Source organism: Tenrec ecaudatus, chromosome 15, assembly GCF_050624435.1.
Source record: "Tenrec ecaudatus isolate mTenEca1 chromosome 15, mTenEca1.hap1, whole genome shotgun sequence".
NCBI classification, from domain to species: Eukaryota; Metazoa; Chordata; class Mammalia; order Afrosoricida; family Tenrecidae; genus Tenrec; species Tenrec ecaudatus.
The window spans coordinates 97027182-97099270 of NC_134544.1; the positions used below are offsets into that span (position 1 = coordinate 97027182).

The window sequence follows — 72089 nt, forward strand, 5'->3', positions numbered from 1 at the left end:
GGCCTGCCAAGGACATTTTTCCGGCCCGCCAGGTGTTTTTGCTGCCGCTGCCTATCCTGCTTAGCAGCTGACTCTCCCAGTGTGCATAGGAATTTGTTCAAAGTTTTTTTAAAACTATAGTCCGGCCTTCCAATGGTCTGAGGGACAGTGAACTGTTTTAAAAGTTTGAGGACCCATGGCTCATGTTATAAGCATCCTTTCCATCACTCAATAAGGGCATCATTAACATTATTGGGGACTTGGTGTAAGGAGAGGGACAAAAAAGTAACTGCATCTGGACCTACAGGTTATGTATTACTCACATTGTATTCTCTCATCAACCGGCAGATTGTGCATCACCAGGAGCATAGAGAAAGGAGGAAGAAATGCCTGATTCAGATGTTATTATTTTGGGGAGATCCTCATAAGAGATTGTAATTTGTGAACATAATTGAAGCTGATCAGATGGGACAAACATAAAGCATCCCAGTTGCCGGCAGTGTCCTAAGGACCTAAGAAGATGACCAAGGCCCAGGTGATTCTGATGTGTTTTATCTTTTTCTGTATTAACTACTAGGAATGTAGAAGCCTGGATAATACTGATTCCGCTCAGTGGGAAAGTCAAAATTTGAAATTAGAGATAAACTTTGACTCTGACTTCAACATTTGGATGGAGAAGATTGAGAATATTTTGATCATAGGATTAATACATCAATGACGATTCTTTGGATGACACTATCTTCCAACTCATAATGCATCATTCTGTGGCCAGCTCATGAGAAGCTTTCAAATGATATGCTGTACGTAGTTTTTAAGGTGAAATAAAACCACGTCTTTAGGAGAATTCCCTATTCCATCGGATTTTTGTCTGATTAAGTGTCTTTAACGCTTCTCTTTGAAGGTGATATTTACATATTTTCCTGAACAGCAGCATTCTCATTAATTCATCTAAAATGGGCCTTGTAGCGATACTGGTTTAAAATTGGTTTACACCTTCTCACCTCCTGTAACTATTACCTGCAGGAGAGAGGATCAACCATCAGCAGCAGCTCTGATTCCTATATGGGAGAGCTTAAACATACCTGTACTCTCCAGTGGTTTTCCAGTTCTGACACCAGTATCTTTGCCACAGCCCTCTCCTACTCAGCTCATTAATTTTTTCCAGTGGTCATGGCCTAATTGAAGCTCAGAGTCACAGGTACATGTTTTATTCAGTACCAGAATATAATTTGGTGTCAGAATCAATAGGCTACACATTGGGATTCATATTACAGAACCATGTAGGCAAATTTGATCTTCTTCAGGGTAGGTTTGTTCTCTCTGTCCCTCTCAGACATTTTACCCCCTGAAGTTAGGCTCATTTCTTTCTTCCATCTGTATAGGCTCCTCTCAGCTCCTTGAGGATATCCTCCTCTTCATCTTGCCTGCCTGCCCCACTATGTTGGCTGAAAATCTGTTCTGGACCTGCCACCATTGGCTCCGTTGCTGTGTCTTTTCTGCCCTGATCAGTATCTGCATTGGTACAGCTCTTGACCCATGCATAGTACAGTTCATTTTGCAGGAGCAGCAGTAGACCAGTCCCTAGGAGGTAGAGGTTTAAGCTGTTCTATGATTTTCCCTGCAGTATCTCAGAAAACTAAATAGCCATCAAGTAAATAACTCTTCAGGATGTGGAAGCTGGTGAGTCCCAAATCTGTATAGAGGTCAGGGATCAGTCTGTAGTGTTCTCCTCATTCGTGTGCTTGCCATGGATGATGAACCAGATCATCAGGGCAGAACTCAGTCCACTGCCTCACAAAGTGAAGTTATTGAATCTGGTCAGATAATAAGTTGTAGCGGCTGAGGAATCCAAATGGGAATGTCAGGCAGCAGGCTGTTGGCTCATAGAGTTGAGGGAGCTCTCAAGTCAGGTCACGTAGGCAGCTTGCAGTTGCCATTCAAGGAAATGGCTCATGAATTTCTGGAAGCTGGCAAATCTCTAATCCAAGGGTTCATTCTGAACTCCGAGACTATAGGGGCTAACAAAACCAAATCAACAGATCAAATGACAGGCCAATGTCTCTGTCTCTTCTCAAACCATGCCTGCAGGCAGTTCTCTCTCTCTCTTGATATGATGGCTTCTTGGGTCAACCTAGCGCCTTCCCTGCCTAGGCAAGGTTAAGAGAGCTGCAGAGGTCGAGCCAGTGGAAGAGAACTGCAAGGGAGAGCATGTGGTGAAAGATGGCAGGTCCAAGAGGACCTTGCAATTAAAGCTAAGGCAAAACTGTGTGAAGGTGACTCAGAAGAATTTGTCCTAAGGTTGTCAAGAGGAGCTTGTGCTCCTCTTAAGAACTTAAGAACTTAGAAAGTCATTCTGCATTCAGGAAGGGAGATATTGCCTCTGAACATTCTGCTCTTGGTTCGGAGATAGAGCTTCTTGTTTCTGATCCCAAGGTGTACCTGTTCATTAATAGACCCCTTTGAGCTATTTAGTTTTGTGTGGCCATAGCAACAGATTTTCAAACCCAGACGTGAGACAAAGAGTGGTGTGGGAGGAATGACTTGGGTAAGAGTTGACTAAAAATATTGGTGAACTGAGGTGTGTTCGACCACCCCCATATGAACTGTTCCTGATAATCATTGCCACTGGAGATACTGAGCCTTTTATAATGGTGATACTGCTAGAATTCCCAATTCCATTTCACAATGTACTGTAAACTTGTTTGTTAATATAAACAAGTGTGTGAATATAAATCTACTTTGTGTGAATATAAATCTCAGCTATTTCTAGCACATTCAGGTAATTTCACTGGTATTCAAAATTCTAATTTTATGAGTGGGTGCATTATTTTGGGGCATGGAGGTCCCCAAGCCTTGAACGGTGATCCTCAGGAGTGACATTGCAATTGTGGCAAATATTAAAGACAGCGCAGTGGGGCATGGGGCTCCTCATCCTATGTCAGGACTGAGAAAGTGAATGTATTTTCCAGTGGGTATATGTACTGGAGTTTACAGATCTTTCCATAAGGCGTACATGCCATGCAATTAGTGTATACATAGTCAATGGGTAATAATATCATAAGTGGGTAACATAATAAGCAAGACTGTGATTCACCATCTTGACCTAGTGCTAGTTGACTTGAAACCCACCCTGTGCCCTCCCCAGGCATTTGCTACATTTATGGTGGGTTGGCTACAGAACCTGATTGCTCTGATCTACAGAGAACCTTCAGGCACAGTGAAGTAGCCAGGCACAGAAATGATTCATCTACTATGAGATCTCCTTTAAGACTGCTCCTTAATGGAGAGCTATTGTAGGGGGTGGGGGTGGGGCACATTATTTGGCCTGGAGAATGTGTATTTGAAAATATTTATCAGAACAATGGAGATCTTTCTGAAAATAGGGCTAGTTTTCCGTCCCATAATTGCGAATGTAGAAATAAAGTTAAATACTTTCTACCAAGTCCTCAGTTTGCCACACATTATGGAATATACAGTTTTTACTACTGTTTTGCTTTCTTTACTGTAAGATAGTTTTAAAAAATCTTCAAATGGAAAGTACACCATTAAATCGACTCCTCTTACTGTAGGAATCAGTGACATTCAACGATGTGGCTGTAAAGTTCACCTGGGAGGAATGGCAGCTCCTGAACCCTGCTCAGAAGACCCTATATCAGGATGTGATGTTGGAGAACTATCACAATCTGGTTTCCATCGGTGAGGAAAATTCTGAAGTCATTGGCTTTTCCTAGCTTATGTGTTCAAATCTTTGTAGTGTCTGTGGTGTTCTCAAAGAGGGAGATTCTTGTTGCATTCTCTGGTTCTAAGTTAGTAGGTAAGGTCTCCTATGCTTGAGAGAACACCCTTTGCTTTGTTCCCTTGAACATGCTTTTCGTAGAAATACTGTATTCTGCACGCTTTACAAACTTTAGGTTAATTTTGCTGTGTCTAAGATTCTGTAATTTCTCATGAACAGGTTATCTAGTTGTCACCCCAGAAACGTTCTCTCAAATGGAACAAGAGAACTGTGGTCGGTATTAGAAACAAGCTGTAGTGGGATTTTTTTCAGGTGCATGGTCAAAATACCTTAAGGGGAATTGGCTGGGGGCGTTGATTCAAGTAGTAGAAGGCCTCACATCCAAGACAGGTGTCGGAAAATGCATAAAAGTGTGTACTTCTTTGAATAGGAGAACTCACTTTTCCTAGAAGTTGAGAGAAGTACTCCTGTAGCTCTTGAGATTAGATTTCCATTTATTTGATTTATAGTACTGTTTGTTTGCTTCCCTAATTTTCTGTCTTTAAGATTCTCAAAACCTACCCTTTTTTATATGCTTCTATCTTACTATGAAAATCCATCTTGCAAGCCTCTCTCCAAACAGAGAACTCTGATTTTGTAACTGGCCTCGGAATACAGCACATTCCTCCCCTACTGAGTAAGAATGGCTTGCCCTTTTGTTGTTCGCAACACAGTCTAGGTTCTTGAACTCCCACCATGAATGAGTCCGTCTCCTTTGGGCTTCCTTAGCTTCCCCCTTGGAGTTTCTCTAAAGGTTTTAGTGTCCATTTTCTCATTTGTTTTCCTGTTTCTTTAAAGTTTTCTTCATTCTGGTGAAATAAATTCTTTCTATTTTCCTATAGAGATGGTCAAATTGCCTTCTCTGTTGGAATTCTTCAACAGACATGTTTCTCCATATTTTGCTCCTGTTGGTGAAACACGTTTATGGCTTCTGTTATTTTCAGGTCTTTAAAATCACCTTTCTAACAAGAAAATTGTTATCAGCTTAGGATATACTTTAGCTCTCTACCTCCAATTTTGTTCTACTTGGAAGATTTTATTTTATTTTTTTACATTTTCGAATGCTCGGTTTATTCACTGCAGACACATATCACACCATCCAAAAATTAATAACTCAAACTACTAAAGATAAAAGGATTGGAGCAAGTATGATCATAAGTATGAGCATAGTATCTACTTGTAAGATTTTAAAAACATTTCTGTTCCTCCGATAATTTTTAAGTGGAAAGGACATTTTAACATCCTGAGTTGTTGGTTTCTTCATTAAACACATATCTACTATATATTCCTTACTGTGCAGTGTGCCTTCCTTAGGCCCACCCCGAAAGATGACTTTTGATGCTTCTAAAGAACATTTTTTTCTGTATGTTCCAACAGATTTTTTTGTTGTTATTCAAACAATGCATAGTATATTCAATATTGCTCTCTCTCTTCTGTCTTTTGAGTAGCCTTTTGGTTTTCATATGTAAGATGTCTTTCGTGTTGTCCCACATCTCATCTCTTCTCAGTCATTAGTCTTCTTTCAGCAGTCTTTTATTTTTTTAGTAATAGAAAAATCCCCAGAATTTATTTTCAATTTTGGTCAGTGAGGATGTAAATAATAAAGAAAATCAACCAGTCAACAGAAGTATCAAAAACAGGACAGTCATTCAAATATACAGAAGATATAAACAGTATAGATTCATTTCCACTTGATTTAATCCTATTTACACATTTAAAATACAAAACAGAGTTTAATTGGTCAAGGATCTTACACAATTTGCACCAGGAAAGGAACTTTAGTTCATTACCACGTCCTCAGTATCTTGGCACAGAAAGAAATCTCATCTAATCGATATGTATTACCATCAACAATTAAAAAAAAATCTGGAGAGTAATTACTGTCATCCTGAGACTTCTGCTTGCGAGCTGTGCATCTAATCTCCATTCAAGGCTGTGGTAACTGGGGAGCCTTGGTGCCAATTCGCTCAGAATCGTTCAGATCTCCTTTCGGTTGTCCAGGTAAAGCTGAAGCAACAATCTGTTCAGTTCTTCAGAGAATCCCAGAACAAACACGGAGTCCTGGAAATCCAGTTCGGAAGTCATGAGCTTCGAGCTCTCATTGAGGAGATATGTTAACCCTTCCACAATATGCTGGAAGGTGTCCCTACTCACGTTGAGTTTCCTCGCGGCGCCTTCGTCGATCTTGGGGTTTGACCCTCACCGCAGGAATTCCACCGCGATGCGCCCGAACTCGGTGACCACTGTGAGGGAAGCCAGCGCGCTGGATCTGTCAGCAGTCTTTTATTCCTCAAGTTTATTCTTTACATAGTCTCTCAGCTCTGTGATCTAGCTACTTTTCCTAACTTCTACTTGGATTTGAGCAATTGATGATCTGTTCCACAGTTAACCCTTGGGTGTGTTTTGACTAATGAGCTTCTCCACCATTTCTTTCTATGGATATGGTGGATTTGATTTTTGTTTGTTCATCCATATGTATAGTTTCCATTTCTTTTGTTTAATAAAAATTTGCTTTGAATTCATCATTAGTCTCAAAATTTTATCGGTAAACTTGTGTGTCATTTCTGTCACTAAGGCTGCATTTTCCAATTACTTATATTGTTCCCAAATTTTACATTCATCTGTGTACATGATTGTATGTATGGTTGATCAATGTCAGGCTGCAAAAGGTATGCAAAATTTTCTAATGTATATATATTTATTTAGTTAATTGTATTGATACTACCATGGTTTCAAAATATTTTCTTCTTGAATTCCTTGATATCACCTGCCCGTATTCCCTCCCTCTCCCACCCTCAATTTCGTTATCGTGGAAAACAGAACCTGGATGAAAGTGTAAGCAACCTTACCTCTATACTCCTGACTTCATGGCTTGGGAGACCAGTACTAGTGTTAGAAGAAAACCTCCAAGCCCCAAGGATAAAGCTAGAGCTGAAATGCACAATCTCCAGATAGAGTGGTCTCCACAACTGCTCTCCAGTAAGATGTTAGAATATAGCTCCTACAGGGACCTGACTTCTTGCTACTCAGCTAAAAGATGCCTAGCTTTAAAAGCAATCAGGTTCCCTTTGTTGCTATCACTCAAGCAATCAACTATCACTTTGTCTCTTAAATTCCCTCTGGATGGGTCTTAAGGGATGGTTGTATAATTGAAGGGCAGACATAAAAAGGCTTTGTATTCTTTCACCAATTTTTATAGTGTCAGGGCATGCAGCCCCGCCCCCACTCCTTACTCACAGTGATGCCTACCTACTTAACAAGGTAGGCAGTGGCTTTACCCTGAAGGTCCCTGAAGTGATTGGGTGAGCAACTAAAGACCAGTGCTGAGGCTGAGGGCAAGTGAGGGAAGTAACTATCCACTGAGCAGGGAGAACAATAACAACATATCTGCTCTTATAGTTAAAGCTGCTCGCAGATGGTAATAGTCATGTGTTGTATGAGGTATCATTAAGGTAGCACTGTAATGAAAGGATATTGTGGGGATGATTTTTAATTAGGAGAATGTAATTTGGGCTCTTCTCCAACTTACAAATGTGAATGCTTCCCTCCAACCAGATACCTGGCCTTGCAATCTTTAATTCTATCTTTAATTCTGAGAATAAAGAATTGGTCTGCCTCCAATCTCTTCTTGATCTTGTTTCCCACAGCCTGATACTTATCATGAAGTGTTCTAAAAGAGTTCAACATATTCCCACATTCACATCTGTCTGTTCTGTTGTCCATGCTTTCTGGAGGCTCGCACACCTCGCTGCAATATAAACTCACTGGTAAATGACCTCACTATCTTATTACAGCATCGGAGATGAAGCCACTCTACCCCGTTTTTGCTGTCTGCTTTATCTTTCTTACTTGCACATGCTATTCCTACGAGCCTTTTGACTCTGGGACTGGACCCCACACTTTGTTTGCTAAACAGTTGGTGCACAAATCTAAATAACACTTTTGGTAACTGGTCTTACTTGCAGGCATATGAATGTTAACCATCTGCTGACAGAATTACACTTAAGGGAAGATCTTCCCATATACTTTTTGATGATGAATATGATTTTAGTCTTCTTTAATTTGTCAATCTCAGCTTTATAAACCACTTGATTATCTAATTAAAAAGAGCCAGTATCAGTCTATTTAGTTGAATAATTGGCAAGCCTTATCACATCTGTGGTCTATTGGTCTCAATTTCTTCCTTCTTAGGCAAATACCAAATCTGTGTCCATTCATCACTTTCATAGCCAACCTGATTTCTACAATAAGTTAACTATTTAGATTGTTTGCACTGTTGTGTTACCTCCAATGGGCAATAAACATTAAGCATAGTGTTTTATTCATATAAAAGGGTTGTCACTAAAGATCTACTTTGTATCAATGCATATTTTAAGAGACCTGTTGTCAATCAAGATGGTGAAAAGAGTCAATGTTCTTTTGCTTTACAGAAATCCACAAAGATGATGATCATTTGCTTGAGCACTCGCAATATGAAAGTTGCATAGACAGAACAGAACGGTGTTATAAATTTAATGCATTGGAAAGTATTGTTTCTCAGCACAAAAATAATTTTCCTCCAAAGGAAAATGATGAGATGTTTGGCTTACATGAAAAAATCGTAAAATCATATTTAATCATCCTGGAATTAAATCAGAATAGAAGCAATAAAATACAGAAGTCAGTTGTGCTCAGTGAAGATGAGGAAACTTTTCTCCATGTTGAACAAGAGCAATGTTGTACTGAAAAGGAATTCCCTGAGTGTGAACAATCTAGGCTCATGAAGTCACAATGCCATCAGCATCAGAAATCTGATGAAATTGAGAAACCGCACACAGGTGATAAATGTGGGACAACCTTCATCGAGGAGTCTGTGTTCTATGAGCACCGGATCACTGATACACTAGGTAAGACCTATGAATGTACTCAGTGTGGGCAAACATTCAAGAAGATTGAGGTCACTGTTCATCAGCGAACTCATACTGGAGAGAAACCCCATGTGTGTGGTGAATGTGGAAAAGGCTTTATCAAGAAGACTTCTCTCACTGTTCATCAGCGAACTCATACTGGGTGGAAACCCCATGTATGTGGTGAATGTGGAAAAGGCTTCATTCGGAAAACAAATCTCAAAACTCATCTACTAACTCATACAGGAGAGAAACCCCATGTATGTGGTGAATGTGGAAAAGCTTTTATCGGGAAGAAAAACCTCACTGTTCATCAGTGAACTCATACTGGAGAGAAACCCCATGTATGTGGTGAATGTGGCAAAGGTTTCAACTGGAAAACACATCTCAAAACTCATCTACGAATTCACACTGGCGAGAAACCCCATGTATGTGATGAATGTGGAAAAGGCTTCATTCTCAAAAAACAGCTCAAAACTCATCAAGTAACTCATACTGGAGAGAAACCCCATGTGTGTGATGAATGTGGAAAAGGCTTCACTCGGAAAACATATCTCAAAACTCATCTACTAACTCATACAAGAGAGAAACCCCATATATGTGGTGAATGTGGAAAAGCCTTTACCTGGATGACTTCTCTCACTGTTCATCAGCGAATTCATACTGGAGAGAAACCCTATGTGTGTGGTGAATGTGGCAAAGGTTTCAACCGGAAAACACACCTCAAAACTCATCTACGATTTCATACTGAAGAGAACCCCTATGTATGTGGTGCCTATTGCAAAGGCTATATCAGGAAGACTGCTCTCACGGTTCATCAGTGAACTCATACTAGAGAAACCCTATGTGTGTGGTGAATGTGGAAAGGCTTTTACCTGGATGATTTCTCTCACTGTTCACCAGCAGACTCATACTCGATAGAAACTGTACATATGTGGTGAATGTGGAAAAGGTTTTATCAGATAGAAGGACCTCAGTGTTCATCAGGGAACTCATACTGGAGAGAAACCCCATGTGTGTAGTGAATGTGGCAAAAGCTTCATTCAGGAAGGAAATCTCAAAACTCAGCTACAAATTCACAGGAGAAAACCGCTATGTATGTGGTGAGTGTGGTAAAGCTTTCAGCCAGAAAACATAGCTTATAGCATATCAGAAACTTCACACAGAAGCTAAACCCCATGTATGTGGTGAATGTGGGAAGCCTTTTTCAGGAAGAATAAGCTCATCGTTCATCAGAAAACTCACCATGCAGAGAGAGAAACCCTGTTTGTAGTGAATGTGTCAAAGGCTTCATTCAGAAAGCACATCTCATAACTCATCTATGAATTCTTTGTGGAGAAAAACCTTAATAGGTGTTGAGTGTGGTAAAGCTTTCAGCCAGACGTGATGCCTTACAGTACACCAGAGATTTCACAAAGAAAAGAAGCTCTTTGCATGAGTTAAATGTAAAAAATCTTATATGTGGAAGTCAGGTTTCCTTAAACATTAGACAGTTTCCAAGAAGAAAACCTTTCATTGGAGTTAGTGTAACAAAGCTTTCAAAAGAGAGGATGAGGTGCTAGAGTTTGGCCTGGGCCAAGCGTGGGAACAGACAATTGTGACCATATGGGGATCCATGTTCTGCATTGCTGTCCCTCTATTGGCATGACCACCCTTGTGGGGAGAAGACCCTCCAGACTTCCACAGAGTGCATAGGTACCTCATTGCTCTTCCAGTTTTCAGTACCCGAAAGAGAACAGAACCTAGTGTTTCTGGATCCACAGCTATATCACGCAGTAGAGTGCCCACCCAGATGACACTTGTACCTGCCCTACCTGCATGCTCTTTGTTAGCCACCAGAGACAGCACAGAAGTACCATAAAATAAGAATAAAGAGAATAGAAGATGTATGGGGACAATTATTCCAAAGGATGAATGGAACACAGTGAACCTCAGACTCCACAACCGTGAGACCAGAAGAACTACATGGTGCTCGGCTTCCAGTGCTAATTACTCTGAAAAGGGTCACAAAAGAGAGTCCTGTGTCGAGTGGGGAAGAAAGTGGAAGAAATTGGAACAAACCAAAACCATAAAATAGATCAGCCTTACTGGTCTGCTGGAAACTTGGAATCTACAGATTGTGGCCTTTAGCGATGTTTCACTCTTGGACCTGTACTCACTCCTCTGACTCAGCTTTCAGCCCAACTATATATAGACTTGGAGGGGAAGAATAACATACACTCCCTGGAAAATCAACCATACAAAATCAAAGGAACAGCATTTGCTTATGGCTAAAAACTTATAAAAGCTAGAAGAAACATGACAAAAGGATGAATAGTATAAAAACACAGGGAGTGGGCAGAAGTGGGAAGAAAGCTGGTGTATCTTGGGGACTGCAATCAATGTATGAACTGTTGAATAGAAAACCAATTTACTCTGTTAAGTTTTAAATCATAAAAAAAACATTAAAAAAATTTAAACACTTATGTCTCATCAATGATTTCAGGTAGGATAGTTACCATGAAACTACATTGAATGTGGGTAAAACTTTTACCTGTGCTTCTAAGTTTTCTTCACAGAAACACACAAAACTGAAAACATACAAAATTCACTCAAGATAGGAAACTACAGGAAGTCATGTGACATCTCATACCAGTGAACTCAATAAGAAGGAAAGCTCTGGCAATATAGTGACTTTGCAAATACCCTCTTTGGTTTCTCTCAGTGTGTCACTAGACTACATTGGGATTTTAACGAATGTAGTTCTGATTGGCTGGCCTTTAGCCCGAAAGGAGTCATGTGACAATAGAGGATTTGTACAGCAGAGAAACCATATGAATACAGGGCATGTGGCAGTGCGTATGCATTTAGTGATTGGCAGTTACTGCAGTATCCAATTATATTTTCTTTGATGTTCCCCAAAGCTCATAGGATAAACTGACGCAGTGATTGGACAGAAGGGCTGAACAAAATGTCTGTCACAGTGTATGACTGCAATGTAAATCCTGCAGGAAATCATGAATACAGCTACTGGGAAAGCCTGATCGACTCATCCTGTGTGCATATGTACCTTGATACCAAGACCAATATTTCATTTTACATTTGATCATTCCTTTGACCCATATTAACTACATTAACTGGAGAAATACTGTGACCATAGAACAGGAATGTGAATGGCCTTGCTCCCATGCAGAATTCTTTGGAAGGTGGATTATTCAGATGCAGTTAAGTTAAAATATGACCCTTTATCTTTTGAGAACCTTTTTCACCCATTTTAAATCTTGCAGTTTTAAACATTCCTCTTATTTTCAACTGAGCTTTACCTCTGTTTTAGTATGTTGTTTTTAAAAATATATTGCTTTGTGTATGAATTCCATGGTGTCTAATTGTGGTATTGTTGGATCAAATGGGACTTCAAGCTTTGGTTATTTTAAGTAGTGCCACATTGATTTCCACAGTGGCTGTATGTATCTCTAAGTCCACCGCCAGTATATATGAATCCCAATCCCTCCATATCCTCTCCAGCATTTGTTGTTTTGCTTCTTTGTTTTGGGCTTGCATTGCAGGGGTTAAGTACTATCTCATTGTGGTTTGAATTTGCATCTGAAGGCTAGTGAGCATGAGCATTTTTTATATGTTTGTTAACCATCTGTATTTCATTTTTGGTGAAGTTAATCATGTGAACTTCATTTGCTTATCATTATTAATCATTTGTACTTCAATTTTTTCATATCTTTTCCCCATTTTTTTATTTGGTTTCTTGTTATTTTCTTATTGAGATATAGAGTTCTGTATGTATTTGTAATTGTCCCTTTGGCTGATGTGCCATTGATTAAAAAAAAAATTTCCCTGTCCACGGGCTCTCATTTTACTTTTCTCATGTAGTCTTCTAATGTGCATTAGTAATGCAATTTTTATTTATGTCCAAATTGGGAGTCTTTATTATAGCTGGTGGCCTTTGGGAGGATTCAAATCTCGGCTAAATTACTCAAAGCTGAAAATTATATTCAGGTGAGTTTATAAGGGCAAAAACCGCTGTTGGTTTGGCGATTAGGAGTGGTTGAAGCTATTATAAAGCTTTCAGTGTGTATGTAGGGAAGGTTGGGGTATTCCACATTCCTTTCAGCAAGCAGTTTACTGAAGCTAAGATAAGCGTAATCTTTTTAACTTTGTGAGGCAGGGTGGAATGGGGTATGGAAAATGTGCACATTCTGAGAACAGGAGGATATTGACATTTGAATAATAAAACATTGCGATGGCGCAAAACTGGGTGTGGTAGACAAAGAGGTTACATACTTTAGTGATGAAAGAGGCCAGAACAGCATTTTAAAAATTCTAAAATGGGGCATGAGTCAAGCTTAAGAGAAGTTCTTTACATCAATTATGTAAAGCACATTTGTACATTCATTTCCCTCATCATTCTCAAAGCATTTGCTCTTCACTTAAGCCCCTGGCATCAGTTCCTCATTTTACCCCTCACTCTGGACTCCCCCTTCCTCATGAACCCTTGACAATTTATAAATTATTATTTTGTCATTTATTACACAGTCCGATGTCTCCACTCACTTTTCTGTTGTCCCTGCCCCAGGGAGGAGGTTATATGTAGATCCTTGTAATCGATCCCCATTCCCACCCTCACCCCTGCCACCCTCCACCCTCCTGGTATTGCCGCTCTTACCACTGGTCCTGAAGGAATCTTCCACCCTGGAGTCCCTGTGTTTCCAGTTCCTACCTGTACCAGTGTATATCTTTTGGTCTAGCCAGATTTGTAAGGTAGAATAGTGGTCATGATAGTGGGTGGGGAGGAAGCATTTAGGAACTAGAGGAAAGTTGTATGTTTCATTTTTACTACACTGCACCATGACTGGCTGATCTCCCCGCGACCCTTCTCTAAGGGGATGGATGTCCAATTGCCTACAAGTGGGCTATGGGTCCCCATTCTGCACTCCCCCTCATTCACAATGACAAGATTTTTTTGGTTTGGAGGAGCAAATGGGACTGACAGTTCCAGGGGGGACATGGGAGAGGGGGAGGTTGGGGGAAAGAAAGTGGTGTTAACAAACTCAGGGAGAAGGGAACAAGTGATCCAAATCGGTGGTGAAGAGGGTGTAGGAGGCCTGGTAGGGCATGACCAAGGGTACTGTAACAGAGAAGAATTACTGAAACCAAAATGAAGGCTGAATATGATCGTTGAATAAGAGGAAAGCAAAAGGAAATAGAGGAAGGAGCTAGGAGGTAAATGGCATATGGAGAGGTCTAAATAAAGGCATGTATGTATGTAAATATATGTATGAGTATGTGGAGATAGATCTGTGTACATATATGGATAGGTTTAGTATTAAGGTACCAGATAGACATTGGGCCTCCACTCAAGCACTCCCTCAATGAAAGAATACTTTCTTCTATTAAACTGGCATTCCATGATGCTCGCCTTCCTGACACAATAGCTGAAGACAAAGCAGGTGCATAAGCAAATGTGAACAAAGCTTATGGTGCCCGGCTATCAAAAGGTATAGTGAGTTCGTTCCCAAAGGTCTTAGCCTTTCAAATGGGAATGCAATTCTACTCTGTGCACAACGGGACACAGTGAATCAGAATCACCTCCATGGAATCCAAAACAGTTCTAGATTGGTTTTGTTTTGTTAAATTGTTATGAGCATATAGAAACCCTGGGTTCACGGTGGGTAGGGCATTGACCACCTGAAATCCAGCATCTGGGAAGCATGATTAAAGGGTCTACCTCCAAAAAAATGTACAATCCAGAGTCTACAATGTTCCTATGTGTTAGAATTGACTTTGATTTTGTTTATGGCATAATTGTATGATTTGAGTCATAGAGAATGTTTCCTCCAATTTTGTGGAGCTGATTTAACAGCCCAAAACTGAAACTATTTTCAGGAAATAAAAGCTTTTTTTCACAAAGCTTTAACCACTAAGTGAAAGAAGAGGAAAAAAGGACAGCAAATGAATTGTCAAAGTCATTCACTTTGTCCTGGGTGTCTGGCATTTTCAGGATGTGAGTTTTCATTGTTTCTTGCATAGTCATAGGTGACAGTGTCCTCAGACTACAGTCTGATAATCTGAAGATAGGATGTGTTGACTGAAATGACCATGGAGGAGACATTTCCTTCTGTAAAGTTCTCAAGGAGGTGCATTGATACAGTGACTGCAATACCAGTCTCAAACATAGCAAATAATGTTTTGATGATCCTTTGTAATTGTTAGGGTCCTGTAGTCAGTTCTGATTCCCTGTGAACCTGCATAGAACAGTCATAAATGCTGCTTGGAGTTAGATTTGGTCAGTCATCCTCAAGGTGCACTAAACCTCCCAATATTCTGAAATGTGGAAATGATGGCAGAAAATATGATTCCAAGGATAATACAATCCAATTGGATGCAGTTGTGTTCTGTTAATTGGCAAACAAGAATAAAAGTTTACAGGATAAAATTCTAACTACTATGTTATTGTTTGGTTTTTCTGAACTTATCTAGTGCCTGATTGAAAATCTCTACAGATGAATGGAGCCTTTTCTCCCAAGATGGCTTTGTCTTAAGTCTGGCATGCTGTCCTGGCTGTAATCTAGGAATGCATACAGGCTGAGGGCCAGGACCTTGATCTAGAACCTGAATCTCTCCTTTGGACTGAGATTCCACCCAACATGATCCCTGAGTGTTTCCTGAAAGTCACGAGATAAATTGAAAGTTATATTAAAAGTTACTGATTTAAATTAAAATTATGAAATAAAATTATTTCGGTTAATGTGGTCTACAACAGTGGTTCTCAACTTGTGAGTCACAACCCTTTTGGGGGTCGAACAACCCTTTCACAGGGATCTCATGATTCATAACAGTAGTAAAATTACAGTTATGAACTAGTAACTAAAACAAGTTGAACTGTGTTAAAGGTTTGCGGCATTAGGCAGGTTGAGAACCACTGCTCTAAGCGATGTGTAATGATAATGCAATTCTGAACAAGATTCCAGCATCCATCTTTAAGGACATGGAAATTATCAAGTTTAAAAACAGAAATCAAATAGACCCAGGATAAGCAAGGTCACAACAAGCATTAAAGGATCCATGGGTCTTTGAATCTGCTGTGGCCACTGCATCTACCGGTCACTGACCTGATGGGAGACCCAGCTACATCAGGAAGAGTAGAAAGGAGGTAGACATTTCTGTATCAAAGGCTCTGACTGAGAAGTCTCTGGGATCCCCTGATTGCAGGGTGGTGAAGGTGGTGGCCTCATTTAAGTAACAAACCACAATAGGCATTTGCCTATGAGTGTTCCTGGCTGTGATATGAGTGAGGGACTATGAACAGTATGCTAATGCGCAGGCACCACAGCTCCACCAGAAAGTGTCTCCAGAGCTGGTTATTGAAACAAGTTGGGTGACAGAGATGGGAGTGATGTGACCCACAGGCATGCCTTGAATTAGTAGGCTCCTTAGATTCCAACATTTACAATTAGAAAATTATGAGTTCCAGTGCAAATCAAATTATTGTTTGATTTGAACATATGCATCCACTAATGTATGCATTAATTCATTCTTTCTGAGGTCTGAGTGATATGAACACCCCAGACATTCTTCTGCATTGAGGGAAAACCAATATAGCAAGCAGCCGAGCTAGGAAACGAACAAGCTCTTTCTCCAAAACCAAACCACTGTGATTGCATCTCTTCTGCCTCATGGGAACCTTAGAGGACTAAGAAGTACTCATTAGGCTTTCTCTGAGTGTAATTATTTACAGCAATAAACAATGTCATTTTACTCGGGGAACTGTTGGCTGGTTTGAATTACTGACCTTGTAGTGAGCAAACAAATCTTATCCCACAGCACCACCATAGCCCTTTATATCTCTGCACCAACAGGCTCATATTATAGGACTTCTTAAATGTCCCTTTTAGAAGCCAAGTTATAATTTTAAATATTATTATATGAATAAGGAAGGCCATAAAAATGATGACCTTTGACTTATGGTGTTGAAAAGAACGATGAAAGTACCGTGGACAGGCTTTCAATAAAAGAAACATCTGTTTCGAGTGAAATACAGCCAGAGAGTTCCTTAGAATCAAGGAGAGTGAGACTTTGTTTCGTGCAACATTATCATGATCCCTCCCAGTCCCTTGAGAAAGACATCCTCCATGATAAAGTAGGGGATCAGTGAAGAAGAAGCTACATCATGAGCTGGATGGACACGGTGGCTGTAACGATGGGCTCAAAAAGAGTCACTGTGATTGTGGTGCTGAACTAGGCATTCTTTAGTTCTGTTGTCCATTGACTCAGGTAGAATTGGAATGCACTCTGGCATTTAACAGCATCAAAAACAAAACAACAACAAATCAAAACACAAGGTTCTTCTCAGGTCGGATAACAATGCCGGGGGAAAGGGTAGATGTTTTATGTGGGGAAACACACCTAACAACAGGAAATTTGTAACAGAACACACTGTCTTGATCATTGCTTTCTACTTGAGTCCTTGGTATCAGCTCATTTTTTCTCTCCATTCCTGCTCCCGCCCTCCGTCATGAACCCTTGATAATTTGTAGATTATTTTGTTATATTTTACACTGTCTGACATCTCCCTTTATCCACTTTTCTGTTGTCCAACATCTTGAATATTTCTTGGAAGCATTCGAGCAAGACTTCATTGCACGTATTTGGTCATGTCCTCAGGAGGAACTAGTCCCCGGAGAATGGTCTTGTGCTTGGTGAAGTAAAATGTCAATGAAAACGAGAGAGACTATCAATGAGATGAATATCACAATGGCTGCAGTTATCAGTCCAAACAGAGGAATGATTGTGCGCATAGTGCCCGTCCGGGCAGCATTTCATCGTGTTGCACATGGGATCTCTGTGAGTTGAAGCCAATTCAAGCGTACCCAAGACTATCAACACATACAATATTATCCAGGTCACTGTAAGTTAAAATTATTGCATAAATATACATGTGTGAGCATGTATGAATGAATACATCTGATTGCTTAGAGAAAATTTGGGACTCACAAGAGAGATTTTTCCTGCATTAAAGTTTCTTTAAGGATCCCTCTTGTGTAAAGTAGTTATGCTTTGGGCTGAGATCTGCACGTACACAGTTTAAAACAACCAGACGTCCCATGGCTTTTTACTCCTGTAAACAGTTATAGTCTCGGAAACTCACAATAGCATCACTGTAAGTTGGCATAGACTCTGGTGGTGTTTGGTGTTTTGGAATGTCTCTGGCGTTGACAACAAATACTAGTTAGTACAGTCAATTGCAGACATATCAAGACATATAACTGAACTCTGTTGTATATATGGTCAAAGACAGACAAAGCCCATTCCAATGAAAAGAAGACACATTCAGATGCATGAAGATTCCACAGAGTGTATACATGATAATCCCTAGAGATGTGCTGAAAACGTGGGGGAAACTGCAGCTTCTGAGCGGAAAGCATCCCTGACTCCTCTCTCTTGCGTGGCCTGGAACCATGGCCTGATGCAGGGACGTTTGTGTCTGGGCTCACACTGACTTCCCATCACTGTGTCTCTAGCACAGTAATACATGACTGTGTTCTCGGGATTCACAGAGCTCAGTTTTAAATAAACTTGGCTCTTGGAGGTGTTCTTGGTGATGCTGACTCTTGACTGGAGAGACGGATTATATATAGTATGTTTTCCCATCATAAGCTAATACCCTGCCCCACCCCAGGCCCTATCCTGGAGCCTGGTGAATCCAGTGCACATAATAGCCAGTTAAAAAGAATCCAGAGACAGCACAGGTGAGAGGCCAGGTCTGTGAGGGCTTCACCAGTCCAGAGCCTGACTCTTGTAGCTGCACCTGGGCCAGGACACCTGGGGATAAAGAGAAACACAGCGAGTCATGTGCTCAGATGCTGCATCCAGAGACTTGATGTTGGAATCCCAGAAGCACTCACCTCCCAGAGTTGCCACTAGAACGAGGAAAGTCCGCACATGCTTCATGTTCTTGTGGATAAGATTCATGCCACCCAAAAACTGCTCTCCGGGCTGACGAGGACTGCGCATTGTTAAGCATATGTGTGCTGTGGCTTCATCTGGCTGCCAAAGAGGAATTTGCATGTTGGAGGTGCATTTGTGCATCAAGGTGGACAGGATGAAGTGAGGCCCCTGGGTGTGCTCCTCCCACTCAAAGAATGCTGCTGGCAGTGCCGTTAGGATAATCCAGAGTTTTTCTGAAGTCTTCTCTTTATCCACTGCCCCGTTCTCTTAATCCACACAAGAGTGTAGCCTGTTCTGGGAGGTATATGCAGCCACAGATCGAGGACATTTTTACTCCCAGTGATAGGTAGAGACATCAATAGAGAGAGAAACAAACAGCCAAACAGAAAGGAGGATAAATGGCTATGTAAATAGATAAGAAATGAAAATATTCACCACAAACCAGGGCCATATCTCTTCTGATTCATGACACCTACATTAGTCTATATTTAAACAATGGAATGTTCTAGTGTGGCCAGACAACATACAAATGACCAAAAATATTGCTAAATTGGGTAACCATGTCTTTACTTAAATCAAAAGTACCGCCATATGTCTTCATACCAAGTTTAACTCAAGTGATGGTATTTTCAATTGCTTCATGTGCTTGTGAAAGTTGAGCATTGAGTAAAGAATAGTAAAGAATCATTGTATGTGAATTGTGGTGCTATTGAGGAATATTGGAATTACCACGGACTGTCAAAGGAACCAACCATGTGGATCGCAGAGTAAAGGTTAACTGATGAACCACCAGCAGCAGACGCTCTTCAGGAGAAAGACTGGGCTTTCTACTCCCGTAAACCTTTACAGTCCTGGAAACGCACAGGGCAGTCGCTATGAGTCAGCACTGACTTAATGCTAGTGGTTTTGGTTTGGCCAAAGGAACAAGCAAATCTTTCTTGGAATAGTACATCCAGAATATTCCTTAGAAACAAGGATGATGGTACTTCCTCTCACATTTTTTTAACATGATATCAAGAGAGACCAGTACTTGGAAAAGGGTATCATCCTTGGCAAAGTACAGGACAGTCAAATAGAGTAAGGCCCATGAGGAGATGAACTGACACAGTAGCTTCAATAATGGGCTCAAATTTAGGAATTATATTGAGGATGGCTCAATATTGTACATTATTTTGTTCTTTTGCATACAGGGTTGTTATGAGTTGGAAATGAATAAACAGACCTAACCCCAAAACAGTACACTCAATGTGGTAGTTACATAATCTGTTGTCAATTTTAGACTTAAGAGTGAAGGGGTGGAGGTTAGCCTGTCAATCAGGTGGCAGCTTCATGACCTCATTTGGAGGCACTAAAGAGATAAATAGCTCACTGGGGGTGGAACACACACACTTCCTGCTAGACTTCACTTTTGACAAGCCCCTTGGAGAGAGGCTGATGGAGCCAGAGGCCTGGGAGATGTAGGAGCCATGTAGAGACCCTTGCCAGCACCGAGGTGCTTCTACCGCCACTGGATCCATTGGACTTTCCACCCACTGGCTTGTGATCTTCCTGTATTCAGCATTATTGCTAGGCTGCATGAGTGTAATGAAAAATTTATGGACTAGTATTGGACATCTGGGTCAATATTGGGTGTATGGACTTGATCTGGGCTGGGCTGGAATGTTTCTTTAATACCCAATTGCTTTTGTATATAAAACTTTTTTCTTATACACATATGTGTGTCTATGAATTTGTTTCTCTAATCTACCTGGACTAACAAACACAATATGCTGAAACCAACATCCATTGATACTTCTATCCTGCAAAACATACTTACACAAATTCATACAAAGGCCTCACAGAGAATATTCATACAAGGATTGCATATGAATGAGACAAGCATGAATTGAATAAATATTGGGAATATTGAAGCACATGATGATCTTTCATGATTCCGAATTTTACTAGTTAAACTAACTGAATACAAGCTCAATATATATACTACCAGAATCATCCCTTACTTGTGTTCCTAAAGGCAGGCTGGCAATTATTCACAAGGCGTTTGAAGGGGCTGAATGTGGAAATCATCCCAGATTTGTGGTCTCTAGATTAACAGACTAAATAAAATGTGGTCTTCTCTGATGTCTTAAAAAGTGCCACCACACTGTATGTTAAGATGGATAAAAAACAATGAACATGTTAAGTAATAATGTTCCTGAATGGAGAGATTGAAAGGGAAGTTAGTGGTGTCCCTCTTAAAATAAATAATAATATCTTCAAAAAGACTTGTTGCAGAAGCAGGACATCCAGAATTCTCATTGGGAGTTAAGAGACAAGGTTCTTTCACACAGACTTTGGACACAATATCAGGAGGGACTATTCTTGGGAAAAGGACCTCATAGATGTTGAAGTACAGGGTCACCAAGGTGGACGAACCCTGTGATTATAACAATGGTATCAGACATTGTAAAGACTATGAGGATGGTGCAGGACAAGGCACTGTTTCATTCTATTGTACGTAGAGGCTCTGTGATTCGCAACCCGTTCAATGAAAGCTAACAACAGTCTACTGGTGGAAGCATGATGTCTTAATAAAGTTGTAATGAAAGCTTATTGATTAAAAGTTAAGAAAACTCCAGAAATAAATACGAAATAAATCTATGTTAATACTTGCTTTCTGGGAATAACTCCAAGTTCAGTGAACTATCAATAACGATCTTGCCCTCTGCTACTTCGACTGGGTTGGTTCCTATGTTTCAACCATCCTGTGCACCCTGTAGACCTGCCCCTTCTGAATGAGATGTTTGTGTTGAGCTCACCCTGAGCTCTACTCACAGGTGTTTGAAGAACTAGCACTCATGTTTCAACTTGCTGGGTTAGTTTTTCTAGCTTTGTTACTGTTTTGTCTTCTGTTCACAAGGTAAAAGGGGTACTATGGTGTGGCCAGCTGGGGATGCTTGTATAGATCATCCATACATGGACTGTGACCTTGTCATTGCCACAGGTGGTAAGGTGAGGTAACTCCACCTTGAGCTTGATTAAAGCGTGTGGTAGTTACCTAATCTGTTGTCAACTTGAGACTCTTAAGAGTGCAGGGTCGCAGCTTGATGACCTCATTTGGAGGAGCTAGAGATAAATAGCTCACTGGAAGTGGGGCACACACCCAATTCCTGCTATACTTTCCTACTGACAGGACATATGGACCTACTGTAGAGTCCAGGAGCTGGAGGAGCCATGTGCCAGCGTTGAGATGCTTCCACTGACATGGATCTCGGAGACTTTCAACCCACTGGCCTGTAATCTTCTTGCACTCAGCATCATTCCATGCTCTGCATGAGTCTAAAGAGGAATTTACAGTCTGCTACTGGACATACGGGCTAATATCGGACTTATGGCCTTCATTTGCATGGGGCTGGAATATTTTCTTAATATACAAATTCTATAGTACATAAAGCTCTTATACACATGAGTCTCTGAATTTGTTTCTCTAGGCAACCCAGAATAACACCATTATCAGATGAAGATAATCAATATGGGGAGGGGTTGTGGAGAGTGCTCAAACATGCATGGGGACTTGGTGTACTGAACTGTATGATACATACATGTGTACAAAAAAGAATTACTGTCATCAAGTCAGTTTTGTCTCATAGTGACCCTATGGGACAAGGTTGAACTGTCCCTGTGAATTTCCAAAACTGTAACTCTTCATAACAATAGAAAACTTATGTGTATACAGAGCTAAAATTTATTGAACTATATACATATAGTTGTGCACTTTAGATATGTTAATTACTAAGGATAGGAATAAAAAGACATGGAGGTGAATGATCTAAGGCATGATAGCACGTTATCAAACAAATAGCTCTCAGGCTGAGCAGCCCACGTGGGGCCACCCTGTGTGTGGGGGGGGGGCAGAGTTCTATCTGGCAGGAAGATGGAGTGGCAGAGAGAGGGACGTTCCAAGTTTCTCTAATTATTAGAAGGGCACACACCCCAGGAGGCATCACCAGGCTGTGACCTGATCGACGGGTTGTATTCCACCACTACACTTTCATACACCTTCAAGTTGACATAAATCTGTCATAAATTTATGACAGATTTAAGTGACATAAGTATACCTGTCAGAGACCCACACAGTCAAATGCTTTTGCATAGTCAATAAAACACAAGTAAAACTGGTAGCTTTCAGTCAAGACCCACCTGATGTTAGCAATGATATCTTGTTTCACATTCTCTTGTGAATCCACATTACATTTCTGGAGGCTCCTTGTTGATGTACTGCTGCAATCATTATTAAATTATCTTCTGCAAAATTTTACTTGCATGTGGTATTAATTCAATTAGTTGATAATTTCTACATATTTGGTTAATTTTACTTTTCATAAAACAAATGTAGATCTCTATCGTTTCCGCCCCCTGGGTGCTGCGTTGAGCCCATTTACGCTGGACCTTCTCACCTGGGCGCCGCGCCGCTCCAGGCCCCGCCCACCCCTCGCCAGGCAATGGGGTTTGTGCAGCGGTAGAAATGGGCGGGACAAGAGCTGCCTTGAGAGGAAGTGAAGGCGGAGACCCTACTCCTCCCTGACCCCGCAAGCTCCTCCCACCCCGGGTCACGCCCAGACAGGGCCGGAAGTGGCGGTGTCCTAGCCGGGACTGCCGCTCACATCGCAGATTCTGCTGACGTGGATGCTGCACGCGGTGCCGAGAAGCGCCCACGGCCTGAGCACCCTGTTGCCAGCCCTCCCAGGTAAGGGGTTCCGGGGACGTGCGTGTGGGCGTAGGCCATTTTAGGGTGACCCCGCTGCACATAGCGGTCTGCGAGGACCCTTTGTCTCCTCCCCCCAACCGCTGCCTGCGCCCCGCTCATGGGCAGAGGTGGGCGGTGTCCCTGAAGCCGGTCCTATTTGTCAGCTTTTGGGTTGCTTGGGGTTCATGGTGGGAATCCCTGTTGGAGAAAGGAGAAAATCCGAGTCTGGGATTTTGGGTTTCGGGGTTCCCAGATTCGTCGCTTTGTTTCCTTTCCACACCGCGCCGCCTCCTCCCTGAGATTCCTGGCACCTCTTCATCTCAGAGGTGAGCCCCGGGGTCTTGCTTCTGTGACCTCCCTCTGGACCCGACCAGAGTCTGTTCTAGGTGCAAGATCTGTTATGACAAAGACGTCTTCCCTGGCTTTTCAGATGTTGAGGGTGGCCCTATTTTTTACTGGTTGTATTTTTGTCGGTACATTACTATGGTTTTATCCTTCCCACACTTTCTTTTCGTTAGTTTCTGTTGGGTTTATCAGTTGGTGGAGCACCGAAGGAGTGGATGCCTACAGATAAGAAATGATGGGAGGGCTTATAGGCATGTCAGCTGTGGGGTGGGGATGGGGTTGCTGAGTTGGGGAGGAGGAGGGGATTTGGGGAGTAAAGAATGAGGGAAGGAGGGAACTGAGCACTAGAACAGAAGGTGACTACACAGGTCATTCGAAAGGCGATTTAATCGTGGTGGGAAAGAAGACAATGGTATGAAATTATTCTAATGATTGTACAATTTTTGTTTGAACTGTTCAATTGTGGAATATGTGAATCAAGTGCCCCAAAATGTGTTCAAAAAGAAAAGATCTCCATCACAAAAACTAACTAAATAAACTGTGCGAAAGAATCAAACAACCAACCAAACAAACAAACCCCAAACTAGGTAGTACCAAAATTTTCGACCTCTTTCTTTGGCATAAAAACAGAAGTGGGTTTTGAGTACTATGTGGCTGAAGGACAGTTTATTTGGAGCTGGTGGCCTTTGGCCACTACATTCTTGGCCAGTTGGCCAGGCAGCAGTCGGTGCACGACCCCCTGGATGTGCTGGGCAGTGATGATGATGGAGTGCTGTTTGGAATGTGCCAGTTGAGATGCCTGGCAGGTGATGCGCTCCAGTGGGTTGGTGAGCAGCAAGTTCACGATGCCCATGGCCCTGGACGAGATGCTGGAGTCCAGGTGGACCTACTTGAGCACCTTGTACACATACACGGAGTAGGTCTCCTTGCTGCTGCACTGGCATTTCTTGCTGTGTTTCCTCTGAGCCTTAGCTGCAGCCTCCTTGGGGCCCCTATTGTTATGTTTGCACCCAATAACTTGAATTTAAACAACAAAACAGTAAAAAGGTATTTATTCATCCCATCTCATGAAATTTTATTTTCATTCAATCGATTATAGACCTTCAAAGTAGGCTGAAACCCACTCAACTGTCATCAATGCCTTGCTCTGTTGGATCCTCTGTGATCTTACAGCTGAGCTCTCAGTGTAAAGAACTAGATGATTTTCACTTCCTTGAAAGACAAAAAGCCACGCACAATTGAGTGACTGGATGTTTCTCTTATACTAGAGTCCACATTCGTGAGAGTACTCTGCCATATGGCATGCTGTGTGGACCTTACAGAATTCCCTCCAGCTCACCTCCAAAAAACGATAAAATGAGGGGTAGGTATTTTTTTTATTGAAATAACGCTTGTGTTTAGTGTTTACTCGTGGCTTCTGAGGCTGTTGTCATGTTAGCTGTCATTGAGTCAGTCTTACCCGACAGGGACCGAGCACACAACAGAACAAAGCACTGCACTCTCCTGTGCCATCCTCACAATTTAGGATGAACCCATTGTTGCAGTCACTTTGTTAATTCATTTAGGAGAGGGATTCTTTTTTTTCACTGCTCCTCCACATTACCAGACATATAATTTTCTAATTGAAAATACTGGACTCTATGGAGCCTACTAATTCAAGGTATGCCTGTGGGTCACATCACTCCCATCTCTGTCACCCAACTTGTTTCAACAACCAGCTCTGGAGACACTTTCTGCGGGAGCTGTGGTGCCTGCGCATTAGCATACTGTTCATAGTCCCTCACTCATATCACAGCCAGGAACACTCATAGGCAAATGCCTATTGTGGTTTGTTACTTAAATGAGGCCACCACCTTCACCACCCTGCAATCAGGGGATCCCAGAGACTTCTCAGTCAGAGCCTTAGATACAGAAATGTCTACCTCCTTTCTACTCCTCCTGATGGTGGGGTCTCCCATCAGGTCAGTGACCGGCAGATGCAGTGGTCACAGCAGATTCAAAGACCCATGGGTCCTTTAATGCTTGTTCTGACCTTGCTTATCCTGGGTCTATTTGATTTCTGTTTTTAAACTTGATAATTTCCATGTCCTTAAAGATGGATGCTGGAATCTTGTTCAGAATTGCATTATCATTACACATCGCTTAGGCAGTGGTTCTCAACCTGCCTAATGCCGCAAACCTTTAACACAGTTCAAGTTGTTTTTCTTGCTAGTTCATAACTGTAATTTTACTACTGTTATGAATCATGAGATCCCTGTGAAAGGGTTGTTCAACGCCCCGAAGGGTTGTGACCCACAAGTTGAGAACCACTGCTGTAGACCATATTAACCTAAATAATTTTATTTCATAATTTTAATTTAAGTCAGTAACTTTTAATATAACTTTCACTTTCTTTATCTCATGACTTTCAGGAAGCACTCAGGGATCATGTTGGGTGGAATCTCAGTCCAAAGGAGAGATTCAGGTTCTAGATCAAGGTCCTGGCCCTCAGCCTGTATGCATTCCTAGATTACAGCCAGGACAGCATGCCAGACTTAAGACAAAGCCACCTTGGAAGAAAAGGCTCCATTCATCTGTAGGGCTTTTCAACCAGGCAATAGATAAGATCAGAAAAACCAAACAATAACACAGTAGTTAGAATTTTGTCCTGCAAACTTTTATTCTTGTTTGCCAATTAACAGAACACAACTGTATCCAATTGGATTGTATTTTCCTTGGAATCATATTTTCTGCCATCATTTCCACATTTCAGAATATTGGGAGGTTTAGTGCACCTTGAGGATGACTGACCAAATCTAACTCCCAGCAGCATTTACGACTGTTCTATGCAGGTTCACAGGGAATCAGAACTGACTACAGGACCCTAACAATTACAAAGGATCATCAAAACATTATTTGCTGTGTTTCAGACTGGTATTGCAGTCACTGTATCAATGCACCTCCTTGAGGACTTGACAGAAGGAAATGTCTCCTCCATGGTCATTTCAGTCAACACATCCTATCTATCAAACTGTAGTCTGAGGACACGGTCACCTATGACTATGCAAGAAACAATGAAAACTCACATCCTGAAAATGCCAGACACCCAGGACAGAGGGAATGACTTTGACAATTCATTTGCTGTCCTTTTTCCCCCTTCTTTCACTTAGTGGTTAAAGCTTTGTGAAAAAAAGCTTTTATTTCCTGAAATTAGTTTCAGTTTTGGGCTGTTAAACCAGCTCCACAAAATTGGAGGAAACATTCTCTAGCACTCAAATCATACAATTAGGCCACAAACACAATCAGAGTCAATTCTAACTCAGGGGCATTGTAGAGTCTGGATTGTACATTTTTTTGGAGGTAGACCCTTTATAATCACTCTTCCCAGATGCTGAATTTCAGGTGGTCAATGCCCTACCCACCATGCACCCAGGGTTTCTATATGCTCATAACAATTTAACAAAACAAAACCAATCTAGAACTGTTTTGGATTCCATGGAGGTGATTCTGATTCACTGTGTCCCGTTGTGCACAGAGTAGAACTGCATTCCCATTTGAAAGGCTACGACCTTTGAGAACGAACTCACTATACCTTTTGATAGCCAGGCACCATAAGCTTTCTTCAAATTTGCTTATGCACCTGCTTTGTCTTCAGCTATTGTGTCGGGAAGGCGAGCATCATGGAATGCCAGTTTAATAGAACAAAGTATTCTTGCATTGAGGGAGTGCTTGAGTGGAGGCCCAATTTCTATCTGGTACCTTAATACTAAACCTATACATATATGTACACAGATCTTTCTCCACATAATCATACATATATTTATATATGTACATGCCTTTATTTAGACCTCATCATATGCCCTTTGCCCCCTAGCTCCTTCCTCTATTTCCTTTTGCTTTCCTCTTATCCAACGATCATGTTCAGCCTTCATTTTGGTTTCAGTAATTCTTCTCTGTTACAGTATCCTTGGTCATGCCCTACCAGGCCTCCTATACCCTCTTCACCACCGATTTGGATCACTTGTTCCAAGTTAACACCACTTCCTTTCCTCCAACCTCCCCTCCACCATGTCCCACTGGAACTGTCAACCCCATTGTTATTCTCCTTTAAACCAAAAAAATCATGTCATTGTGAATGAGGGGGAGTGCAGAGTGGGAACCCAAAGCCCACCTGTAGGCAATTGGACATCCCCTTAGAGAAGGGTCCCTGGGAGATCAGACAGTCATGGTGCAGTGTAGCAACGATGAAACATAAAACTTTCCTCTAGTTCCTAAATGCTTCCTCTCCACCATCATGACCACTATTCTACCTTACAAAGCTGGCTAAACCAAAAGATGTACACTGGTACAGATAGGAACTGGAAACACAGGGAATCCAGGGCGGAAGATTCCTTCAGGACCAGTAGTAAGAGCGGCAATACCAGGAGGGTGACAGGGGTGAGGGTGGAAATGGGGGTCGATTACAAGGATCTACATATAACCTCCTCCCTGTGCAAGGACAACAGAAAAGTGGGTGGAGACATCGGACAGTGTAATAAATGACAAAATAATAATTTATAAATTGTCAAGGGTTCATGAGGAAGGGGCAGTGCAGAGTGAGGGGTAAAATGAGGAACTGATGCCAGGGGATTAAGTGGAGTGCAAATGCTTTGAGAATGATGAGGGAAATGAATGTACAAATGTGCTTTACATTATTGATGTAAAGAACTTCTCTTAAGCTTGACTCATGCCCCATTTTAGGATTTTTAACATGCTGTCCTGGCCTCTTTCATCACTAAAGTATGTAACCTCTTTCTCCACCACACCCAGTTTTGCCCCATCGCAATGTATTATTCAAATGTCAATATCCTCCTGTTCTCAGAATGTGCCCATTTTCAATACCCCATTCCACCCTGCCTCACAAAGTTAAAAAGATTACGCTTATATTAGCTTCTGTAAACTGCTTGCTGAAAGGAATGTGGAACCCCCAACCTTCCCTACATACACACTGAAAGCTTTGTAATAGCCTCAACCGCTCCTGATCACCAAACCAGCAGCGGTTTTTGCACTTATAAACTCACCTGAATCCAATTTTCAGCTCTGAGTAATTTAATCGAGATTTGAATCCTCCCAAAGGCCACCAGCTAGAATAAAGACTCCCAATTTGTACATAAATAAAAATTACTTATGCACATCAGAAGACTGCATGAGAAGTGTAAAATGAGAGCCCATGGACAGGGAAATTTTTTTTAATCAATGACACATTAGCCAAAGGAATAATTACAAAAAAATACAGAACTCTCTCTCTCATTAAGAAAATAACAAGGGACCAAATTAAAAAATGGGGAAAAAATATGAACAAAAAAGTACAAATGATTAATAATGATAAGCAAATGAAGTACAAATGATTAACTTCACCAAAAATGAAATACAGATGATTAACAAACATATAAAAATGCTCATGCTCACTAGCCTTCAGATGCAAATTCAAACCACAATGAGATACCACTTAACTCTTACAATGGAAGCACAAAACAAAGAAACAAAACAACAAATGCTGGAGAGTATATGGAGGGATTGGGATTCATATATACTGGCGGTGGACTTAGAGATACATACAGCCACTGTGGAAATCAATGTAGCACTACTTAAAACAACCAAAGCTTGAAGTCCCATATGATCCAACAATACCACAATTAGACACCATGGAATTCATAAACAAAGCAATATATTTTTAAAAACAACATACTAAAACAGAGGTAAAGCTGAGTTGAAAATAAGAGGAATGTTTAAAACTGCAAGATTTAAAATGGGTGAAAAAGGTTCTCAAAAAATAAAGGGTCATATTTTAACTTAACTGTATCTGAATAATCCACCTTCCAAAGAATTCTGCATGGGAGCAAGGCCATTCACATTCCTGTTCTATGGTCACAGTATTTCTCCAGTTAACATAGTTAACATGGGTCAAAAGAGTGATCAAATGTAAATTGAAATATTGGTCTTGGTATCAATGCACATATGCACACAGGATGAGTCTATCAGGCTTTCCCAGTAGCTATATTCATGATTTCCTGCAGGATTTACATTGCAGTCATACACTGTGACAGACATTTTGTGCAGCCCTTCTGTCCAATCACTGCATCAGTTTATCCTATGAGCTTTGGGGAACTCAAAGAAAATATAATTGGATACTGAAGTCACTGCCAATCACTTAAATGCATACGCACTGCCACATGCCCTGTATTCATATGGTTTCTCTGCTGTACAAATCCTCTATTGTCGCATGACTCCTTTTGGGCTAAAGGCCAGCCAATCAGAACTACATTCGTTAAAATCCTAATGTAGTTTAGTGACACACTGAGAGAAACCAAAGAGGGTATTTGCAAAGTAACTATATTGTCAGCACTTTCCTTCTTGAGATCACTGGTATGTGATGTCACATGACTTCCTGTGGAGTTTTCCATCTTGAGTGAATTTTGTGTGTGTTCAGTTTTGTGTGTTTCTGTGAAGAAAACCTAGAAACACAGGTAAAAGTTTGTTACACACATAAAATGCAGCTACATGGTAACTATTCTACATGAAATCATTGATGAGACAGACATGAGCGCTTCAATTTTTTAAAACATTTGTGATTTAAAACTTTACAGAGTAAATTGGTTTTCTGTTCAACAGTTCATACATTGATTGCAGTCCCCAAGATATACCAGCTTTCTTTCCACTTCTGCCCCCTCCCTGTGCTTTTATACTATTCATCCTTCTTTCCTGTGTCTTCTAGCTTTTATGAGTTTTTAGCCATAAGCAAATGCTGTTCCTTTGATTTTGTATGGTTGATTTTCCAGGGAGTGTATGTTATTCTTGGATGTTATTCTTCCCCTCCAAGTCTATATATTGTTGGGCTGAAAGGTGAGTCAGAGGAGTACAGGTCCAAGAGTGAAACATTGCTAAAGACCACAATCTGTTGATTCCAAGTTTCCAGCAGACCAGTAAGCCTGATCTATTTTATGATTTTGGTTTGTTCCACTTTCTTCTCCCACTTGACTCAGGACTCTGTTTTGTGATCCCTTTCAGAGTAATTAGCAGTGGAAGCTGAGCACCATCTAGTTCTTTTGGTCTCAGGGTTGTGGAGGCTGAGGTTCACTGTGTTCCATTCATCCTTTGGAATAATTGTTCCCATACATCCTCTATTTTCTTTATTCCTATTTTATGGTACTTCTGTGCTGTCTCCGGTGGCTAACAAAGAGCATGCACGTGGGGCAGGTACAAGTGTCATCTGGTGGGCACTCTACTGCTTGGTATAGCTGTGATCCAGAAACACCAGGTTCAGTTCTCTTTCAGGTACTGAAAGCTGGAAGACCATTGAGGTACCCATGCACTCTGTGGAAGTCTGGAAGGTCTTCTCCCCACAAGGGTGGTCATGCCAGTAGAGGGACAGCAATGCAGAATATGGATCCCCATATGGTCACAATTGTCTGTTCCCACGCTTGGCCCAGGCCAAACTCTAGCACCTCTTCCTCTCTTTTGAAACTTTGTTACACTAACTCCAATGAAAGGTTTTCTTCTTGGAAACTGTCTACTGTTTAAGGACACCTGACTTCCACATATAAGATTTTCTACATTTAATTCATGCAAAGAGCTTCTTTTCTTTGTGAAATCTCGGATGTGCTGTAAGGCATCGCGTCTGGCTGAAAGCTTTACCACACTCAACACATATTAAGGTTTTTCTCCACAAAGAATTCATAGATGAGTTTTGAGATGTGCTTTCTGAATGAAGACTGCTACATTCACTACATACATGGAGCTTCTCTCTCTGCACGATGGGGTTTCTGATGAACGATGAGCTATTCTTCCTGAAAAAGGCTTTCCACATTCACCACACACATGGGGTTTAGCATCTGTGTGAAGTTTCTGATGTGCTATAAGGTATGTTTTCTGGCTGAAAGCTTTACCACTCTCACCACATACATAGCGGTTTTCTCCTGTGAATTTGTAGATGAGTTTTGAGATTTCCTTCCTGAAGGAAGCTTTTGCCACATTCACCACATCCATGGGGTTTTCTCTCCAGTATGAGTTCCCTGATGAACACTGAGGTCCTTCTATCTGATAAATGTAGGGAACTGTGTGTGTCCCCCCACCCTGGATTTAAGCCATGTACGACCTTTATGAATTTACTGTTTCCTGCCATACAAAATGCCCTGAGATTTTACTGCCCTTTGTTCCTTTCCCGCCAGAGGGTGGCTGCCTTGACCCTTGCTAGGGTTGGTGCTCTTTCACTAGCAGCTGCTATGTTCATTGGTCAATACATGACTGATGGCATCCACCCCCGGGCACCAGGTATGCTTCATTAGCATACTTACCTGTTTGATCAGTTGTCCGCCGTTTCTCCTTATTTGGAGATGCACGACTATTGGCTACCTCAGCTGTACCTTATTTTACATGTGACGTAATGGTGCCCGCCCTTTCCTGGCTGTCTAAAACTCTGCTCTCAACTCCACAAACGAGGCTTGATCAGATTCCTGTCTTGCCTCCATCTCTCTGTGCCCTTGCCCATCTTCATTCCCAATCCCTCTTTCAGGTTCCCACGTTGTTGATGTCCCGCGGGAAGGGACAGATGAAACCTTTTCCATATTCACCACATATATACGGTTTCTATCAAGTATGAGTCTGCTGATTATCAGTGAGAGAAGCCTTCCAGGTAAAGGCTTTTCCACATTTACCACCTACATCGGGTTTCTGTCCAGTACGAGTTCACTGATGAACAGTGAGAGCAGTCTTCCTGATTTAGCCTTTGCCACCTTCACCACATACATAGGGTTTCTCTCTAGTATGAGTTCGTAGATGACTTTTGAGATGTGTTTTCCGGTTGAAACCTTTGCCACATTCACCACATACATGGGGTTTCTCTCCACTATGAGTTAGCTGATGATTAGAGAGCACAGCCTTCGAGATAAAACCTTTTCCACACTCATCACACACATGGGGTTTCTCTCCAGTATGAGTTCGCTGATGAACAGTGAGAGAAGCCATCCAGGTAAAGGCTTTTCCACATTCACCGCATACATATGGTTTCTCTCCAGTATGAACTCTCTGATGGACAGTGAGAGCAGCCTTCCTGATAAAGCCTTTGCCACATTCATCACATACATGGGGTTTCTCTCCAGTATGAGTTCGATGATGAACAGTGAGCTCTCTCTTCTGGATAAAGGATTTGCCACATTCATCACATACATAGGGCTTCTCCCCAGTATGAGTTCGCTGATGAACAGTGAGAGCAGTCTTCCTGATAAAGCCTTTGCCACATTCAACACATACATGGGGTTTCTCTCCAGTATGCGTTCGATGATGAACAGTGAGCTCACTTTTCTGGATAAAGGCTTTTCCACATTCACCACATACATAGGGTTTCTCTCCTGTATGATTTCGCTGATGAACAGTGAGGGAAGCCATCCAGGTAAAGGCTTTTCCACATTCACCACATACATGGGGTTTCTCTCCTGTATGAGTTCGCTGATGAACAGTGAGAGAAGCCATCCAGTTAAAGGCTTTTCCACATTCACCACATACATGGGGTTTCTCCCCAGTATGAGTTCGCTGATGATCACTGAGAGAAGTCTTCTTGATAAAGCCTTCGCCACATTCACCACATACATGGGGTTTCTCTCCTGTATGAGTTCGCTGACGAACACTGAGCTTGTTCTTCTTGATAAAGGATTTTCCACATTCACCACGTACATGGGGTTTCTCTCCAGTATGAGTTCGCTCATGAACACTGAGCTTGTTTTTCTTGATAAAGGCTTTTCCACATTCACCACGTACTTGGGGTTTCTCTCCAGTATGAGTTCGCTGACGAACACTGGGCTTGTTCTTCTTGATAAAGGCTTTTCCACATTTACCACGTACATGGGGTTTCACTGCAGTATGAGTTCGCTGATGAACAGTGAGAGAAGTCTTCCAGGGAAAGGCTTTTCCACATCCATCACATACATGGGGTTTCTCTCCTGTATGAGTTCGCTGATGATCAGTGAGAGCAGTCTTCCTGATAAAGGCTTTTCCACATTTACCACACACATGAGGTTTCACTCCAGTATGAGTTCGCTGATGAACAGTGAGGTTCTTCTTCCCGATAAAGGCTTTGCCACATTCACCACTTACATGGGGTTTATCTCCTGTGTGAATTATCTGATGTGCTCTAAGGTGCTGCTTCTGGTTGAAAGCTTTACCACACTCACCAAGTACATAGGGTTTTTCTCCTGCATGAATTTGTAGATGACTTTTGAGATGGGCTTTCCGACTGAAACCTTTGCCACCTTCACCACAGACATGGGGTTTCTCTCCAGTATGACTTTGCTGTTGAATAGTGAGGTCCATCTTCCTGATAAAGGCTTTTTCACATTGACCACATACATGGGGTTTCTCTGCAGTATGAGTTCGCAGATGAGCAGTAAGATCAGTCTTCCTGGTGAAGCCTTTCCCACATTCACTGCATATATAGGGTATCCCTGCCATAAGAGTTTCCTGATAGCCCTTGAGGTAGGATTTACTGTGATAAGCTTTGCCACATTGCAAGCATTTACCTAGCTTTTGTCCTTCATGGGCTTTTTGATGTTCATTGAGTTTGAACACTTTCTTGAATTTTTGCCCACACTGACTGCATTCAGCATTCTTATCTAGTGTATCAGTGATCCGGTGCTCATAGAGCACAGACTCCTCGATGAAGGTTGTCCCACATTTATCACCTGTGTGTGGTTTCTCAATTTCATCAGATTTCTGATGCTGAATGCATTGTGACTTCATGAGCCTGGACTGTTCACATTCATGGAATTTCTTTTCAGTACAACATTGCTCTTCTTCAACAAGGAGAAAAGTTTCCTCATCTTCACTGAGCACAACGGACTTCTGTATTTTATTGCTTCTATTCTGATTTAATTCCAGAATGATTAAATCTGATTTTATGATTTTTTCATGTAAGCCAAACATCTCATCATTTTCCTTTGGAGGAAAATTATTTTGGTGCTGAGAAACAATACTCTCCAATGTATTAAATTTATAACACTGTTCCATTCTGTCTATGCATCTTTCACATTGCAAGTGCTCAAGCAAATGATCATCATCGTTGTGGATTTCTATAAAAGAAAAGAACGTTGACTCTTCAATATTTTGATTGACAACGGTTCTCTTAAAATATGCATTGATACAAAGTAGATTTTTAGTGACAACCCTCTTACATGAATAAAACACTATGCTTAATGCTTATTGCCCATTGGAAGTAATACAACAGTGTAAACAATCCAAATAGTAAAGTTACTGCAGAAATCAGGTTGGATGTGAAAGTGATGAATGAACACAGATTTGGTATTTGCATAAAGAGGGGCATGAAAATGTACAACAAACGTAATAGAAGGGAGACATCGAGACCAATAGACCACAGATGTGATAAGGCTTGCTAATTCCAGTTGGTAGAGGTCAGATGAAGTACTAGACAAAGTTGGGAAAATGAAAAATGCAGAATGTTCTACTTGGGAGAAAACGATTTTTACAGGTATATATGAAAGGTATTAGGGTACAGAAACATATTGCTTATGTTTCTAGAGCCTGTATTCTAGCTGACACCACCCATCTTTCAGTGTTGTCCTGTGGTAGCTTGCATGTTGCTGTGATGCCAAAAGCACTGCCACCCAGGGTTTCAAACACAAGCAGGACCACCCATGGTGTACAGGTCTTAGTGGAATCTCCAGAAACAAGGACTGGGAGGGAGACCCGGTGATCTACTTCTGGAACATGCACCCCCTCAGGTTTAATGGCAATGAATAACACTGAAGAAGTACTAAATCCTCAAAGTACAGTCAACAGTAATGATGTGGATGTAGGGGAGCTTTGGGGACCTTCTGTGGTTTACATGGCATGACTGAAAATGAGAAAAAGTAGATGTAAACATCCTCTAATAATTGGAAGATGGATTATATGAAATATTATCAAGAAAAAAATTGCAAGTTGTTAAAACAAAATGTAATGTTTAAAAGTTGATAGTATATGAATTATTCAACTAAATAGACTGATACTGGCTCTTTTTAATTAGATAATCAAGTGGTTTATAAGGCTGAGATTGACAAAGAAGACTAAAATCATATTCATCTTCAAATAGTACATGGCAAGATCTTCCCTAAAGTGTAATTCTGTCAGCGGAAGGTTAAAATTCATATGCCTGCAAGTAAGGCCAGTTACTAAAAGTATTACTGAGATTTGTGCACCCACTGTTTAAGCAAACGAAGTGTGGGATCCAGCCCCAGAATCAAAAGGCCCTTAGGAATAGCATTTGCACTGAAGGAAGATAAAGCAGACAGCAAAAACGGAGTAGAGTGGCTTCATCTCCGATGATGGAATAAGATAGTGAGGTCATTTAACAGCGAGTTTATATAGCAGTGAGGTGTGCAAGCCTCCAGAAGGCATGGACAACAGAGCGGACAGATGTGAATGTGGGAATATATTGAACTCTTTTAGAACACTTCATAAGTATCAGGCTGTGGGAAACTGCAGATTAAGAAGAGAGTGGAGGCAGACCAATTCTTTATTCTCAGAATTAAAGATTACAAGGCCAGGTATCTGGTTGGAAGGAAGCATTCACATTTGTAAGTTGGAGAAGAGCCCCAATTACCTTCTAATTAAAGATCATCCCCACAATATCCTTTCATTACAGTGCTACCTTAATGATACCTCATAAAAGCACATGACTATTACCATCTGTGAGCTGCTTTAACTGTAAGAGCAGATATGTTGTTACTGTTCTCCCTGCTCAGTGGATAGGTACTTCCCTCACTTGCCCTCAGCCTCAGCACTGGTCTTTAGTTGCTCACCCAATCACTTCAGGGTAAAGCCACTGCCTACCTTGTTAAGTAGGTACCTTCATTGTGTGTAAGGAATGGGGGCGGGTCTGCATGCCCTGAAACTATATAAATTGGTGAAAGATACAAAGCCCTTTATGTCTGCCCTTCAATTATACAACCATCCCTTAGGACCCATCCAGAGGGAATTTAAGAGACAAAGTGATAGTTGATTGTTTGAGTGATGGCAACAAAGGGAACCTGATTGCTTTTAAAGCTAGGCATCTTTTAGCTGAGTAGCAAGAAATCAGGTGCCTGTAGGAGCTGTATACTAACATCTTCCTGGAGAGCAGTTGTTGAGAACACTATCTGGAGATTGTGCATTTCAGCTCTAGCTTTATCCTTGGGGCTTGGAGGTTTTCTTCTAACACTAGCACTCTTCTCCCAAGCCCTGAAGTCAGGAGTATAGAGGTAAGGTTGCTTACACTTTCATCCAGGCTTTATTTTCCACAATAATGAAACGGAGGGTCGGAGAGGAAAGGAATACGGGCAGGTGTTATCAAGGAATTCAAGAAGAAAATATTTTGGAACCGTGGTAGCATCAATACAATTATATATATATATATATGAAAATTTTGCATAACTTTTGCAGCCTCACATTGATGAACAATACATACAATCATGTACATGGATGAATGTAAAATTTGGGGGCAATATAAGTATTTGGAAAATGCAGCCTGAGTGACAGAAATGACACACAAGGTCACCGATAAAATTTTGAGACTAATGATGAATTCAAAGCAAATTTCTTATTTAAAAAAATGGAAACTATACATATGGATCTTTCAGAATGGAGCAAACGAAAAGCAAATCACCACATCCATAGAAAGAAATGGTGGAGAAGCTCATTAATCAAAACACACCCAGGGGTTAACTGTGGAACAGATCATCAATTACTCAAATCCAAGTAGAAGCTAGCCAAAATACCTAGATCACAGAGCTGAGAGACTGTAAAGAATAAACTTGAGGAATAAAAGACTGATGAGTGAAGATTAATGACTGTGACCAGATGAGATGTGGGACGACACAAAAGACATTTTACATATGGAAACCAAAAGGCTACTCAAAAGACAGAAGAGAGAGAGCAATATTGAATATATTATGATAGTTTGAAAAACAACAAAAAAATGCGTTGGAACATACAGCCAAAATGTTCTTTAGAAGCAGCAAAGGTCATCTTTCGGGGTTTCGACCTGTTATGAAGGGGTGGGCCCAAGGAAGGCACACTGCACAGTAAGAATATATAGTAGATATGTGTTTAATGAAGAAACCAACAACTCAGGATGTTAAAAATGTCCTTTCCACTTAAAAAATTATTGGAGGAACAGAAATGTGTTTAAAATCTTCCAAGTAGAACAAAATTGGAGGTAGAGTGCTAAAGTATATCCTAAGATCATAACAATTTCCGTGCTAGAAAGGTGATTTTAAAGACCTGAAAATAACAGAAGTCATAAACGTGTTTCACCAACAGAAGCAAAATATGGAGAAACATGTCTGTTGAAGAATTCCAACAGAGAAGGCAATTTGATCATCTCTATTAGAAAACAGGCGGAACTTATTTCACCAGAATAAAAACTTTAAAGGAACAGGAGAACAAATGAGAAAATGGACACAAAAACCTTTAGAGAAACTCCATTGGGAAAGCTAAGGAAGCACAAAGGAGACTGACTCATCCATGGTGGGATTTCAAGATTCAAGACTGTTGCGAACAACAAAGGGCAAGCCATTATTACTCAGTAGGGGAGGAATGTGCTGCATTGAGGCCAGTTACAAAACCAGAGTTCTCTGTTTGGACAGAGGCTTGCAAGATGGATTTTCAGAGTAAGGTAGAAGCACATGAAAAAGGGAAAGTTTTGAGAATCTTAAAGACAGAAAATTAGGGAAGCAAACATACAGTACTATAAATCAAATAAATGGAAATCTAATCTCAAGAGCTACAGGAGAACTCTCAACTTCTAGGATAAGTTAGCTCTCCTATTCAAAGAAGTACACACTTTTATGCATTTTTCCACACCTACCTTGGATGTGAGGCCTTCTATGACTTGAATCAACGCCCCCAGCCATTAAGGTATTTTGACCATGCACCTGAAAAAAATCCCACTACAGATTGTTTCTAATACCGACCACAGTTCTCTTGTTCCAATTGAGAGAATGCTTCTGGGATGTCAACTAGATAACCTGTTCATGAGAAATTACAGAATCTTAGACACAGCAAAATTAACCTAAAGTTTGTAAAACCTGAAGAATATAGTATTTCTACGAAAATCATGTTCAAAGGAACAAAGTAAAGGGTGTTCTCTCAAGGATAGAAGACCTTACCTACTAACTTAGAACCAGAGAATGCAATGAGAATCTCCGTCTTTGAGAACACCAGCCACTACAAAGATTTTAACCCATAAGCTAGGAAAAGCCAATGACTTCAGAATTCTCACCGATGGAAACTAGGTTGCGATAGTTCTCCAACATCACATCCTGATATAGGGTCTTCTGAGCAGGGTTAAGGAGCTGCCATTCCTCCCGAGTGAATTTTACAGCCACATCGTTGAATGTCAGTGATTCCTGCAGGAAGAGGAGTCAATTTAATGGTGTATTTTCCATTTGAAGATTTTAAAAAAATATCTTACAGAAAAGAAACAAAGCAGTAGTAAAAACTGTATATTCCAAAATGGGTGGCAAAATGAGGACTTAGTAGAAAGTATTTAACTTTATTTCTACATTCGCAATTATGGGACAGAAAACTAGCCCTATTTTCATAAAGATCTCCATTGTTCTGAGACAGAAATATTTTCAAATACACATTCTCCAGGCCAAATAATGTGCCCCACCCCCACCCCCTACAATAACTCTCCATTAAGGAGCAGTCTTAAAGGAGCTCCCATAGTAGATGAATCATTTCTGTGTCTGGCTACTTCACTATGCCTGAAGGTTATCTGTAGATCAGAGCAATCAGGTTCTAGAGCCAACCCACCATAAATGTAGCAAATGCCTGGGGAGGGCACAGGGTGGCTTTCAAGTCAACTAGCACTAGGTCAAGATGGTGAGTCACACTCTTGCTTATTTATTATGTTATCCACTTATATTATTACCCATTGACTATGTAGACACTAATTGCATGACGTGTACGCCTTATGGAAAGATCTGTAAACTCCAGTACATATACCCATTGGAAAATACATTCACTTTCTCAGTCCTGACATGGGGTGAGGAACCACATGCCCCACTGGTCTGTCTTTAATATTTGCTACAATTGCAATGTCACACCTGAGGATCACCGTTCAAGTGTTGAGGTCCTCCATGCCCCCAAATAATGCACCCATTCATAACATTAGAAGTTTGAATACCAGTGAAACTATCTGAATGAGCTAGAAAGAGCTGAGATTTATATTCACACAAAGTAGATTTATATTCACACACACTTGTTTATATTAACAAACAAGTTTACAGTATTTTGTGAAATGGAATTGGGAGTTCTAGCAGTATCACCATTATAAAAGGCTCGGTATCTCCAGTGGCAATGATTATCAGGAACAGTTCAGATGGGGGCGGTCAACACACCTCAGTTCACCAACATTTTTTGTCAACTCTTACCCAAGTCATTCCTCCCACACCACTCTTTGTCTCACTTCTGGGTTTGAAAATCTGTTGCTATGGCCACACAAAACTCAATAGATCAAAGTAGTCTATTAATGAAACAGGTACACCTTGGGATCAGAAACAAGAAGCTATATCTCAGAACCAAGGTCAGAATGTTCAGAGGCAATATCTCCCTTCCTGAATGCAAAATAACTTTCTAAGTTCTTAAGAGCCACCGTAGCACAAGCTCCTCTTGACAACCTTAGGACAAATTCTTCTGAGCCACCTTCACACGGTTTTGGCTTAACTTTAAGTGCAAGGTCCTCTTGGACCTGCCATCTTTCACCATATGCTCTCCCTTGCAGTTCTCTTCCACTGGCTTGACCTCTGGAGCCCTCCTAACCTTGCCTAGGCAGGGAAGGCGCTAGGTTGACCCAAGAAGCCATCATATCATGAGGGAGAGAGAGAGAACTGCCTGCAGGAATGGTTTGAGACGAGACAGAGACATTGGCCTGTCATCTGATCTGTTGATTTGGTTTTGTTAGCCCCTACAGTCTAGGAGTTCAGAATGAACCCTTGGATTAGAGATTTGCCAGCTTCCGGAAATTCATGAGCCATTTCCTTGAATGGCAACTGCAGGCCACCTATGTGACCTGACTTGAGAGCTCCCTCGACTCTATGCGCCAACAATGTGCTGCCTGACATTCCCATTTGGGTTCCTCAGCCACGTCAACCTATTATTTGACCAGATTCAACAACTTCACCTTGTGAGGCAGTGGACTGTGGTCTGCCCTAATGATCTGGTTCATCATCCATGGCAAGCACAAGAATGAGGAGAACCCTACAGACTGACCACCATATAGATTTGGGACTCACCAGCTTCCACATCTTGAAGAGGTATTTGTTTTCTGGATGGCTATTTAGTTTTGTGAGATGCTGCAGAGCAAATCATGGAGCATCTTGAACCTCTACCTCATAGGGACTGGTCTACTGCTGCTGCTGCAAAATGAATTGTACTATTCACGGCTTAAGAGCTGTGTAATGGAGACAATGACCAGGGTAGATGGAACACGGTGACAGAGCCAATGGTGACAGGTCCAGAAAGGATTTTCAGCCAAGATAGTGGGGCAGGCAGGCAAGATGAAGAGGAGGATATCCCCAAGGAGCTGAGAGGAGTCTATACAGATGGGAGTAAGAAATTAGCCTAACTTCAGGGGGTAAAATGTCTGAGAGGGACAGAGAGAACAGGCCTCCCCTGAAGAAGATCAAATTTGCCTACATGGTTCTGTAATGTGAATCCCAATGTGTAGCCTGTTGATTCTCACACCAAAGTATATTCTGGTACTGAATAAAACATGTACTTGTGACTCTGGGCTGCAATCAGTCCATGACCACTACAAAAAATTAATGAGCTGAGTAGAAGAGGGCTGTGGCAAAGATACTAGTGTCAGAACTGGAAAACCATTGGAGGGTACAGGTATGTTTAAGCTCTCCCATATAGGAATCAGAGCTGGTGCTGATGGTTGATCCTCTCTCCTGCAGGTATAGAGGAGGTGAGAAGGTGTCAACCAATTTTAAACCAGTATAGCTACAAGGCCCATTTTAGATGAATTAATGAGAATGCTGCTGATTAGGAAAATATGTAAATACCACCTTCAGAGAGAAGCGTTAAAGACACTTGTTCAGACAAAAATCCAACGGAATAGTGAATTCTCCTAAAGACGTGGTTTTATTTCTCCTTAAAAACTACATATAGCATATCATTTGAAATATTCTCATGAGCTGGCCACAGAATGATGCATTATGAGTTGGAAGATAATGCCATCCAAAGAATCCTCATTGATGTATTAATCCTATGATCAATATATTCCCAATATTCTCCAGCCAAAGGTTGAAGTCAGAGTCAAAGTTTATCTCTAATTTCAAATTTCTACTTTTCCACTGAACTGAATCAGTATTATACAGGCTTCTACAATCCCAGTAGGAAATACAGAAAAGGATAAAACACATCAGAATCACCTGGGCCTTGGTCATTTTCTTAGGTCCTTAGAACACTGCGGGCAACTGAGATGCTCTATGTTTGTCCCATCTGGATCAGCTTCAATTATGTTCACAAATTACAATCTCTCATGAGGATCTCCCCAAAATAATAACATCCAAATCAGGCACCTTCTTCCTCCTTTCTCTATGCTCCTGGTGATGCACAATCTGCCGGCTGATGAGAGAATACAATGTGAGTAACACATAACCTGTAGGTCCAGATGCTGTTACTTTTTTGTCCCTCTTCTTACACCAAGTCCCCAATAATGTTAATGATGCTCTTATTGAGTGATGGAAAGCATGCTTATAACATGAGCCAGGGGTCCTAAAACTTTTAAAACAGTTCACTGTCCCTCAGACCGTTGGAGGGCTGGACTATAGTTTTTAAAAAAACTTTGAACAAATTCCTATGCACACTGGGAGAGTCACCTGCTAAGCAGGATAGGCAGCGGCGGCAAAAACACCTGCCTGATAAATGTCCTTGGCAGGCCGCATGTGGCCCACGGGCTGTAGTTGAGGACCCCTGAATGAGCAATAAATGTAAAACTAATAATTTTCAAACATGTGACTATAAGATGACTTTATAACAAATAGAGATTGGGCAATCAAATATAAATGTCAAAAAGGAAGAAACCAAAAAGTTGGATCCCTACCTCACCCCATACAGAACTACCAATTCCTTACTGTGTAATTCTCCAGGAGAATAACAAATCAATGAACTTTGAAGATGACTATGTTAAGCATCTGGAAACATTTAAAATGGGCTATATAAACAGCTATTACAAATTAAAAATTATTTTATAGAAGAATTAGAAATTGTATAATTACTTTAGAAACAATTTAAACCTCACCATCAAGTAGAGTTAGACGTATAATCTGCAGATAGGACCCATGAGAACTGTACAGAGCTTCTGAGACTCTAAGTCAGGACAGGAAGCTAATGGGTGTGTACCTCTGACCTTGAGGATAGCAGTCCAACTGTTAACACATGTCAAAGCCAAGGCTCCATAATAAACACATGGCATCTGTTAGACTGAAATTTATGTATATATTTTGAAATAAAGAAGTATACTTCCCTCAGTAGTAAGTGCACTTTGAATCCCAATAGAGATCAACATTTTTAATGTAGCATTACTTGCAGTTCCTAATGCAGTGAGATCAGCGGTTCTGAACCTGTGGGTACAGGCCGCGTTGGGGGTCGAACAACCGTTTCACAGGGGGTCACCTGATCCTTAACAGTGGCAAAATTATTGTTATGAAGTAGCAACGAGGGTCACAACATGAGGAACTGTATTAAAGGGTTGGGGCAGTAGGAAGGTTGAGAATCACTGAGTTAGACATTGGCCTATACAAGTATACAGTCTTTCTAGCTATGTCCCCTTAACTTCTTCCAGATCATTTACGCGGGTTTGTCTCCTGCCAATGCGAACGAGGCAAAGGAGCCTTGGTGGCAAAGTGGTGACTGTCGGGCTGCCAACTGCAAGGTCAGCAGGTGGAAACCACCAATTTCTCCTCAAAAGCAGCATGGGGCTTCCTTCTACCATGAATGACATGGCTTTCTACTCCACTACAGAGTTACAATCTTGGAAACTCACGGGGGCTATTCGACCCTGTCCTATAGGCTCGCTAAGAGTCAGCGTTAACTTGATGGCACTGAGTTTGTTTTCTTTTTTTTTTTTGCTTCAAGAGGATTGGGCAGTTTACCCAACAATACATTGGTACCTTTGTACCTTGTTATGTAAATAAACTGTCTGAAACCTCACCTGAGAATTAGTCACATTGGAAAGCATGTTAGGACTAATTGAGTCATTTCAGAGACAGAAACTGGGATCTCACTACCATCAAAAAAGAATAGGCAGAAGTACAGGCCTTTGGATCCTAGATTCTTGCATTGAAACTTTTCAATCCAGAAGACAGGGAACTGTGACACAAGAGAGGAAGTGATGGGGAGAAGCAGCAACAGAGACATGGTGGCAGCAGAACCAAGAGACTGAGACAGACCAGTGGGATTCCCAGGCCACAGAACAAGAGACCTGAGTGCCTTTGGGCAGGAGGTTATGAGGTGAAATGGGGGTACATCTGAGTACTTATCTGGGCAACTAGATTTGCCAACCCACATAGAGCTGAGTGTGTTTGGTGTGAGGCTAAGGTGCAGAGTGAGCATTTATCCACAGAACTAAAAGACCTTTGTAACATATGCCCATTCAGGACAGAAACCAGGGGGGTTGTAGGGCCTGACCTCACCTGCAGGGTGGCTGTCAAGATGCTGTCCCAAAGAACTGTACCTTGAGTCACTGATGATCATAAATTGTGCTTTAGGGTAGAAAAGTAATCCCACTGTCAAATATAATTTAAGGAGAACATTTATTAAACTTTAAAAGACAATAAAAGACACACACACATACATCATATGGATAAGGGAGGCCATTAGCAGTTCAAATGCAACTGAGGATTCACAGTCGAGACCCTGGATAAGCAGGGCACAGAACAAAAGGCCATGTCACAGATCATGTTTGGTGGCAGATCAATACATCACAGCTACAGGTGGGACTGTAGCAGCAAGAATGGGACCATAATTGGGACATGCACATTATTAGATAGAAGGACTTACACGAATCGTCCAGGCCCTTCAAACTGAGGCAATCAAGGCCAGACTCATGACAACGGCCCCTGTGCTGTCCTCAGTAAGGTGAGCTCCATTAAGGACACATCTAGGCAGGCCCTTGGAGGGGGCTGGCTGGAGAGGAGTGCAGGCAATCTATTTTCTAAGGCATTCTCCCCAAGGGGAAGATGATCTACATTCTTGGTTAATGCTCAGAAAGAATTCAAGGAGGCTTAATCAAAGTGGGGATGCAGCAAATGGACAGAGTTGTCACTGTTATCAGCAACGAAAACCTTAAACCAAACTCAGTGCCAGCGAGTGGATTCTGATTATAGCGACCCTTTAAAAGGAGGTGGAACGGCCCCTGGTGGATTTCTGAGACTGTGACTCTTTACAAGATTGGAAACTCTGCCTTTCTCCCCAGGGTGACTTGTAATTCTGAACCGCTAATCTTCGAGTTAGCAGTCCAATCTGTAACCATTATGGCACCAGCCTTTTTCAAATTGGAATGCTCATAATCTAAGTTCTAATTATAAATGGTTATGTAACCACTGAATTCTATCTTTCAGGGAGATGCGCAAATTGCTCGTACCCTGACCATTGGGGCAGCTTGGGTCCTTGTACACTGGTGCTTTCCTGCGTTCAGACTCCAGGAAGCCCAGATCCCTCCTCCTTCTCCTCAAATTCCTCTGCCCAGTGCTGCCCCCAGGAACCCCAGGATGCTCACCCTGCTTGGTGTCAGGTGAATGGATTTGGTTCACAACCCAGTCAGAAGTTGAAATCCTTCCTTGTCATGCTTCAAAGTGCAAGACAGTAGTAACAGATTTCTAGCTCCATTTCTCTGTGGCAAATCTTTGATCTGAAAAAGAACAGGAGGCAATGGTATAAAAGGCATATCAGGCCTGTACTTCTTGCGCTAAATAGTGACCACCCCCACCACCTAGGATCAAAATCATGCTCCAAGCTGAGGGGGTTTGCATTAAACACAAGACTACTCTATCTTTAGAGAGCAATTTTACTAATTTCTCAAATATCATTATCAAGTTTGGATTCACATCCTATACATACAATATTTATTTTTAGAATAAAGTGGAAGTATTTAAGGCCTAAAGATTCTAAAGCTCCATTGAAGGTAAATATCTTCCTTTCACCAGCAATCTAACTGAAGAAAGGCATATTTTATGAAGAATGTTCTTTACCAGCCCACACTGTACCTCAGACTATAACCCTTGACCTATCTGGTTAAAGCGATCAAGCTGAATCACGCTCATACATGCCACTCCAACCCAGGCTGAGCTTGTCATCAAATATAATCTGCCCCAATCCCCTTGCATCATGGGTATTCTTTACAATATCTATTGTGTGTGAAGAAATGCCTATGGATTGGTAGTCCATTGGTAGATTTATGCACAATAGTGTGTGGTAAGTAGAGAAAGTTTTTGTACAGGTGGACAACAAGAGACAGAGGGACACCAATAGGACATCCTAGAGGTGCCTTGGCCAACACAGAGATATCCTAAACAAGAAAACCTGACAGGGGAATGCTTATTTGCTACTCTCTTAAGTTCTTGGGTTTAAGCATGCCAATTTTAAAGCCTTTGGGAAAGCCTGCAGCCTACAGTCAAGGAATGACAAGGGGTAGGTAGAGGGCAGAAGCTTAAAAGTACAAGAGGGATCCAGAAAAGAGATGACTTATCAACAATTTTGTCAGCTTGGCCTAGATTCTGGATTCTGAACTTTCTAGGTTGTGCTGACTGAAGGCAAACAACACACACTGTAGGAATGGGCTCATTGGCTTGGGTTCAAGGATGTCCCATCCATAGTCTCAGGTATGAGTGACTACTTGTCTGTCAAGAGTAGTCAGTAAAACATTTCACTCTACACTGAAGGGTCAGCTAACAAGACCAGAGGATCCAGCCAGAGCAAGTGATCTATGAGAGTTGAGTGGGTTTCAGAATGCTCAAAAGGTCTATAATCAAATGAATCAAAATTAAATCCCACGAGAAACTTCAAGGCTAAGTATAAGGGAGACAAAAGTTTAAGATTCTGGCAGCTAGATACCAGAGTATTCACTTTATGTTTTTTGTCTAAGTTCACATTATTGGGTGAAACATAACAATGATTGTGAGAGTATACTTACTAACATTTTCTATGAAACCAGTAGTAACCTGTTAACAAGGTCAGATGATACTTTAAGAAAACTAGACCAATATTGATAATGGATCTGCATGAAAAAGTTCTTGAAAATATTGGGAATTTAGTCAGAAAACACATGAACATAATTATATACAATAATTAATTGGAATCTATCCTAGAGTTGATTTAATATAAGAAAATAAGCACTGCAACATACCAATTAATGTAAAAAATGAATAAATAATCTAAATAGACACATAAAACATTGTTACTAAACAAAGTCAAAGGCTTTTAATGCTAAGAAAATAAACCTCTACAAATCTAATATAAAACAGATATAGCTCAATATGTTAATATACTAATACACATTCCTAAAAAGAAACAGTCAAAATGCCATACTTGAAAAAAACATCACCCTATGTCAGAAAATTGACAAACATAAATGTCCACTGTCACCAGTGATATTAAAAATTGACTGTATGTTCTAACTAGAGCAATCAGGTTAACATTTTTTTAAGGAAGAGGCTTCCAAAAAGAAATAAAAATTCCTCTAATATTAATTTAATTATATCCATAAAATATTCACGATATGGCATAAATAGCTAATATTAAAACGTAGTAGACTACATTTCAACACGCTGAAATAACTCTTGGTACTTATTCACTATTAATTGCTAATCAGGAGGGGAAGGGTAAAGTGGGGGGAGAAATAGGGAACCTATCACAATGATCTACATATAACCCCCCCCCTCCCAGGGGAATGGACAACAGAAAAGTGGGTGAAGGAAGACCTCGGTCAGTGTAAGACATGAAAAAATAGTAATTTATAAATTATCAAGGGTTCATGAGGGAGGGAATAAAAATGAGAAGCTGATACGAAGGGCTCAAGTAGTAAGAAGAAATGTTTTGAGACCGATGATGCCAACAAATGTACAAATGTGCTTGACACAATGGATGGATGTGTGCGTTGTGATGAGTTGTACAAGCCCCAATAAATGATTTAAGAAAAAAAATATATAGCATGATAAAAATTACAGCATTTATCCTACAGAAAAGTGCAAAATTAGTGGAGAGCAAATGCTTTGAGAATGATTGGGGCAGGGAATGTATGGATGTGCTTTATACAATTGATGTATGTATATGTATGGATTGTGATAAGCGTTGTATGAGTTCCTAATAAAATGTAAAAAAAGAAAAAGAAAAGTACAAAATTATTCAGATTAGAACCTTGAAATGGGGAATTTGTTTCCACCCATTCTGTGGTGAAAGTCATGGATTTAGAGTCCTGTAGTTTTCTGTAGTGTTGAAGGTCCTTATATACTGAATTGATTTCTGGACACATAATATTAAGAGTGACTATATAGTTACATATATAGACATACATATATGTATATGATATACAGACATATATATATTAAGCTTGACAGCAGAAAGGATTGATGTTCACCCAAAAACTGAAGTTTGGGGACTTGAACACACTGAGCCATGGATGTTCCAGCTAGCATTGGACCCATGGGCTTCAGATGGACTGGGCTGGGATGTTCTCTTGATAAAAAGCTTTCTTATGCATATGTAAGTGTCTACAGTTTGATTTTTCTAGGCAACCTAGCCTAAGGCAGGTCCCCATCACATTAGTGTCATATGAGGGCAAAAAAGTGTGTCTGACATGCTGCTCTTGGAGAAAGGCACATCACAAGGAGTGGGAAAAGATAATCACCAATTCCCTGACACCAAGCCAATCCTATGTTCCTCTAAGTCTGTGGATTTTAGGTGGGTGAAAATCTATTTATAAGAAAAGTATCTGAGAGGCCACCCCCAATCCTAACTACAAGGTCAGCTTCTCCTCCCCCCATAAGAATTTACTTCAGAGGACAACACTGAGGCTACAGATCAGGGAGAGGGACATGTCTGATCAGAGCATGCGGGAGAAAATGAAGAGGGAGAAAGAGAGAGTGAAACACATCCTGGCCAACCAAGCCTTGAGGACAATATCCCCACTCAGAGCAGCCAATGAAAAGAGTGGACCTATGGCTGGGCCCACTATGAGACATGACATCCCTCACTTATCCATAGTCCTACAGCAGACAACACTGGAGACACTGTGTGAGAATTGCATCCAATCTGACCCCACCACACCGAGGCAAAACACTAAGGGCGAGGCAAAACACTAAGGGCGTGCAACAGAACAAGGGGAGCAGAGTGAGGAAGTTCCAAGGGAGTACCAAAAACAGACTTTGGGGCCAGGGTGTGGCAGCCCATCAGACTCCACAGGAAAACACTCCTAAAGGTCAATAAACAGACCTTGAACTTTTTACAGGCTTTTCTTTTTTTGTTTTCTTTTGTTGCTTTGTTTTGCTTTTTGTGTGCCTGTGCATATTATCTCTGCAGGTCTATCTAGATAAGATAGGCTGGATAAATGATCTAGAGAAGGAAACAATGGGACCCATGGTTGGAGGGGGAGGGGGAAGGGGGAAAAGGTGGGGTGAAGGAAGTGGTGTTAACAGTGGGTGTTAACCAACCCAGGGACAAGGGAACAATAAGTGATCCAAAATTATGGGAAACATTTCTCCCAAGTCATCTCCACAAATATATGTTAGACTTAGGATACTGCTATCATTTAATGGTAAAGGATTGTCAAGTTACCTCCCTGAAGGCAATCAGTTGCCAGACTACTGTCTGGTCCCACCACAAATAGGGCCTACTCCCTGCTGTTAAGGACAATGGGCTACTTCTCCCTAAAGGCTTCAGTTTGGTCCCTGCAGGGTGAGTTTATACCCTGATAATGGTTTCTATAGTGAGCCAGAGAACAGGTCAAATCTGCTCAGTAACAGCCAAAGTTAGGCCACTATCATGAATTTCGGGTCTGCCCATCTTGTCAAATGTATATCCTTATTCCCTCCTCTTCCAATAGCATTTGAACCCCTAGATTACCCCCTGCCATTACTGCATTACCCATAGCACAGCCCTTTCCTGTGATGTATGTCTTCACCTGTAATTAGGGGGCTTGCCCATCCCCAGAGAATATAAAAAACTTGGTTAGCAATAAATCTCTCTCTCTGCATGTGGACCACCAAGTGAGGCTGAGATAAGCATGCTACCATGAAATGTGTCTGACTCTATTATTTCAATCTCTCTTCTTTCTCTCATGCTATGACTTTACTATAATCTTTACTCATCATTACTGTAAATTGCACCTACTGGACCCTGTTGATGTGTTAGGGGCTGGTCTTTCCTCTGACACAAAATCAATTGCAAGGAGGGTGTAGATGCTTGGTAGGGATTGATGAAGGGCAATGTAACTGAGAGGAATTACTGAAACCCAAATGAAGACTGAGCATGATAGTGGGACAAGAGGAAAGTGAAAGGAAATAGAGGAAGGAGCTAGGAGGTAAATGGCATTTATAGAGGTCTAAATACAGGCATGCACATATGCAAATATATTTACATGTGATGATGGGGAAATAGATCTATGTGCATATATGTATAGGTTTAGTATTAAGGTAAGCAGATGGACATTGGGTCTCCACTCAAGTGCTTCCTGAATGCAAGAACACTTTGTTCTATTAAACTCTCATTCCATGATGCTCACCTTCCCAACCCGATCACTGAAAACAAATGGGTGCATAAGCAAATGTGGTGAAGAAAGCTGATGGTGCCCAGCTACCAAAAGATATAGCATCTGAGGTCTTAAAGGCTTGAAGGTAAACAAGCAGACATCTAGCTGAGAAGCAACAAAGCCCACATGGAAGAAGCACAGCAACCTGTGTGATCACGAGGTGTCGAAGGGATCAGGTATCAGGCATCAAAGAACAAAAATCCTATTATTGTGAATGAAAGGGAGTGCAGATTGGGGACCCAAAGCCCATCTGTAAGAATCTGGACATCCCTTTACAGAAGGGTCACAGGGAGAAGACGAGTCAGTCAGGGTACAGTGTAGCAAGAATGAAAAATATAACTTTCTTCTAGCTCCTAAATGCTACCCCCCACCACTATCATGATTCCAATTCTACCTTACAAATTCAGCTAGACCAGAGGCTGGACACTGGTACAGATAGGAACTGGAAACATAAGGAATCTAGGACAGAAGATCCCTTCAGGACCAGTGGTGAGATTGGTGATACCAGGAGGGTGGAGGGAAGGTGGTACAGAAAGGGGAAACCGATGACAAGGATCTACATATAACCTCCTCCATGGGGGGATGGACAACATTAAAATGGGTGAAGGGAGACGTCGGACAGTTGTAAGATATGACAAAATAATAATAATTTACAAATTATCAAGGGTTCATGAGGGAGGGGGAGCAGGGAGGGAGGGAAAAAATGAGGTGCTGATACCAAGGGCTCAAGTAGAAAGCAAATGTTTTGAGAATGATGAGGCAACATATGTACAAATGTGTTTGACACACAATGGATGTATGGATAGATTGTGGTAAGATTTATTCAAGCCCCCAATAAAATGATTCTAAATAAATGAAAGTCATCATGTTAACCTTGTAAAATACACAGAGCTCTTACAAGGCACAATGAACACATACTCTCTCTGCACCAAAGGTCAACACTCGCATTATTACGCGTAAGGAAACTTAGATCACACTTGATATAAGAAGTTATTATAACGCTAAGCTTTAGATTCATGGGGGAAATTCCTACACTTGTTTATATAACAAAGTATTCCCATTACTCAGGCCACATACTGCAGTAGCATCAATGAGTATCACACACACACACACACGCACACAATTTTCTTTTCTAATGAAAATATTCATACCTACTGAGATCAGGTTTCTAAAAGTTTCCATCCCCACATGTCTCTAGTTTCCTCTAAGAAAGGTCCAGCAATGCCCATTCTTCCTAAGAGAAATCCACGGCCACCTCTTCAACAGCCACAGTGTCCTAAAATATCCCATATACTCGGGTTCAGCAAGGTGCCATGCATTCTACTATGTGAAAGGATGAAGATGACAGTCCTGGGAAATAGAGACTTCATTTCACATGGATTAGACACAGGGGTCTTGTTCTACTAAAGATTTCCAACAGGGTTTAACTAATCCACCTCACCCACTAGATCAGCAGTTCGCAACCTGTGGGTTGCAACCCCTTTGGGGGTCGAAGGACCCTTTCACAGGGGTTGCCTGATTCACAACAGTAGCAAAATTACAGTAATGAAAATAATTTTAGGGTTGGGGCTGACCGCACATGAGGAACTGCATTAAAGGGCCACAGCATTAGGAAGGTTGAGAATCGCTGCACTAGACACACTTCCTCACTAATTACATGCTATCCCAACTACTGCATGCTTCTAGCATAGTGAGTTTATCTCTGTACAGTTTGTCTGTGACCAACTGCAACCTTATTCCTATCTCTTTTTCAGAATAGAGAACAGTCAGAACACACAAATCAGACAAATGACCAAAATAAAAGCCTCAATTCCACATCATATCCTCTCTTCCATTGGAGGGAGGAGGCAAATTCACCTCCTTGCACAGGACCAACCAGAATATTTATCAGAACATGAAGCACAGGGTGAAGGCAAGATAGCAACTAGGAAACACTGCAGAATTTGTGCTTCTCCCTGTAGTCCTTCCTTAGCCATTGGAGAGCTACTGATATGAACTAACAAAGTAGCATGCCAAAGCCCCGGATTCATGGTAGCCTCTTGGAGAATTCTACATTATCAAGAGCTGATGACAGCATCGCTTCTCGGCCTTTTGGCTAAGATCAAGTGAAGAGCTGATGACAGAGATGATTATTTCAGGAATTATGAAATTTCCTGTAGTGTGTCTATGTTATTCAACTACTTTCTAGTCACTCTACTGTACTCTATGGAACAGGGAAACAGAGCAAAAAAATAGGGAAACTGGCGAGAGTGAAAGTTAACAATAAAATATAGATATCACCTGTACACTGGAAACACAGGGAATCCAGGGCGGATGATCCATTCAGGATCAGTGGTGAGAGTGGAGATACCCAGAGGGTGGTGGGGTGGAAATGGGGAACCAATTACAAGGATCTACATGTGACCTGCTCTCTGGGGGAAGGACAACAGAAAAGGGGGCGAAGGGAGATGCTGGGCAGTGTAAGATGCCAGGGGCTTAAGTGGACAACAAATGTTTTGAGATTGATGAGGGCAATGAATGTACAATGTGCTTTACACAATTGTATGTATGGATTGTGATAAGAGTTCTTTGAGCCCCTAATATAAAGATTTTTTTTTAAAAGAATCTCAACAAAAAGAATATAGGTATCCTCCAAATTTTCCCACTCTGAGACACAAAGCTACTGTCATGTAATTATTATGGATTGCTCCCCTCAAAAACCACTGGACACGCACATAAATATACACCAAGCTCATAGGACATGCTGACAAAAGAGGACAATCTATGAAATATCATAATAGCATGTCCTTTTTGCTGATTTGAAAAATATAGTTCGATTCCAATTTTCGTATAAGTAACTGAACTTCAATGCATTTGACTGGTAAACTGTCTTAGGATCCTTGTACTCACACACCAGGCTTTGAGATGTTTTCACATTTGCAGATCATGGAAGGCAGACTAGCTGAACATGATGACCACTAGCATTCTCTCAGCTGTGGGACTGGCCTCTATGACTTGTCAGACTTTTGTTCCCACATTTTTTAAGGATAGACCAGTCCCTGGAGAAGGCCATCATGCTTGGTAAGGGAGAGAGAGGCAAAGAAGAGAAAGGGCTTCAACAAAATGGATCAACACAGGGGCTGTCACAATGGGCTCAAACGTGGGAACATTTGTGATGATGCAGGACAGGACAGTGTTTCATGCTGTTAAATAGAGGGTTTAGGGGTTGGAATGGACACGATGCCACCTAAAAACAACATAGAAAAGGTTTCACTTTCAAGATAAAATGTCACTGCGTCGCCAACTAGCTATAACATAAAGTCACATGAGCTTCACTACAACAGTGTAACCTAATGTCGATCCAATAAGCCTTTCAAAATTGCATCCACAGCAGTGCATCAGGTGCCATGTTTTAAAGCCTTCCCATTCCTTCATGATGAACCAAACCAAATGTAGTGCTGTCAAGTACATTCTAACTCATTTTGACCATTTAACAGGGAGTGAAACTGCTCGTTAGTGTTTCCCAGTCTGTACGTCATGCAGCCTCATTGTCTTCTCTTGATGCGCCCTGTATGCTGGAGCCACAGAGGGTATGGCCTGCAACCAATCAATTCAACCAATGAACCACTAGAGTCTCTTCCACACAACATGTTCATGATAAAACACTGCATTTATTCCGCCACCACGATTTTGAAGCAATTTCCCCAAAAAATTTGGCCACATTGGCTCATTTAGTCTCTTGTCTCTTTTAAGTACATGTTGCTTCCATTGGGATATATCTGAAGAAAGTCACAAACCATCAATTACATGTTCAGTACTGCTCAAATGGTAAGTTGCTGAATGGAGTCGGCATGCAGGTTCCCATGTCTACCTACCACTAAGTGCCTGGCAACTACATTTCTGTTCATACACCGACAGTTTGTCATTCTGTCAGTCATCGATGACAGAGATGATCTAGAGATCTGTGTAGTACGACGAGGAGATGAAGAAAACATTGTATTCAGTTCAGATAACTGGAACTCATTTTCCTGTAAAAGCCATGAGTCTCAGACAATACTGCTTACCTCAGGCCCATATAACTGGCTCTTGCATTTATTCAACTGATTGAAGAAATATAACACCCAGGCAGAGCAGGCACAGCATTGAGCAAATCAAAGCAAAACATGACCAATCTGTTCTGAGAGGGCATGCCATTCTAAAACCAACAGTTCTACCCTGGACACATGAGGTGGCTATGAGTTGAAAATGAATCCACAACAACTAACAAAAACAAAAGCACAAGGTCAAATGGTAATAACTTGTATGAGAAATGCAACAGAGGAGGAGCCTAAGCAGTGACACATGCATATTTACATTTCATGAACTAGCATAGGGAGAAATAAAATGATCACTTTAAGAAACTAGCCAGTGAACCTTGGCATGATAAGGAAATTCTAACAATGTAGGGGGAGTTCTCGTTTGATTTCCTTTCTCAAACGTACAAGCAAAGGAGTGAAAGAGTACCAGGTCTTCATGGCCAGGGGAGGGAAGCTCCAAGGTCACCCTTCAAATGAAAAGCTCATTAGCAATAAGTATTCTTGGAAATCTCACACTGGAAAAATAAATGGAGCATGAAGAAGCACTAGCAGAAAGTAAAACAAAAGAGGCAATAGTTACAAGAAATGCAAATGAGAACTTTCAGGTTCATGACCAAATTTTGATGAGCCCAAACTCACCATTTCAGTCTCAGAGAAAAAAGCTGACCATGTTGAACTCAGAGTATGGAGGTCATAGGGCATGTTTTCTGTTGTACATTAAAAATAAAAATCACTGTCATTGAGTCAATTCGGACTCAAAGCATTCCTATAGAGCAGTGTAGAACAGGCCCGGTGTGTTTCTGAAACTGCGAGTCTTTAAGGGAGTAGGAAGCCTCATCTTTCTAATGTGGACCAGTTAGCCGTTTTGAATGGCTGAACATGTGGTACCAACCCAACACATAGTGCACTACATCACCATGGGTGCACAGCGTTGTTATAAATTGCAGAAAAGTAGGTGGCAACTAACAACAAGAAAGGCATTCTCTTCAATGCCTCTAATTAATTAATCTAGTTAGGACCCAGAGCAAGCATCTTTCCTGAAAACAGAGGGCGGGTTGAACATAGGCACTCTCTCAGCTGATTTCCACTGTGAAATCATTCTTCTTACCTGCCTATCCGGCCCTTTGGATAGCCCAAAAGAGTTTGTTCCTAGAGGAGAAAATACCAGACCACAGGGTATCAGGAAGGAATGTACTTGTTATGTTTTAAGGATAGTCAAACCCCAGGCTGACCAAATAAATTTAAATAAGGATAAAGGATGTCAGAAAGGTGTGTCATTGAGACTTCAATGAAGAAATAAAAAAAGACTGAAATAAATAAAAAGTAGCATGTTCCAAAAAAAATCATACCATTATGTGCTCATCTTCCCAGTACAATCACTGAAGACAAATCGGTACATAAGTAAAAGTGGTGAAGAAAGTTAATGGTGCCCAGCTATCAAAAGATACAGCATATGGAGTCTTAAAAGGCTTGAAGGTAAACAAGTGGCCATCTAGGTCAGAAGCAACAAAGCCCCAAATTTGGAAGAAGCATACCCACCTGTGTGATCACGGGCTGTAGAAGGGATTAGGAATCAGGCATCATCAGAACAAAAAAATAAAATCATTGTGAATGAGGGTGAATGCAGATTGGGGATCCAAGACCCATCTGTAGGGAACTGGACATCCCCTTACAGAACAATTTCAGGGAGATGAGTCAGTCACAGTGCGGTGTAGTAACGATGAAACATTCAACTTTCCTCTAGTTCCTGAATGCTTCCTCTCCCCACCCCCACTATCATGATCCGAATTCTACCATACAAATCTGGTTAGACCTGAGGATGTACACAGGTACAGATAGGAACCAGAAACACAGGGAATCCAGGACAGATGATGCCTTCAGGATCAGTGCTGAGAGTGGTAATACTGGGAGGGTGGAGGGAGGGTGGGGCGGAAAGCGGGAACCAATTACATATACATCTATATATAACCTCCTTGGGTGATGCACAACAGAAAAGTGGGTGAAGGGAGACGTCTGACCAATGGATGTATGTATGGATTATGATGAGTTGTATGAGCCCACAATTAATGATTTTTTTAAAATAGCATATTCCACAACTCTTCTTCACAAATAGATCAGTTCCCAAAACTGTCACCCCCCAAAATTTTTTTTTCACATTTCAGAACAGTCCACAAAAGGTGAATCTAATTGCATTTAGCCTCAAATAGCTAATAAGTGGTCAAATACAAGGCCTGGCGCTGTCCACACATAACTCCCTCCCACCACATCTGGCCAACTCACAGCAGAGCTATGAGACAGAGTAGAACTCCCTATCGGACTCCCACACCTGCACATCTTTACTGCAGCAGGCAGACTCATCTTCTCCTGCACATTTTGGGTGATGCACCCCAATATTTAACCCAGTGTGACAAACAAGTTCCTTTGTCCATATATCCCACATACAATAAAGTATCATTACAGGAACACATAAAAGACCAACAGAAAAAGAAAAGCAGCCCCAGAAAAGGCCCACCAATCTGTAAGGGATGTTAATTCCTGACACAACACACAACACAGGGCTCTGACAGCAAGCACTCACACTTTAAGATGTAGGTCCTTAAAGGAGGTCCCTGAGTAGTGGGAACAACTGAGTGCTCAGCTACCAAATAAAAGATTGGAGAATGAAGGCAACCTTAGAAGAAATTGATCAACTTCTGAAGTTAGCCAATGAAAATCTTACGGAGTATAGTTTTACTCTGAAACCACATACAGTCACCATATGAAATCCAATGGTAGGCAAATGGTATTTATCAAGTATTATCTAATTGAGATACAAGGAGCTCATTGGTAGCCAATCCTTTATGCCATGAATGCACAAGGGGCTTTCAAAAAGGTCATGGAAAAATGGAATAAAGATAATGGACTTTATCCATGAACCTTTTGAAACCACTGCATATCTGTTCCTAATAGATTATGCTACACAGTACAGGATTATGCTAAATGGAATGTAATAAATTTTTAATTCCTCAAATATTGTACATCTTAAAAACCTTTAGGATACCTGTTCATCTTCCATGAAAATTCAGGAAGAATATTAAGCTATTTACATATACCATCTCTCTTGAAGATCTATTAAAGTTGATATTAATTTTATTATCTAGGTATGGTAAAAAGATCAGTTAGGTTACAAATATCTGTAAAATTCACATAAAAACTTGATAGCCGAAAATTAACGGAATGACTTTTTTTCTGGGTCCTGCAAATTTTACAAATTCAACTGTGTGGTTTCTCATGTTATAGTTAGAAATTCAACCTCGTTTTATAGTTTTTTATAGTTTGAGTTTTCCTTCTCTGAAGATTACCAACTTAACAGGTTCTGGCTTTTCTAAATGTGTGTATTCGCACACATGTCCCTTGCTTAGTTTTTGGTGTCCCTGAGCATTGCAGAAGGTTAACATGGATAGTTGTTCATGGAGAGATTGGGAGTTTGTGTCTACTCAGCGTCTCCAGGGAAGAAAGCCTGGGTGATGCACTTTGAGAAACCAGTCACAGAAACCCCTCTGCAACATCCCTGCACTCTGACTCACATGGAGTCTACAGGAGCTGGTGTGGGTTTCAGGGCATCTGCTTGATTTGGTTCATTTCTAGGGGGAAAAATGAATTCTGGCTTCATTTGCTACCCTCAAAGCTGGCAGTTCAACCACACCAGCACATCTGCAAGAGGAAAATGAGGCTGGTTGCTCCTGTACAGATTTTGATCTCGCACACCTATAAAGGAACACTATGAGCGAGAACTGACTTTGTGGCAGTGAGTTTATTTTGGCGGGTTAGGGACAATGAAAGTTTCTAGGTGGCACAAATAGCTTGCACTAGACTGTTCCACTGAGGCTTGATGGGGTAAACAGCCCGCATTACTGTGGAAGCACAGGAGATCTGCTTCCACAAATATGATGCTCCAGAAACACTATGGAACTCACATGACATAGCCACGAGATGGAATTAATTTCATAGCACCTAACCAAAGGGGAAATTGAACACGATGATCACATATTCATGTCTATGTATGCACATGGATAGTGTGTTGGAAATAGGACTAAATCAGAATAACAAACATAACTCCCATTAAGAATCGCCATGTCTATAATGAAAAACATGTCAGCGTGGCCCATCTAAATTAGTCCGTGAAGAAGCCCTCTTGCTCCAGTGGTTAGAGGACTGGCAGCTCCATGAAATGAAAGCAGTTGTGTTCCATGAGGCGGCCATTGGTAACACATGGATTACAGCCTAGAAACCCTAAGGAGGAGTGTAAGGTGTTATGGCATCACTCACAGAACCCACTGTAGCGCAGTGGACAAAACAAGCCTCTTATCAAGAACACATGGATAAAAGGCTAGAACATTCAAGCAGTACCATGCAGTGGGGCACAGAGAAAACGGTAGCTTATTTTAAATAAGATCCTATCTTACTATATATGAGTTATATATATATTTGGATGTTGCCTTGTACTAGAAATAATTATGACACAATTTTTATAATGAGCAGCTATTAATAGGACACAGTTCTTGCATAGTAAATTCAAACAAAATGAAGAAACAGTTAACATGAAAAAATCCAACAGGATAAAAATCATTTACATACTTAGAATTTAGTCCCAAGACACTGTTCTATGGAGGTGTTAGGATTAATCAGGGCCACTCCGAAAAGGATCAAATGAAAAGCTACTGGAGATGGCCGCACTCCAAAAATACTCTCCAAAGCCCTGTGTGACACTGTGCCCTGTAACAATAACAGGCAGGTCACCCCTGGTCTGAAATGGAAAAATTTAAAATTGCAGCCTGAAACAGGTGTAGCCCAACCCAGGATGTTTACGCTCCAAGAAGCAGCCTAGCCTACCTACAGTATCGTTTGGCAGACCACTGGGGACAAACTGACCTTAAATGTAAAACTTACTTTGTTAGACTTAAAACTGTTTTGTTTCATTTTTCTCAGAATGCTTTGCCAGTTTCACACAAGAACTTGCCTTCCCCCTCCCCTTGCTTGGCAAGACGCCCCACAAGGAAGTATAATAACTTCCCTTTGAAACTGTTCAGGGCACTCGCCTTACAGACTGAGCCTGCCTCAGTTGGTGGTGATAGCCCAGATTCGAATATGTCTGAATAAAGCTTTACCGTTTCCATCTCTGTTTCAGTGAGTGGTCTGGGCGAGGGTCTCGCTCGCTAACACCCTCTACCTGAGGGCTATGTTACCTACAACTTTGCTTCCTGGTCAGAAGGCGTTCAATGAGGTTTACTCTATGTGGGACTCTGCAATCCATGTGTGGACTTAGGCTGTGCAGGGATCTGGGGCCGTCACTGCTAAGGTACCCTTTTTCAAAGCAAGGTGCTGAGAAGTTACGCTCTAACACAGACCTCGGTCTGCAGTGGAGCGGCCTGATGACTGCAACGCTGGCCTCTCCTTTCGGTAAAGGGCCACTCCGGGGTCCCCTGCTCTCGTGCCCGAGACCTGACATGGAGGGAACGGGCCCAGGCAAGAACCCGCCCCAATCGCGCCTTTCTGGAGCCAGGAGTGAGGGTGCAGGAGGAGCTCTGAGCAAGAAAAGCGGCCAGCGGTCTCGCAGACCCAAGTGAGGCCTGCACCCAATTCAGAAAGGGTTTCACGGGAAATGTCCCAGGGGGTCGCGGCGACCTGAAACTCTGACGGACAGAGTGCGGGAAGCGTAAAGTCCGCGGGAAGCCGGACACAGCTGGGGACGCCAGGCCTGCGGGGATTCCGCGCCCGGGATCAGCACAGAAACGCAGAAACTCACCCACCTGTAGAAACTCGTGGGCGCTCACTGGGCTCCTTCTCAGGCAGAGGAAGTGGGGTCAGCAGGAAATTGCATCAGTTGGGAGGGGGTGGGGTGGTGTCTGTGCGAAGGGGCGGGGCCTGGAGATAATGAGGGCGACCTGTAAGGAGGAGCCTGGAGGTGAGGCTTAGGGCCTGGAAATAATGAGAGCAACCTGGAGGGAGGGGCCTGGAGGTGAGGCTCAGGGCCTGGAGAGGCAATGGATTCATTCTCAGTGATTTCCTCTTAGTCTGGAAACCCTGCTGAAACGTGTTCTCTTTGAGTGACCCTGCTTGCATTTGGAGCGCGAATGCGTGTGTTTTGTGAGTTTGAGCAGGGCTTTGTAGACCTTTGTCGGACATAAGGGCTAATGGTCGGGCTTGTGGGATTGGACTGACCTGAGTTGGGATGCTTTCTTAATGTACACTTTACTCTTATATAAAACTCTTATATACATATGAGTTTATGAGGATTTGTTTCTCTAGTCTACCCAGACTAACACAGTGCTCTCCTGTCAGGTCTGAATCACTGACCTTATGCTCACAGATTGACACACTGCCAAGTCCTGCAACATCCCGAACATTGTGGCTCAGTCTGAGCCTATTGTTGTAGCCAATGTGTCCATTCATCTTCTTGGGGGTTTTCCTCTTTGAGTTGCTGTACAGCCTTTCCGTCCATGTTGTCCTTTTCCATGGACTTTCTCTCTCAAGAGCATGTCCAAGGTACATGAGACAAAGTCTTGCCATCCTTGAACCCAAAGGGAATCTGGCTGTACGTTTTCAAGATCGGTTTGTTCTTCTGGAAATCCATAGTACTAGCAGCACCCTTTACTAGTACCTTCATTCACCTGAGCATAACGAGCCCACTAAATTCAGTTTGAATCTCCGTGCTTTCAGCCTTGATGGCTTCTTTTTGACCCCTGACCTGCAGTGTAAAAAAAATGTCATGTAAAGTTCTGAAGGGTGTTGGTGAGTCTCTTTTGGATAGGAGAGGAGAGACTTACTCATTTTAGCACTTTCTCTGGAGCTTACATATCCTGGATTGCCTTTGACAGATATTGGAGTAGTAGGCTAACATTTCATGATTCATATCTGGAAAACAGAGGGCGGTGATTCAAACCTGTAGGGTTTTGAAATTTAATTGTTGTCCCCATCCTAATCATGGTCCTTTGCTTCCTCCTGAAGTCAAACCTGAGGCCGTGTTTAGTTAACCTGCCACCAGCCATGATTTTGTGAGCCCCCTTTCCCCATCAACATCTTTTTATTTTTCTTGTGAAGAGTGCTCTCTTCAAACAAGGAAAGGCTTTTACAAAAGATGCAGGCAAGATTCCAACTCTTTTTTAGTTGTATATGATTACTATTTATTTTGAACTGAGTTTTTAAATCAGCACAGCTCAGGAAACCTCCAGGCATCCTCCTTCCTTCCTCCCAGTTACGCTCTCAACAGCAGTGAGGAAGAACATTCATTCTCACCCCAATATTTAAAAACAAAATAAACAAAAAAGTTTCAAAGCACTCAATCTTTACAATGTGACTTGAATATTGCCTTGTCTATTGGCGACAAAAGTAATAAAGATCAAATAAATGGAGTTTTCTTGGATGTGTCAGGATCTTTTTGAATTTAAACTCTGAAAAAGTTCTTCACTGCAGTACTTTGTGGATGCTTACAATTATTATTGTTCATTCCAGTGTTGCAATAAACTGTTTGATTATTAACTCAAACTCCAGTTTGGTCTTTGGAAAGAAGAGGAGAAAAAGGAACTACTATGCACATTTCTTGAGAAATGATATTTACCAATCACTGCCAAATTCCTTTAAAAAAAGAAAGAGAGAGAGAGAAAAGGAACAATAATAATGGACTTACCATCTCTGGGAAATGTTATTTTTATGCCTTCAATAACTAATCTTTTGTAGCAAGATTCTATTTGTTGTAAATATAATAAGTACCTAGAGAGAATCTAACAACAGAGTAAGAATCATGAACAACCATGAACATTGAACAATCTGTTTGAGCCCATTCCCCAACCTGCTTAACTTTGTGTAACAATGCAGATCCCACAGCTTGTCCAGCTTCCCCTTGGATATGGGATGTTGTCACAGGATTTCGGAATACCTCATTTATGGCCTAGAATTATTCTGTATTTTCCTTCCTGAGACTCTGCCTCTGTTGAGCCCTTTCCTCAGAAAAATATCCCTTTACACCATATATGTATCAGTTTTCACTAAACCTGTCCAGGCTAGCATGTCCACCTTCAGGTCACAGATCACATGGAAGAGAAGAACTTTGTACAAGGAATCAAAAGTCACCATACATATGTCACCAGACAAAATAAGACAACATTTGGAACCAAGAACTACAAAGACCCTATCTTGTAAAGAATCGTAACCCCACCCTAATTTGTATTCACTGACCATCCCTGTGAAATGTGTTAAACATTCATCATCCTATACATTGGCATGCCAATTTATTGGAATAGTTGCCTAAAACTGTAAACTTGGTCCACTGTCTTCTTCAGGAGCTTTCCTTGGGGAATCTTCCTGCTCAGTCCTTGCTCGCTCCAAGGAAAGCGGACCCCTGTCACTGTCATGCAGCTCCTGTCTTTGTTTCTCAGCAAGAGTCATGTTGGTAACATGCCACACATTTCTTTCTTTTTTTTAATTGCTTTATCAGGGGCTCCTGCAACTCTTATCATAATCCATTCATACATCAGTTGTGTAAAGTACATTTCTACAGTCATTGTCCTCATCATTCTCAAAACACTTGCTCGCCTCTTAAGCCCCTGGCATCAGCTCCTCATTTTTCCCCTCCCTCCCCACCCCCTCCCTCATGAACCCTTGATAATTTATAAATTATTATTTTGTCCTATCTTTCCCTGTCCGACGTCTTCCTTCACCCACTTTTCTGTCGTCCATCCCCCAGGGAGGATGTCACATGTAGATCCTTGTATTCGGCTCCCCCTTTCCTGCGTGCTTTTCACACATTTCTTTTTCCTGAGCACTTTTCAACATAAAATTATAATTTATCTTCTACAGTCGCTATGAGTCAGAATCAGCTATATTGCAGTGAACTTCACGTTGGTTTTATCCCAAAGAAGATGATGGGGTCATACTTTCGCTTTTCAGAGTCTGAGAAGACTAGGGACATCTGTACTTTATTCCATGGGTTTCTAATATGCAAAGTACCTCATCCATTTCCAGGTGAAATTGCAAGCATAGTGAAAAATGTTACATCATGAGCAGAGTTCTGTATGATCCACTGACCTTGTCCATAAGTCATGAATTTCCTGTGGAGAGTCTTCTGTGGTTACTTCTCACTCTTCGTGTCAAGATTCCAAAAATAGGTTGCCATAGGATTTCATTACTTGTCATCAGTGATTATTTTCCCTGTTCCCGGTTGTCCAAGACTTGGACCCAGGAGTGATGAATCCCTCACAGATCCTCTCCCTAAGCTTCGCTGTGTCTGATGACTCCATGTTGCCAGAGCTGGAACTCCCAAAACCTGCAGAAGAGGTTTTAGTAGTTTGTGAGCAATATATCCTAGTAGAACAAACCCCGCCCATCGCTAAGGAACTGATGCTCAAGCTCCAGAATGCCCACCAAGCAGTTCTCGCTGCAGCTGAGCACAATGACCCCGAGGCCACAGCGGTCCATTGCTGTATGAGAGTAACAGTGAGAGGACTCAGTGCTGTCACAAACACAATGTCCCTGACATAATGACAGTGGTCTATAGGGATCACATGGTTTTAGAAAACACAGAGACAAGACTTCTGGACCCAGAGCAATGGGGAGGCCCAGGACCATCCTGTTAACCTCTAGGGTTTCCGTTCCCTCCAAAATATTTGCTCCAATAATGACCTCTTCCTTAATATTCATAACAAAACCCCACAGAGATTGCAATTTTCATTAATTTGTAGATTTTATTCATACACTAAATCGCATGTGTGCAAGTATACCTTTTTATATATAAATGCCGTTTGGATCATTGGTAGCTATGACATGTATTTAAGGATTTTATATCCTGGATTGGTGTATGGGACTGAATGAAAATGAAAGCACCCAATTCATAGAAACCCTATAAGACGCTGTGGAATGCCAAGACTGTAAATACTTCCCCCATCGATAGTTTTATTGGCATATATTCGCATATCATACAACTCACTAGTTCAATCACATCAAGAAGTGTTGTACAATCATAACCACAATCAGTTTTAGACCATTTTCTTCAGACCATTTTCTTGTACTCATTGTTATTAGTTACCCATGTCCCCCATCCTCCTTGTGATACCCCTAAGTAACTATTCATCTAGCTACTGCCTCTATAGATTGACCTATCGTGGATTTCATATACAGAAAAACATTGAGACAAACAAAATAAACTAACAAGAGTAAAAAAGTAAAACATAACCTCAATAGAAAAAAAGCAAAAAATATTAAAAATGAGAACAAACTGAAATGGATCCTAAGGGAGGTCTAATGATAGGGTGCTAAATCTGCTTTCCAATGCATTCTGCATGTTAGCCAGGCTATTCACCTCCCTGGTCCATGGTCAAGGATGATTCACCAGGGGCTTCATCCATGTGTATTTTCCCTCCACTTTTTAAAAACTAAAAAGTGAACCAGCTTTAAAATGGGCCTAAAGGGAGATGTAAATGAAGGAAGGCATTGGTTTGCAGGAGGCTGTGGATGACAGTAGAAGCCCCAATCCATTTGTAGCTCCACATACAGACAAAGGCTCCACAGAATGCCCTCCAGTAACATTTGGGTGTGAATAGCCTGGTGAGCAGTCAGAGGGCATTGCAAAGTCCATTGTGCCACATGAAGTTAGGTCAAAATGTAATCTCTTCTCTGAGACTATAAATCAGTGGTTCTCAACCTTCCTGATTCTGCGACCCTTTCATACAGTCCCTCATGTTGTGGTGACTCGTAACCATAAAACTATTTCCGTTGCTACTTCATCACTGTCATTTTGCTACTGTTATGAACCATCATGTCAATATCTGATATGAAGGATGTATTTTCATGGTTACAAATTGAACATCATTAAATCATAGTGATTCACCACAAAAAAGAGAAAGAAAATGAAAGCACAAGAGAACAAATTGTTGGACTTAACTGAGGAGCACTTTCTGGGCTATTTGTAGCAATAAACATCTGTATCAAGTTGAAATACAACTCGGAAGTTAATTACCACAGTTTCCAACTAATGGAACTAGAAAAAGTGAGTATGCCATATAATTTAGCAGGGCAGGAGGGCAGGCAGGAATGAATAAATATAAAAACTCAAATAATTACAATAGAAGGAACACAATTAGTGAGCCAATTAAACTAAAGCTGACTCTTTGCGAAGATGAAGTCAAGTGAAAAATGGCCAGTTTTCCTGATCATGGCAAGAGAAGGAGAACCGGAATCCACCAGATCAGAAACCAGAGGAGACACCGCACTTCAGTTTTGCTGGACATGTTTTCTGAAGAACTTCATGCCCACAGTTTCAAAATATTGGAGTGGGGAAATTCCCTGGAAGGCAAGAGAACCCATAATGTTCCCACACAAGAAACAGGTAATAAAGTCGTCCACTATCATCATGTGTATCCACATCTTAAGGAGGAAGAGGATGCATTGTGAGCTCTCATACCACAAAGGTAGTTGTATATGTAATATAAAGTTTATAAATTAAAAATGAATCTTTGAAGCAATTGATAATATGTAACAAAGAAATGCTTGATAAACAACCAGTTTAAGAGCTCTGTTTTCCTTTGAGGGTGCTTGTTTTTCTCTCAGTCTGAGGAAAAACTCTGGCCCATGTTCTCTACTCATCTGCTTCTAAATATCAGGGGACATGCAAATGCAGCTCTCTGTCTCCTGATAAACTGGCTACAGTTTATTCCACTTAAAACCTTTTATTGTTGTCAAATTTTTGAAATCATTTTATTAGGGGCTCATACAACTCTTTTCACAATCTGTACATACATCATTTGTGTCCAGCACAATCGTAAGTATGTTGCCATCATCATTCTCAAAACACATGCTTTGTACTTGAGCCCTTGGTATCAGTTCCTCATTTTTCCCCTCCCTCCCTGCTCCTCCTCCCCTGAACCCTTGATAATTTATAAATAATTATTGTTTTATCATATCTTACACCATATCTGACATCTCCCTCACCCAGTTCTCCACTGTCCGTCCTGCAGGGAGGAGGTTACATGTAGACTTTGTCATCTGTTCCCCCTTTCTCCCTCACCCTCCTGATATCTCCACTCTCACCACTGATCCTGAGGGGTTCATCTGTCCGGGACTCCCTGTATTTCCAATTCCTATCTGTGCCAGTGTACATCTTCAGGTCCAGCCAGTTATGTAAGGTAGAACTGGGATGATGATAGTCGGGGGTGGGGGGTAGGAAGCATTTAAGAACTAGAGGAAGATTGTATGTTTCATCATTGCTACACTGCACTCTGATTGGCTCATCCCCTCCCCACAGTCCTTCTGCAAGGGGATGTTCAATTTCCCCCAGATGGGCCCTGGGTCCCTACTCTGCACTCCCCCTCATTCACAATGCTATGATTTTTTTTTGTCTTTGATACCTGATCCCTTCGATGCCTTGTCATCTCACAGGCTGGTGTGCATTTACGATGTGGGCTTTGTTGTTTCTCAGTTAGATGGTCCCTTGTTTATCTTCAAGCCTTTAAGACCCCTGATGCTATATCATTTGATAGCCAGGCACCATCAGCTTTGTTCACAAATTTTGCTTATGCACCCACTTTGCCCTCAGCGATTGACTCGGGACAGGCCGGTGTACTTCTTCCATGTGGATTTTGTTGTCACTCAGCTAGATGGCTGCCTGTTTATCTTTAGGTCTTTAAGACTTCAGGTGCTATATCTTTTGGTAGCCGGGCACCATCAGCTTTCTTCACCGCATTTACTTGTGCACCAATTGTCTTCAGCGACTTCAGGTGCTATATCTTTTGGTAGCCGGCCACCATCAGCTTTCTTCACCACATTTGCTTGTGCACCCATTGTCATCAGTGATTGTGCCAGGCAGGTGAGCATCTCAGACTGCCAAATTGTTAGAACAAAGTGTTCTTTTATTGAGGGAGTACTTGAGCAGGGGCCCACTGTACATCTGTTTCCTTAATGCTAAACCTATAAATAAATCTACATAGATCTATTCCCTTTTGTCATATGTAAATATATTTGCATCTTTATATGCCTGTCTTTCAATCTCGATGACTATCCTTTGCCTCCTAGTTCTTTCCTCTGTTTCTTTGTACTTTCCTCTTGTCCCACTGTCGTGTTCTGCCTTCATTTCAGTTTTAGGAATTCCTCTTAGTTACATTGCCCTTGATCCAGCCCCGACAGACCTCCTACACCTTCCTTGACACTGATTTTGGATCACTTGTTATTCCCTTGTTCCTGGGCTTTTTAACACCCTCTGCCTTTCCCCCGCTTCCCCTACCCCAATGTCGCCCCAGAACTGTCATCCCGTTGTTCTCTCTTGTGGCTTGTTTATTCCACCGATCCCTTCCAGGTAGACATGCTATGTACTATCACAAGACGGAGTACCACGAAGCAACAAAAGAAATTAAAACAAATTACAAAAACAACAACAACACACACATACACACGTAAACGTAGGACTAGTTCAGGGTCTGCTTGCTTTCCTTCACGGGCGCTTTCCAGTCAAGTCTAATGGGGTGCCATGCCCTGGCACCGCCTCTATGCCTGGGTACTTCATTGCTCTGCTTCCCCCGCTGCTCTTCTGCATGCCCCAAGGGGCTGTCTTCAACATGGTGAGCTGATGGTGTGCACAATTCCTGCTGTGTGTCTCTAGTGTTGTTCTCTACGGTGCTATGGGTCAATGAGGAATGCTGTGTCCCCTGGTTGGGCCGGCCCAGTGGTCATCTCTGTGCAGTGCTTTTTTGAGCAGTAACATTGTCTTCAGGGCTTGGTGAGCCAGGATGTGCGTCACTCTTTTCTTGTTTTTCCCCTAGGCCCCCTCGTTGGCTCCTGTGTGCTCTGACCAGACCAGTCCCTCTTCCCCTCTTTTTGAGCTGTACCATCAGTGCTGTCCTCTGAAGTGAATTCTTCTTTGGGGGAGGGTGATGCTGTACACTTAGTTGCTAATGGGGCCGGCCCCTCAGGTCTCTATCATTTCCCTGCTTCATGTCAGTGTGTTTCGTTCTTGTCTTGGAGCTCCAGGTTGAAGTCTTGTCTCTCTTTCCCTGTGGAAACACAATCAACACCCTCCTCCTGTGAGAGTTAGTGCCCTGTTCCCCCAGGAAGTCTGTCTTATTTTAATTTCATAGTTATACCTCTGTTATCTCGTAATTCAAAAGTTGTATTGTGAAAGTAGGAAACATTCTCACATGTAGAAAAAGCGACTGTCCCTATGCCAGGTGTCCCAAGCATCAACGTTCTGATGAAGCTCAAGAACAGAGTTTACTTTAAGACACAGGCAACTGAAGTTCATTGAAAGGGATAATTGTGAAGTGTGCACTCATAACTAAATGGTTGGTGGTTTGAACCCGCCCAGTGATGCCTTAGGACACAGGGCTCATGATCTGCTTCTTGCTGTTGTTAGGTGCCATTGAATTGCCTTGGGCCCATAGGGATTGTATGCATAATCGAACCAAACTCTGCATGGTCCTGCACCATCCTCACAATTATTTCCGTGCCTGAGCCCATTGATGGAGCCACTGTGTCAATCAGCCTGTTAGAGAGCCTTCTTCTTTTTCACCACTCCACAGCTTTATCAAACATGAGGTCCTTCTCCAGGGCCTTGCCTCTCCTGAAAATATGTTCAAAAATATATAAGACAAAGCCTTGCTTTATTGCTTTGAAGGAGAACTCTGGATTTACGTCTTCCAATACAGATCTGTTTGTCCTTTAAGCCGTCCATGGTAATAATAATATTCTTCCCCAGCACCACAATTAAAATGCATTTACTGAAATACATGGGCATGTTATCAGCAGCAACACAACTCACTTTTAAATAAACATGACTGCTGAAGGGGTCTCTGGGGGCCTGTACATAAAACATCAGGGTGCAATTATCCTTCCCCCCCCCCCTCCATATTGTAATAACATATTTCCATCTCTTAAATGGAGCCTGAACCATCCCAGCTCACAGAAATGCTAATAGAAGAGCATCTAAAGAATTCACGAGTGAAGGACAGATCTGGGAATCTCACTAGATGTATTATAAAGGGTTCTCTAGAGAAACAAAACCAGGACATTTATGATTTTTTATAGATAGATACAGCTAATTAGTCCACACTGCAGTACAGAGGGCTCAGTTCAATTCACTTCTATGGAAGTTAATATGCTAGAAGTCCTGCTTCAACTCATGAGGGCGGCTGGATGAAGGAAGCAGACAGCTGAGTCTTGCCTATGGCAATGTAGGTAGTCAGGCCACAGGCAGCAAACAGCAGGTGGGGTCACCAGCAGCTCAGGAGTTTAGTGAAGAAGTCCTGGATGGGATATCGAACTCAAGCAATGCAAGAGACAGGATCTGACAGCCTCAAGCTCAAGCCATGTATACACAAGCAGCATGGCAAAGCAGGTCTCGAAGGAACCTCAAGTTCTAGCAACATGATCCATGGGTTGCATTCCCACAAGTATTGTACCTCAGAAGTTGAGGCAGAGAACTAGCTAAAGCTGTTGCACACTGGTCTGATCACCAGAGAGCAGTGGAGGGGGGTGGGTGGGGGCGGCGGCGTGAGGCTTGTTTAGCCTACTGTCAAATCAAGTGACCTTATTAATCCTATGTGTTCCCATTTACTAGGTTGGCATATTAAGCCTACCTGTCACCCCAGATCTGGTCCAACTCGTGCGTCTGCAGCTGGGACAGGAGGCCTCAGGACAAGGGAGAATCCAGTGAACCATTGGGTAGGGTGAGGTATTTCCAGAACTTTGTCTCTGAATCCCTGAGCTACTTGCACTTGTGTGCTGCCACCAAGAAAAAAAGTGACACAAACATATTCCATGCTCTTGTGAATAAAGTCCAACAGTCCCATATATATTACAACGGCTTATAAAGAGCATGAATATAAATAAATATATTATGAGGCTTCACCTGATAGAGTAAGAGGAGATGAGTGTCAGTGGCATCTCGGCTCCTCTAGGAGTTGAATGTTGGCTGAACCCTCAGGAGAACACAATTCTCCACCTGTGTTTTCCATTCACCAAGCCCGGGGGCCTCTTCATCTAGGCCAAACTGGATGCTAAATGAATTGCTCAAAGAGGTAGAAAAATCCAAGGGAGTGGAAGCTTTAGGAATAAGGTCCATGATGCCCAACTCCCAGGGCTTTACAGCTTATAAAACATCTATCGTTTCCATTTTTCCATGATGTCATGGTACATTGAACATATATTCCAAAGTTTGAGGATCATTGAAATCTATCGATCACGCTGCATTTAAGACGAGGCGCGATTCAACGTCTGCTAAATATCAGAATACCTGAGTATTTCCAACAGGGAAAAATATCACTTCCCCTGAAGTAACTGTACTGCTGCAGAGATTTAAAACTTACTGTGGAGTACAAAGTATTCACATCACTCTAAAGCAATTGAATGATTTAGAAGGTTTCCATTAATAAGTTGTGGGGATAGTTGTTCAGCCCTGCTCATACTTTTTCTCTGCACACAGTTGGATATCTACAGCAACCTCTTGGACTTGAAGACTCTTTCCTCCTAGGTCAGATGTGAAGAACATAAACTTTCCTCAGCACTCAAATAATGACAACTTGAAGAAACAATTTTATTAACTTTTTCTTCAAATGGGTGTTGCATAAATCATGTGTTTTTTCTGTCTTTCCTGGGTTATTTTCAGTGGATTTTGGACATGTAGAGGTAAATTAGGTAAGGCTGCATTAAGGGAAATTATATTGGCAATTTGAGGCAGTAGAATTCCTTTCTGAACGATGTCAGATTACAGTATTCGTAAGGGGTAAGACGACTGTGCAGAGATGAACTCTTTGCACCAGGAGGCAGAAGCTATCATGGCTATCTGATCCTATGAACATACACATCCTTGGAAATCCAAAGGGCATTTCAACTTGGCTCTACAGAGACACTATACATCAAAATCAACTCCATAGCAGTGGTTGATTTTAGGGGCTTAGCCAGGAGGCCAATTCTACTGAAAAATAAACAACATTCCACACCCAGGTTATGTGTCACTGAATCTTGAGATTGTGGCTGAGAGCATGCCAAATAAATAAATAAATAAATAAATGCCTCTATGTCCCTACTCCCAGTGAAATATTGAGGATTTGGGTTACTCCACTAAGCTTCAGTCTGAAAAGACATACATTGAGACGAACAGAAATGACACAAAGTATTAATTTTCCAGAGACTCTCCGGATTTAATTAATTGTCTAATCACCTTCTTGAACCAGAGAAAGCTTTCCCTGACAACCAAAATTTACAAGAAACACCTGTGTTAACTGGGTTCATGCTTGAAGCCATCTCTGGACTTCTTGCTTCATCATTGAACAGTGTTTTCAGCACCTCCACTAGACTCACACACTCCTATGTGGATCAAAGGGTCATAGGTCAATGCCATCCTGCTATTAGCTATTACTGCCCTTGAAGGACCCAGACTCTTGGTCATAATCTGGATCCCAGAGAGTACCATATTTAAGGAATTGCACCATGTCAATCCTGAGATTAACTCTTCCCAAGCAGGTCATGCTTCCGGCATTCATTAATGAATGCTGCAGGAAGGGTCAAGGGAAGGTGGAAAGAGTGCACGAGTCTCTGTACCAGAAAGAACTAGTCTATATTCCAC

The 72089-nt window shown here is 41.6% G+C and overlaps 1 protein-coding gene across 1 annotated transcript; it reads right to left on the bottom strand.

The window, feature by feature from the left end:
• Nucleotides 1-30890: 30890 nt before the first annotated feature.
• LOC142427621 (zinc finger protein 613-like) lies at nucleotides 30891-60348 on the bottom strand. The gene is made up of 6 exons (XM_075532806.1): nucleotides 60295-60348; nucleotides 45426-45557; nucleotides 42076-42271; nucleotides 38916-39042; nucleotides 34010-34728; nucleotides 30891-30953 (listed from the first exon to the last, which is right to left on the bottom strand). The coding sequence occupies exons 3-6, from the start codon at nucleotides 42088-42090 to the stop codon at nucleotides 30891-30893; spliced, it is 924 nt and encodes a 307-aa protein (XP_075388921.1). The 5' UTR covers nucleotides 42091-42271; nucleotides 45426-45557; nucleotides 60295-60348.
• Between the last annotated feature and the right edge of the window lie 11741 nt (nucleotides 60349-72089).

Coding starts and splice junctions, on each gene's coding strand:
- LOC142427621 (XM_075532806.1), bottom strand. Junction 34,729..38,915: donor TCGCAACCTAGTTTCCATCG/GTGAGAATTCTG, acceptor TTTCTTTTATAG/AAATCCACAACGATGATGAT. Junction 30,954..34,009: donor ATACTGCAGAGAAACCCCAT/GTATGTGGTCAA, acceptor ATGGTCTTCCAG/CTTTCAGTACCTGAAAGAGA.